The sequence below is a fragment of the Lactuca saligna genome, chromosome 8 (genome assembly GCF_052625555.1).
Source record: "Lactuca saligna cultivar CGN05327 chromosome 8, ASM5262555v1, whole genome shotgun sequence".
NCBI classification, from domain to species: Eukaryota; Viridiplantae; Streptophyta; class Magnoliopsida; order Asterales; family Asteraceae; genus Lactuca; species Lactuca saligna.
Window position 1 is genome coordinate 52,204,145 of NC_136424.1, and position 72,089 is coordinate 52,276,233.

Sequence of the window (72,089 nt, forward strand, 5' to 3'; positions counted from 1 at the left end):
AAACCCCCAGCATCCTATGGCTCGAGCCGGTCATATCGTTCGACTGCAGTAATTCTGTCGATTCGCAGTTCGATATGCCGCTGACTCGAAAGGCGTTTATCTTTCACGTCTTCTCTAATATTTTTGATGTCCCTCACCCGAACGCTGAGCTTGACAGGGAGCTCATTGACTTTTACCTGAAGGCTGCTCGTCCTCAATTCCTTACCTGGAGCGCTCAGAAGATTGTCAATGTTCGGGTGCTAAAGCCTTAAACTGAGGGACGTTTTATAAACGTTCGGTTCAAACTGATTCGGGGATCTGCAAAATCTGTTGATCTCATCTCTCTAGCAGATCTACCGAATCTAAATCCTCATGATTGGATCGTCTTGTATAACATCCTTTTGACCAATGAAGCTGAATATGGTCCCATTCTAGACCATGTCAAAAGGATGTTAATCTGCTATATCATGAAGGTTGCCCTTATGGATCAGGAGGTCGCCACAGTCTTCAAGAAGAAACCCAAAATTGCTCCTGTGGGATCGGCCAGTGATCTAAATCAAATGCAGCTGGGCAAGATTGATCCGAGACGTAACACAGTCATGTTCACTAGAGCGGAAGGACAGAAATGTCTCTTCGCTTTAGCTGATAAGCATCTTTACACCACAACTTGCTTGGAGCATGTGCTTTTTATTGTTAAACGGTGTAAAGAAAATTCGGCTGATGATGTTAAATATTTTGAAGATATGATCAACTGGTACATCCGGTTTAGACAGACAATTCTTTCCATCACCAAGTGTCTGTTTAGTACCGTGAAGAAGGTACCAGTCTCGGCTACTGGCCCAAGTAATAAATGAAGATCTCGCCCCAAATTGACGCAAAGGGGGAGATTGTTGGGCTTAGAAGATTGCGTCTTTTGGGCTCGTTTGTTTATATTGTTTTGTACTACGGTTTGGGCCTGTCCAACCGTGTGTCTTTTATGCTTTGTATATAAGCTTATGCTTGCATGCATATTAGGTTAAGGTTTTAGAGATCTGAGAATACGATATTTTCCAGACGACTAAAGATTTCTTTGATCATACTTGTAACCTTCCAATCCTCTACAGTTGATGTTCTTAATCGAGCTCTTCTGAGGATTTTGTTTTAATCATTCGACACGTTTGATTCATTCTTGTTCAATAATTTTACTGTGTTTATATCGTCATTGTTTTCATAACTTGTTCAAGATCTAATCGATCTTCATGGATTAAAAGAAGCTTTAATCTCATCAAGAAGTTTTGAGACCGGATCCGAATCAGGATCAAGAGCTAACAGCCAGAGCGGGCAAGTAGCAGTGACAGGGACTACTGGTCAGATGAGACCAGGGGATTTGGATGCTAGGATTCAAGAGATCCAACACATGGAGGTTGCCGCACTATTCTAGGCATAGTTGTTGAAGATGTTCGTGTCTATCAAGGCTTCCATGGTTGAGTAATTTAATGAGAGCTATGCAACTATTATTAAGACGACTACTGCAACAGCCTCTGTAGCCATAACAACTACATGTAGTGGGGCTGGTTGGGCTTTCCATTTCCTGGACTTTGATAACATGAAGCCCCCGACTTTTAATAGGATTCAGGATCCGATTGTAACCATGAGGTGGTTGTTTGATGTAGAGGGTTGTTTCATTACATGCTCATGCCCTACTGAACAGAAGCTTAGGTGCACTCTGAGCCTGCTAAGGTCTAGAGCAAAGGATTTGTGGAGGTTGGTTACTGGATCATATTCTGATGAGCAGTGAGCTGCAGTCACTTGGGATTGGTTTCGGGATATGTTCCGTACTCATTACATCCTGCAGGTTGAGCAGGAGAGATTAACACAAGAGTTTTTGGATTTGCGATAGGATATAGAGTCGGTGACACAAATAACCTGGTTGTTCACTGAGCAGGTGATGTTTTTCCTGGAGTCTGCTTCTGAGAAGGCTCAAATAACTCGTTATCTGAGCATGCTAAAGACTGATATCAAACATTTTGTTTCGACTCGGATATATGACACTTTTTCGGAGCTAAAGGAGGCCTCCTGGCTGCGTGATTTGGAGATTGAGTTACAATTGTGGGAGAAGAGACAGGCCCCGACACAGGCCCAAGCTGCACCGAAGCGGTTCAAAGCCTCTAAGGGGTTACACTTACTAGAAGTGCAGCAAGGCGCACGAGGATACTTGTCGGTCGGCATCTGGATGCCATAATTGTGGCCGACAAGGTCTTATAGCCAGGGATTGCCACCATCATGCCCAAACACTCAACTCCAATATATTTTTCCACTGCGATCAGGTTAGCCACATGAAGGCCAACTGTGCAGTGTTTGCTTCAAGGCCGGTGTAGACTCCAACGCCGACTACACTAAGGATTACTGACGGGAGTCAGGGTAGAGCATAGCCCCCGAGGGCTCAGGGATGCGCCTTCCAACTCACAACCAAGGAGGCCAGGACTACACTTGATGTGGTGGCTTGTATGTTTCTATCTTTTGTCTTGTTAAGTACATTTATTTTATGCTTATAGGATTGTACCTGTGTTAGGTACCTTTTTAGTGAACTCTCTACCTGCATTGGTATTATTTAACTTGGGTGAGTCGATCATTTGTCTCCCGATCATTTATTAGAGATTTGGTTTGCATGTTGGAGAGCTAAAGTGTTCGTTGCGAGTTTCCATTGCTAACAAAAATGAGATATCTGCTTCGTCGGTTTATTAGGGTTGTGTGCTTAGGATCTTCTAGGTTTCCTTCCTGATTGACTTGATTTCGATACCCATGGGGGATGTGTGCGTGATTGTGGGTATGGACTGGTTGAGCCGTTTTGGTGCCATGATCGAATCTGAGGGTCAACGGGTGGTAGTTCAAACACCAAGTGGGGTTGAATTGGTTATTTATGGTGAGGGTACCAGATTAGGATCAGGGTTTCGTTCCACCGCTAGGGCTCGATAGTATATTCAGAATGGGTGTGCGGGTTATTTGGAAAATGTGGTTGATACGTGGGCTAGGGATCATGGCTCGGTTTCAGATGTTCTAGTAGTCAGGGAGTTTGTTGAGGTGTTTCCGGAGGAGTTACCTGGAGTGCCTCTTGAGAGGCAGGTCGAGTTTAGGATCGACCTCATGCCAGGTGCGACTACTATCGCCAAGGCACCATCTCGATTGACACCAGCTAAGATGCAGTAGCTGTCATCTTAGCTACAGGAGTTGTTGGGCAAGCAGTTCATTCGTCCGAGAAGTTCTTCGTGGGGAGTGTCGATTCTTTTCTTCAGGAAGAATAATGGTTCATACCGGATGTGCATTGATTTCCAAGAGTTGAACAAATTGACGGTGAAGAACCATTATCTACACTCGAGGATAGATGATCTATTCGATCAGTTGCAGGGAGCATCTTGGTTCTCCAAGATAAACCTGAGGTTTGGGTACTATCAGGTTAGGGTGAGGGAGGAGGATGTGGAGAAGACCACGTTCCGAACTTCTTATGGACATTAAAAGTTCATGGTGATACTATTTGGGCTCACCAATGCACCGACAGTGTCTATGGACTTGCTGAATTGGGTATGCAGACCGATGCTAGGTCGCTCAGTCATTGTGTTTATAGATGACATCTTGGTGTATTCTAGGACCAGAGAGCAGCATGGGGAGCATCTGCGTAAGATTTTAGGAGTTCTGAGGCGGGAATGACTTTATGCCAATTTCTTTAAGTGTGAGTTTTGGTTATGAGAGGTCCAGTTCCTTGGACATCTTGTTAAAAAAAAGGTGGACTTCTGTTGGGGCCCTAAGTAGCAGACGACATTTGAGACTCTGCAACAGTGAGTCTATGAGGCGCCTGTTTTGACACTCCCAGAGGGAATTTGATGATTTCGTGGTGTTTTGTGATGCGTCGATCACCGGAGTAGGAGCCGTCCACATGTAGAGAGGGCGGTGATAACATATGCTTCGCGGCAGTTAAAGCTTCATGAGATGTGATATACCACACATGATATGGAGTTGGTATTTCATCTCAAGGTTTGGAGACATTACCTTTACGAGGTCAGTTGTACCATATATACGGACCACAAGAGTTTACAACACATCATGGATCAGCCGAACCTGAACATTAGACAACGCAGGTGGCTAGACATAGTCAATGATTATGACTGCGATAGCCTTTACCCTCCGGGTAAAGCGAACGTAATGGGGACCGCCGTGAACCGTAAGTCGGTTGGATCTTCTATTCCGATGTCGTGTATGAGGATATTTGTGGATTCTCCATTGGTGAGCTTGATAAAGTAATCTTAGCCCGAGGGTGTACGACAGGAGAACATGAAGTTAGAGAGGATCAGGGGCGAGATCACTCGATTTGTGCACGATCATCACAGATTGTTGACCCGATGTGGTCGGGTCTGGGTTCCGATGTATGGTGTGGTTACATAGATTGTACCGGAGGAGGTTCATAAGTCTCACTTCTCTATTCACCCAGGGGCCACCAAGATGTAATGGGATCTGAAATTGAGCTATTGATGGCCATGCATGAAGCGGGAGATTGCTTGGTACGTTGAGAGGTTCTAGACCTGTAGGATGGTCAAGGCTGAGCATCAGAGGCCGCATGGCAAGCTGCAGCCTCTGGTGATTCTCATGTGGAAGTGGGTGCAGATCACGATGGACTTCATCATGAAGTTATTGAGAATGACAAGGAGATTCGACGCTATATGGGTCATCGTGGATCGATTAACCAAGAGTGCCCATTTTATTCCCATTCGGGAGAGCTCATCGGCTGAGAAGCTGGCTGATGTGTATATCCGTGAGATTGTTGCTCTCAACGGGCTTCCAGTCGCAGACCGGGATGTTCGGTTCACCTCCCGTTTCTGGCAGAAGTTCCACGAGGAACTGGGTACACGACTGCATTTTAGCATAGCTTATCATCCGCAGACTGATAACCAAAGTAAGCAGACCATCTAAACCCTCAAGGATATGTTGAGAACCTACGTTATTGACTTTGGTGGTAGTTGGGACTCCTACCTACCCCTTGCCGAGTTCTCCTACAATAACAACTTTCATTCGAACATTGGTGCTCCACAATTTGAGTTGTTGTATGGATGGACATGTTGTACCCCAGTCTGTTGGGTTGAAGTTGGCCACAAGGTGATGGTCCAGACTCAAGTAGTTCTTCAGAATACCGAGATGACATAGTAAATCAGGCAGCGGTTGTAGACTGCTCATAGTCGTCAAAAGAGTTACGCTTACTGGTGTAGATCTGAGTTAGCATTTCAGGTTGGTGATATGGTGTTACTGAAGGTCTCACCCTGGAAGGGTGTGATACGCTTTAGGAGGAGGGGAAAGTTAGGTCCGCAATACATTGGACCATTTTGGATTATTGCCAGGGTTGGCAAGGTAGCGTATATATTAGATCTCCCGGAGGAGCTCAGTTAGATCCACATCACTTTTCACATCTCACAACTATGAAATGGCATATTGGAGGAGGAGGCGGTCATTTCATTGGATGATATCCAAGTCGTTGAGCGCCTGAATTACATTGAGAGACCAGTGGTTGTTCTGGATAGGAAGGTGAAGATTTTACATAATAAGGAGATACCTTGTTAAAGGTACAGTGAGAACACTGGAGGGTATCTGAGTGGACTTGGGAGCCAGAGGCTGAGATGCGGGAGCATTATCCAGATCTGTTTGCTGCAGCAGACTTCGAGGACAAAGTCTAGTCCAAGTAAGGGAAAGTTGTTACTAGGTATAAGAAATTTATCTAAAAATGACAATTCTTCTTGGAACTCGTCGAGTTGATGGCCTCAAACTTGATGAGTAGGAAACTTTATACTCGATGAGTTGTTTCGAAAAACATGACAAGTTCACACCTGATTATGAAACCCTAATTCTCATGGTTTTGCACCCTATTTGAAGAACATATAGGTCATTTATAGCCTCCCTCATCACCCTTACAGTCCAAAGAAACCCTAATAGCACTTTCTTCCTTCTCTTTGAGTATGTACGTGCTTAAAACTGTTCTTTGGTGCCTTTAGTTGAAGAAACTTGAAGATTTAGGAACTTGGAGTGAGAAGGATGTTGTAGACTTGGCATCTACTTCGTGTTGGCATTCATTTGAAGGTAAAAACTCATTACCTTGATCATTTTCTTGTTAGGTCTCTCCATTCATGATTTTAGGGCCATTTCTAGCTTATTATCGAGTCATTACTAGTATTGATCACGTTTTGAATTGTTCAAATCTGGCCTCCTCTAGGATCTGATGGACATAAAGTTATCGACTTAATCAAGATTTGGTGCTTATCCATGCCCTAAACCTTATCTTAGACTTAGTTTTGGTGTTCTAAGCCTTTTAATACCTTACATGCACATAAAGTTAGCAACTTTACGTGGTAACTTTACCCTAGGAAGCTAGATGTGGAGTTTGGAGCTTTGGACTCAACTGGAATGAGCTGAATGTGAAATGACTGAACAAACTTGACGAGTTGGATAAGGGTTTCCCGCTTTCTAGACTCTGAGTGAACTCGACGAGTTGGTTTGGGTTTTTACAATCTTCTAGACATTACATGGACTTGACGAGTTGCTTGGCAACTCGGTGAGTTGACTCAGGTTTTCACGGTTTACTGAGTTCTGGAGGAACTCGATGAGTTAGTAGCTGCACTCGACAAGTTGGGTCAACATGGACTGCTGGCTTTGACCATTGACTTGGACTTCAACCTAGGGTTGACCAAGTTTGGCTTATGAGGGTATTTTTGTAATTTGGGTTTTGATAGAAATTGGTATTATGGTGGTTGGAGGTGTTTGAGTTGGTGTTGTGTTTTGGGAGAATGACAATATCATCAAGTGCTACTCGTGAGGTGAGTTGTCCTCACTATACTAAGGGGTCTAAGGCACCAAGGCCGACCCATTGGATTTGATATCCAACAGTTGATTGATATGCTGAGTGTGAGTTAGATATGCATGGTAGTTTGATATGCTGGTCTGGTAGATCTGTAGGACTACCTGCGATATTGTTTGATTATCTGTATGTGCACTTATCTGTTATATGTCGACATGTTGTGTGGTTGGGTTGAGGTTGCATTACTCTGAGCTGTGGCCAACAAACCCGAGATTATGCCAGATATGGGTTGAGGGCCAGGGAGGGTATGCCAGAATCATACTGAGGACTCATATGCATTCCAGATACAAGTTGAGGGTCGGGTAGAGCATGACAAACTCGTACTGAGGGATAATCATTTATATTCTATTCTGAGGACAGAAGGAGCAAGCCAGACATAAGTTGTGGGATGAGGGCAATGCAAACATATGATGTGGGCTCAAGACGAATCCAAATATGTGCTAAGGGTCGGGGGGATACCAGACTCACACTGTGGGCTCAGGGGTGATCCAGTCTGTGTAGATGTGCACCCAATGCATGATGTTGTTGTTATTGTATTGAGCTATGTGTTATGTATTGGTATATTGGGGGTAACTCACTAAGATTTCGAGCTTACATTTATGGATTAATGTTTCAGGTACTTCTAATATTGGTTTATTTTGAAAACGTTTTGTAAACAATACCTGTTTTGGATGTTTTCGCAAACAGTTTATGAACTTAGGATGTTCTCGCAAGCAATTTATGAACTTGGGTTGGTTTTGAAAATTTTAAATTTTTGAGAATTTTTATGGGTGTTACATTTTGTTTCTTTAAATCTGCATTTTTTTCCTCATTTAATGTGAGCTTATAATTTAAGAATTTGGTCCAAAACAACATCCTTTTTCTTCCTGTTTAATCTTTCTTGATGGGCCAACAATGACCCGGTGAGTTCATCAACAGCAGTAGAACTCAAATCCTTGGATTCTTTAATGGCTACAACAATGTAGTCAAAACTAGAGTCTAAAAAACAATGAAAGTTTTATCAATGATGCGAAAAACATCTATCTTTTCTCATATGGTCTCATATGATTGTTCTCGTTGGTACATCTAAAACAAAGCTTGTTGATTTTCCCCCCTTGGTCTTGTTATACTCTCTTTTTGCGCTTGTGTTAATTCTTCTTCATTTTTTACTTTGGTATAACCTTTCTTAACTATCTTCCACTTTTCTTGTGAACCAAGAAGAGCCTTGATTTTGATGCACCATTTTTCATAATTTTCTTCTATCAGTTGAGAAACAAAAGAAAAAGAATTTTGTTTGTTTATTTGATCAAACAAAGAGCTTTGATACCAATTTGATGGAAATATCTACTAAAAACAAAGATAACATAAGAAAAAAACCAAACTTTTCGTTTCTTATTAGTTATTTATCATAACATAAAAACAACAAAAATACAATATATAGACTTCATTTGTAACCTACATAGTTTTTTTTAAAATATGACTACACTCTTCATTAGCTAGTATTATTTATCTTAATTGTCACTATTTAATTTGTATGTTGCAAGAACAAAAAGTAAAATCTTAATAAAACATAATAAAAATGAAATTTGTCATAATCTGTAACATCCCAAAAATACGACCCAAAATTTTTGTTTAAATAGTAATAAAAATCATATACTGTTTGTCATATCATAAAGACCATGTGTCAAATATCTCAACTCATAATAAAATGTCGTGTAACAACTGTATTAAATCAAACCAAAAATCAACAAACTCCCATGATAAAGACTGAAGCTGTGGTGTGTGTGATGCCATCATCCCGAGCTCTTCCCCTTACTTGCGGAAGTACCTGAAACCAAAACTAAAACTGTAAGAACGAAGCTTAGTAGGCTCCCCCAAAATACCACATACCAAACAATAACATATACAAACATACTGGGCCTTGCCCACTGCATTGGGCTGAAGCCCGGAAACTGCATCAGACCGAAGTCCGGAAATGACTGGGACCTTGTCCCCTGCATCGGACCGAAGTCCGGAACTGACTGGGACCTTGTCCCCTGCATCGGACCGGAGTCCAGAACTAATTGCATCGGACCGAAGTCTGGAAACTAACTGAGCATACCATCGCATAGCATAAACACATATCAACTAGCATAACACACATGATCATAAACTCATATACTGCATACTACGTCACACTGTAGCCCATAACACCTAACACATAAATCATGTCTGAGCCACGAAGGCATCAAACACACTAACAACTGCATCGGACTGAAATCCAGAAACTACTACTAACTAAACAGGCCAGCATTGTGGCCTTAGACCCGTTCCTACTGGAAGGAAACTCATCTCGTAGCCCAGCTGCTGAAAGGACTGCTCTGGAATCTGTCTGATGCGTCTCCGGTTTCACCCCGACTACAATATCCATGAGCACCATCAATCAAATACTGATAATAATAATACTGAGGGTAAAATGACTCTCCTACCCCTGGTCCAAGTCAACCTAACCATCAAAGTCAACATTCAGTTGACCTGACTCGTCGAGTTACGCCGCCAACTCGTCGAGTCCTTACTCTTACTTCCTTGATTCCACTCGCTACTACTCGTTGAGTTTTGGTGCAAATTCAGCAAGTTCCTCTTCGCTACTAACACTCTGACAATCTGCATCCGACTCGCCAAGTTGTATGAACAACTCGTCGAGTTCTCCTTCATTAGATGACTATTCTAGCTGTGACTCGCCGAGTTGTATGAACAACTCGTGGAGTCTGTTCTTGAAGTATGAAGATGGCCTTGGACTCGCCGAGTCAGGGCATTGACTCGCTGAGTTCTTCCACGAATGAGTCTAACCCTCTAACTCACCGAGTCCACTTCTCACTCACTGGATCCACTTGGCATAACTCAAAAAACGAAACACAAGGGACTCGCGACTCGACTCGCCGAGTAAGAAGAACGACTCGCCGAGTCGTATGCATGCAAATACTATACACTCGATTATGTTTGAAACTAATCCATGCCATTAATAGATTTGGGTTCCTGGGAATTGATTTACACTAAAAGTTTCCAACATTACGTGTAAATAATATCAAATGGAAGTTTTAAGGTTAAAAGCAAACTATAATAGTAGATCTAGAGCTTTCATGCAAAATGGATCTATAAAGGTGCTAGATCTAAGCTCCTGGAAATCAAATCTAGCTAGATCTGAAGGTTAATCAACTCCATGAGTCCTCTATGCTACTACTAAGCTAAGAAATGGTTTAAGAATGGCTTCACAAAGGAGATTTAAGAATAGAAAAAGAAAAAGGCCAAGATATACCTTACTTTCTTCTAAAATTCCTCAAAGATCTAGGATCTCCTTCTTCTCCTCTTGATCTACATTTCTTTATCTCTCAAAATCTTCAAAGAATACACCAAAATCACACAAAATGCAAAAAGGGCTCTAGGGTTTCGAGAATGAAGCTCTGAGGGGTGATGGGGGCTGACTTGAGGCCCCCAAAAGTTGTTTATATAGGGTGAAAACCCTTGAAATTAGGGTTTCATCCAGATTGGCGGACTTGCCGAGTCCGGAATATGGACTCGCCGAGTCGCCAACTTAAATGTGCTCGAAATCGCAACCCAACTCGACGAGTCCAGCTACTAACTCATCGAGTTCCCCTTAAAACTTGAAGAAATATTACAATAAATAACAATATAAATATCATACCAGAAATGGGGTGTTACAATCCTCCCACACTTGTCTTAGACTTCATCCTCGAAGTCTGTTGCTGCTGAATCTAAGAACAACTCGGGGTAATGCCCCCCCATCTCCTCTTCGGACTCCAACATCCACTTAGAACCCTTCCGGTGCTGCCACTGTACCTTTACCAACTGAATCACTTTGTTCCTCAAGGTCTTCACCTTCCGATCCAAGATCGCAACTGGCTGCTCGACATAATTTAGGCTGCTATCAACTTGAATATCCTTAATGGGCACTATTGCTGACTCGTCCACCAAAAACTTCCTCAGCTGAGAAACATGGAAAGTGTTGTGGATCTGGCTAAGCTCTGACGGAAGATCCAACCGATAAGCAACCCGACCTACTCAGACCAAAACCCTAAAAGGACCAATGAACCTGGGGCCCAGCTTGCCCCTCTTCTGAAACCTGATAACACCCTTCCAGGGAGAAACCTTCAGGAGGACCATATCGCCCACCTGAAACTCCAAATATGAACGCCTCCTATCGGCGTAACTCTTCTGCCGACTCTGAGCAATCTGCAGTCTGCCACGAACCTGCTTGATCAATTCTGTCGTCTTGAGCACCACCTCGGTGCTCCCAATGACTTGCTGACCGACCTCGCCCCAACAAATCGGGGTCCTACACTTCCTCTCATAAAGCATTTCGAAAGGAGGTCGATCGATACTCGCGGGGTAACTGTTGTTATATGAAAATTCCACTAACGGAAGGTACGTATCCCAATTGCCACCGAAGTCTAGAACACATGCTCGCAGCATGTCCTCGAGGGTCTGAATCGTTCTCTCGCTCTGTTCGTCCGTCTGATGATGGAAAGCGGTGCTAAAATGGAGACGAGTACCCATCTCATCGTGAAACCGCTTCCATAATCTGGAAGTGAAACAAATATCTCGGTCTGACACCACCGAAATAGGCACTCTATGACGTGCCACTACCCCCATCACATAAATATCAGCTAACTTTTCTGCTGATATGCTCTCCTGAATCGGTATAAAATGTGCACTCTTCGTCAACTGATCCACAATAACACATATAGAATCCACTCCACACGCAGTCCTGGGAAGCTTTGTGATGAAATCCATGGTAATGTCTTCCCATTTCCACATCGGATATCTAACGGCTGCATCTTACCGTGAGGTCTCTGGTGTCCTGCCTTAACCATCCTGTAGGTCAGGCACCTCTCCACATACCAGGCGACATCCCGCTTCATGCAGGGCCACCAATAATAGGGTCGAAGATCTCTATACGTGTTCGTATCCCCCGGATGAATGGAAAATCGAGACTTATGGGCCTCATCCATCAACACTTTCTGTACTCCGCCCCAGTACGGCACCCAAACTCTCCTGTGAAGGGTCAACATTCAACTACTATCATAGTCAAAAGAAGCTACTCGGCCCATGATTCTCTCACACTTCTATCTCTCCTCCTTGAGGCCTTCTCCCTATGCCTCCTTAATTTGCTCCAATAATGGAGCAATCACCATCATCCTCAAACAAATGTCCCTGATCGGGGTTGCTACTGCCTTGCGGCTCAAGGCGTCGGCCACTACGTTGGTTTTCCCCGGGTGATAAAGGATCTCACAATCGTAATCCTTCAACACATCCAACCATCACCTCTACCTCATATTTAGATTCGGCTGATCCATGAGGTACTTCCAACTCTTGTGATCTGTGTAAATGGTACAACGGACCCCATAAAGGTAATGTCTCCAAATCTTGAGGGCAAACACCACTGCCCCCAACTCTAAATCATGCGTAGGATAATTAACTTCGTGAGGCTTCAACTGTCTCGAGGCATAAGTTATCACACGACCTCGTTGCATCAACACTGGTCCCATACCTGTGATCGAGGCATCACAGTAGACTACAAAATCCTCCACTCCCTCTGGTAGGGTAAGAATCGGTGCCTCGAACAATTTCTGCCTCAGGGTCTCAAACGCTACCTACTGCTCAGGCCCCTAACGAAACGCTACCGACTTCTTGGTCTGTCGGGTGAGCAGTACTGCTATCTTGGAGAAATCCTGGATGAATCTCCTGTAATACCCTGCCAATCCTAGGAAACTCCGAATCTCGAATAGAGACCTCGGAACCTCCCACTGCATCACAGCCTCAATCTTGGCCGGATCTACAAAAATACCCTTCTGGTTGACGAGGTGACCAAGGAACTGCACCTTGCGCAACCAAAACTCACACTTAGAGAACATCGCAAAAAGTTTCTCCCTCCTCAAAACCTCTAGCACCTCTCTTAGGTGTTCCTTATGCTGCTCCTGAGTCTTGGAATACACTAAGATATCGTCTATGAATACTATCACAGACCGATCCAGCATCGGCCTGCACACGCGGTTCATGAGGTCCATGAACGCGGCCGGAGCGTTGGTGAGCCCAAATGGCATCACCAAAAACTCATAATGACCATACCTGGTCCTAAAGGCGGTCTTCTGCACATCCTCATCTCTGACCCACATCTGGTGATATCCAGAGCATAAATCAATCTTGGAGAACCAGGACGCTCCCTGAAGCTGATCAAACAAATCATATATCCTCGGAAGTGGGTATAGGTTCTTCACCGTTACCTTATTCATCTCCCGGTAGTCTATAGACATACGGTGTGACCCGTCCTTTTTCTTCACGAATAAAATCGGTGCACCCCAAGGTGAACTGCTCGGCCTGATAAATCCATTGTCCAGCAGCTCTTGCAGCTGCATAGACAACTCCTGTATCTCTGGGGGAGCCAACCGATATGGTGCCCTGGCTATCAAAGTCGCACCAGGGACTAGATTGATCCCGAACTCAACCTATCTCTCAGGAGGTATCCCCGGCAATTCCTTCGGAAATACATCCAAGTAATCTCGCACCACCGGAACATCATCAACTGTCATCTTGCCCTTTTCCCGGGCATCTGAATATAGGCAATATAGCCGACACAACCCTGCTGAAAGTAGCGTCTTGCCCTCGCTGCTGAACACAGAACTGGCCCGTGCTGTGGCTTCTCTCCCTGAATCACTAACTCTCCCCCACTAGGAGTGCGTACCCTCACTAACTGTAGCTCACAATCTATCACCACCCCATTGGGGCTCAGCCAATCCAGGCCTACTACGACTTTATTCCCTTGCAGGGGAATACAGACCAAGTCCACCGGAAACTGCTCATCGAACAACTGCAGAGAACACCCTTTGTGCACCCTTGCCACCCTAACGGTCCTAGCAGCTGCAATCTCAACCTCAAGTGGAAAATCTAGCTCCCCTAGAGCTCTGCTAAACCTCTTGCTAAGTACAAGAGAGACGAATGATCGGGTAGCTCCCGAATCAAACAATACCATAGCTGAAATGCCGTTCACTGAGAACGACCCTATATAAAACATATAACCATAAGAAACACTCAATAATAAATGCAGAGATAAGGGAAAAATACATACCCGTCACCACGTCAGGAGTCACTCGCGCCTACTCTGTTGTCAGCAGAAAACCCCTACTCTTTGCCACCGGCGTCTCAGCTCGGCCCTAACGGCCATCTGTAATCCTCAAAGTAGCAGGAGCAGGTTCTGACACCTTTCCTGCAGCAGCTAAACTCGGACACTAGGACTTTTTATGTCCCCTCTGATTACAATGGAAGCAAATCAGATCTGATGCTGCAACGGCGGCAGTAGTGGCTGTACAATCTCTGCTCATATGCCCAGTCCGACCGCACTAGTAGAAGCCGGCACTCCCTGCCTTGCACGCCCCATCGTGCAATCTCCCACACTTTCCACACCGAGCGTGGCTCTGCTGACTCCTATCTCTGTGATCTGAACCCTTGGGCTTTTTGCCCGCATTCCCTGTACCTGGAGCCGCCTCTGGCTTCCTCTTCCTCTCCATCTCAAGGTCAATCTCTCTCTCTCTCTCTCTCTCTCTCTCTCTCTCTCTCTCTCGCCCTAGCAATAATGTCATCCAGCGTTTTGCAGCTGGACCGGCTCACGAACTGGCAGATATCACTCCACATCATCTCATGATAATGAGCCTTCTTCATTTCCTCATCAACCGCGTACTGAGGAATGAGAAGGGCCCTCTCCCTGGACTTGACGATAATTTCCGCCACTTTCTCAATAGTCTGGGTAAGATCCTGAAACTCGCGGGCTAACTGCTGCACCTTAATAACCTGTGCGAACTCGGCTCTGAATCTGGTAGTAAAGTCATCCCAGGTCATGGCATCTAAGGCTGCGTTATCCCCGATGGCATGACCAATCTCCTCCCACCAATCCCGTGCCCTGTCCATCAGAAGACAGGATGCCAATCTGACCTTGTCCCCCTCGGGACATCTGCTAGTGCGGAAGGCGTTTTCCACATCTGCCAACCATCTGGTGCTCGCTATGGGGTCCCGCGCCCCGTGGTAATCTAGAGATCCACATGCACGGAACTCCCTGAAGGTAAGCGTGTGCGACCCCATCATGGCCGCTACCTCAGCACGGAAAGTACTCAGCCTCTCGTCCATCATCTCTAAGATACCCTCCTTGATCGAACCGAAGATCACAGGAGTCTGCTCAAGTATGGTGCGAGTAATCTATGAAGAGAGAAACTCCCTACTCTGCTCATCCAACTGCCCGACCTTCGGAAGGGTAGATCTACAGTTTGGAGTCCATGCATGACTCTAAAATCCTCTGCATGTAAGGAGATCTGAAGGGACTCGGCGAGTCCTTTGAGTGGACTCGGCGAGTAGCATGAAGTTGTGGAGAAACTCGAAGAGTGGGATGAACAACTCGTCGAGTCGTACGAAGATTGCCTTGGACTCGGCGAGTCAGGTCACGAAACCCCAAACCCTTCGAGTTGTGACTCGAATCAGTGAGTCGGGTGGAGACTCAGTGAGTTGAACAGGTCTGGACTCAGAAATCGGTAGACTCGGCGAGTCATGGACTGACTCGGCGAGTCGAGTCGCGAACGAAAGGAATCTGATCATTTTGAACTCGGCGAGTCAGTAGGGTGACTCGGCGAGTAGGGTTGACCTGGAAGGTTGACTTTGACTAGGACTTTGACTTTGGACCAGGGTGGACTTGATTGTCTTTCGGGGGTCAGTTAGACTCAGTGTTGCATTGATATTGGTAGTTCGGGGAGCAAGGGGAGCAGGAGTTCCGTGAGTTGTCGGGAAGCAGCTAGTGAGATCATCAGCAAGTTCAGCGAGTTCAGGTGAGTTTCCCTTTGTGTGAATGGGTCTAAGGCCACAATGCCGGCCCATGTAGTTATGAGTAGAAGACCTGGGGGTTAGCCCTAGGCACAGTATGCTAGCATTGTTTGCAGTACGAGGTCCAGCAATAGCGGGCGGGCGCCCAAGGAATTGTTTATATATGATAGTTTATACTTGTTGTCTGTGTGATACATGTATGTACCTGGTAGGGAGGTGAGTGTGGGCGAGGTCCCGTATCTCACCAATAGCAGAGTGTGGATGGGGTTCCATATCTCACTAGTAGCAGATTAGGGGCAAGGCCCGAATTAGAACAGGAGTGGGAGTGGGCTAGGCCCGTACCTCACTACCATTAGGAGCATGGATGGGGTTTCATGACTCCTCAGCAGCAGGACATGGGCGAGGCCCAGGAAAGGCGAGGCCTTAGGACAGAACCAGTTGCATGTGTTAGTTATGTGTTATGAAATGTTTATGTGTTATTATTTGTTGACGGGCGAGGCCTTGTGACAGGCGAGGCCTAAGTAAAACAGATCTGTATCCGAGCAGGGCTCGAAGCCAGGCGGGGCCTGGAGCGGCGGGGCCGTTGTAGAGGGCGAGGCCCGAGGTAGGGGGCGAGGCCCAAGATAGGGGGCGTGGCCCAGTATGTGCTGTATGTGGTTATGCATGCTATGTGGTAGGGTGGGGAACTCACTAAGCTTCGTGCTTACGGTTTTCAGTTTTGGTTTCAGGTACTTCCGGTAGCGGAGGAAAGAGCTCGGGGTGATCGCATGGCACACACCATAAATTAGACAGCCTGGGAATGTTTACTCTGATAACGAACATATGTTTTGAAAACTTATACTCATATTATGTTTTCGAATGATGATGTTACTTTAAGTAATGATTTATTAAAGAAATTTTTGGTCTTAAATTTTGGGTCGTTACAAGTTGGTATCAGAGCCTTGGTTTGAGGGATTCGGGCATACTCTCGGGTGTACCTGAACTCAAACTGAGGGGTCGGATAAAAAGTTTTCAAAAGCGAAAAGATAGTTTTGTAAAGAGAGTTTTGAGAAAGAAAACGACTTTATAAAAGTAAAAAGAATTCAGAAAGAAAAGAACTTGAAAAGAGAAAAGGGGTGTGGTGCATGCAATCAACCGAGCTCAAGTAAGTACCCCAAAATACCCATACAAGTTTATGTTTTGATTATTAGTTAATAGAGCAGCATGCTAGATTAGGACTAAGGATCTAGGGAGGATGCCTTATGTGCCTGTTATATGTGCTTTTGATCTTTATGATAGTGCTGAATTGTCAGTAGTAGGATAGCCTGATTAGGTTATGCCTGAGTTATGAGTTGTGTTGCATGCTAGTTCAGATTCTTGCTATGTGGATATGATTGCTTGAGTATGTTATGGTTAGATTTTCCCTTGTCTGAATGTTGCTAGCTTTGTGCATTGTGGGATTCTAAGTGATGGGAGTTAGCCATTAGGTGGATACGTCACGTCACAGGTGATCAGGGTTGAATAATCTCAGAGTGTTGGATTTGGTCCTATTGCGCAGCTCTTGTTTGAGTCCAACCATTGTAGGAACGAGTCTTTTACTTGAAGGATTATCTGAGCCTCGTCACATGTGATTGTATCCAGGTGATGGCTAATTGGCATTGCGAGGAGGCCTTCAGCAGCTGAGGACTGGTTGAGTTGAGTCAAAGGTTTCCCTAGGGTAAGCCTAGGATTAGGTTGTGCTGGGAGTAGTAGAAGTAGAAAAAGGGACCTGGTGGAGTCAAAGCAGTTCCTGAGGAAAGTACGGATAGATGTGGAAGGTAGTATGGGCCCGTACTATTGAAAGCAGAGGATCCGTACTCGATTCAGGGAAGGCCGATACAAGACCGGGAACCTGGTAGTGAGTATGTTTGGTCTCGCAGCAGTGAGGAGTATTCTGATAGTGGTTATGTGGTACGTTTCAGTATGGTGACATTGCAAGAGGGACCAGCGGGCGGATCAGGCGCCGGAGAGGGATTAGGCTCGGGTTTAGGGGCCGAGCAGCTCGAGGAGCAGATGAGGGAGTTGATATCAGCGGAGGTTACGCGCAGTATTCTAACTCAGACTCCTGTGATCTTTGGCACGGTCAAGGAGGGTATATTGGAGATTTTGGATGAGAGGCTGGGAGCCTTCCGTACTGAGATGATGGCTTTGTTGGGAGCGCATACCTTGACATTTCGGGAGTTCAGGGCTTGCGGGGCACCAGATTATCATGGGGCTAGGGACCCCATCGCTAGCAGCAGATGGTTGGCTGATGTTGCCAACGCATTCCGTACGAGCCGGTGTCCTGAGGAGGACAAGGTCAAACTCGCTTCCTGTCTTCTGAAGGACAGAGCGAGGGATTGGTGGGAGGAGATTGGTCACGCTTTGGGGGATGATGCCGCGTTGGACGCGATGACTTGGAGTGATTTCTCAAAGAGGTTTAGAGCGGAGTTTTCGCCGATTATTGAGGTGCAACAGTTGGCCCGGGAGTTTCAGGATTTGACGCAGACTACTGAGACTGTGACGGAGATCACCGCCAAGTTCAGAGAGAGAGCCCTTCTTGTTCCGTAGTATGTCGCGGATGAGGAGATGAAGAAGGCACGATATCACGAGATGCTGAGGGATGACATCAGGGAGTTCGTGAGCAGGTCCGGATGTAAGACTCTGGAGGATATGATTTCTCGGGCCAGGGAGAGGGAAATTGATTTGGAGCAGATCCAGAAGAGGAAGCCGGATGAGGTTCAGGTAGCCGCGAGTTCGGGAAAAATGCCCAAGGGAACGGATTCAAGGTCGAGGGATTATCAGGACCGCAGTCGATGCGGAAGGTGTGGCAGGACGCACGGGGGCGCGTGCAGGAGTGGTAGTGGTGGTGAGTCTGGCTGTTTCAGGTACGGTCGGACGGGTCATTTTAGCAGAGATTGTACTGCTACCATCACCCAGGGATCAGACTTGATATGTTTTCACTGCAATCAGCGGGGCCACAAGAAGGCCCAGTGCCCTAGTTTGTTTTCAGCAGGACGGGTGATGGCACCCGCCCCTGCAACTTTGAGGATCACAGACGGCCGTCAGGGCCGTGCGGAGGCGCCTGCGGTAGGAGGCAGGGCTTTTCAGATGGCTACTTTGGAGATGCGGGCAACGCCGGACATTGCAGGTATGCAACTTCCGTTTTCAGTTATTTTATTTTGTGCATGATTATATTGTTATGGTTCTGCATCATTAGCGGTTGGGAATTTTATTTTCGAGCGGGTTCATTGGGATCAAGTTATATGCCATTTGTATACCTTGGTTATTGGTTAGTAATTAAGGGATGAGTTGTATCGAAGAAGGTTATTTGAGTGCAGTAGTCGTGGCATGCCTTGGAGAGACTCGGTATGTCTCGCTAGTTCGGAGCCGTATAAGTTTTAAAATGGACAGGTTGGATCCTTAGCTATGGTAAGCTTGGGATTCCTCAACGGATTGATTACGGTAGCAAGGATTGGGATTTCTTCTCATCGATCATCGAGGTGTAAGCAGGATCCAAGTGGGGGAGAATCCTCCGAGTGTATAAGGGTAAGGGCACGCGAATCCAGATCGGGTATATGATTTCTGATAAGGAAAAGGGGTAGTTCAGCGTTTAAAAGCTCAGGGTTGGGAGTTTGAGAACTTCCCATCAGTACGTGCGTGTGAAGGGTAATGGTGGGTATGTGGTTCGGATTCAGGTTAAAGGGCCACATGTAGAGCTCGTGTGAGTCGAAATGGGGATCTTGAGGTCAAATAGCAGGACATGTTTTCGTGTCGGCAGTCAGTGGTGGAAAGTGATGTAAGACTACGGGGCAGTCGTAGCATTTTGTAGTAGCTCGTTGGCGGAGTCGGGGCGAAGCCCTTATCTCCTAACATTCAGATAGGGATCGGGAATGGAAAATGAATGAGAATGGTATGGAGTTTCCTGTATAGCCATGGAGAGATGAGACCTTGGAAGAGGCCTCTCTAGGATACAGTCGGGTGAGACCCGTGGGCGAGGCCCATGAGTTTTAGCAGCACAGGTAGGACCTGGTAGGATCTTAGCGTCTAGGCAAGGGGATCGGGGATCCCAGGAAATTGTAGTGCCAACATGGTAGAATAGATTGAGCTGTATAGGTGGCGGAAGTATCTTCGAATGTCGCTGAGAGCGACTAGTGGTTGTGCTGGTTCAATAATCGGTGAGGGTCGGTAATCCAGTTGTTGATAGGTTGGTAGGGACCAGGATGGTCTCAGTTCATTCGGAAGCCAGATAAGAATAGCAGGATTCCTAGTCAGTAGCAGTGCGGGGATGCAGAGTATGGTGGAATTCAGTTAGTCGATCGTGGGGTACTCAACACCAAATGATAGCAGAATGAATGCCCAGAGGGTACTGGCAGCGATGACCCGTACTGGGAGTGGCGGGAGTAATAGATTTGGGAGGAAAGGGTCTTCACAGCGGCAGAAGGGATAGATGGTTATGGAGCGTTGCCTTGGGAAGACAGGGAAATCACGCAAGGAAAGAAGGGGTGGACCCTTATGTTGCAGTACTCGGAGATTACCAGAAAGATTATCGGTGGAGTAAGTTGTGTTTCCAGGATGTTCAGGGTCAGGATGCATCCGAAGTTATTATCTGTAAGGATTGGTGTTGGTCTGAATGATTTAACGGAAGGCCAACAAAGTTAGGCAGCTGGTGCTAGAATGGATGGTGGGGCTTTGGAGGTTGATCGTCGACGGTAGAGTATAGTAAACTTCGAGGACGAAGTTTAGTTTAAGTGGGGGAGAGTTGTAACACCCAAGTTTCAAAGGCCAAGAAGGGAAAGAAAAGCCCTAATTTAAGGGCCGACTCGGCGAGTCCAAGGAGGGACTCGGCGAGTCCGAGCGGGATCCGGGTCGTGGTGTAAGCGACCGACTCGGCGAGTCCAAGGAGGGACTCGGCGAGTCCGAGCGGGATCCGGGTCGTGGTGTAAGCGACCGACTCGGCGAGTCGGTCAAGGTGACTCGGCGAGTCTGGTCTGTGCGTGGAAAACGCTAAATTCGGGACTTGGGGCCTATATAAATGTCTTAATCTTCTTCCTAGGGTTCCTTACTGCCTCTTTAGCCCTGGATATCAAACCCTAGCCGTCACATCTCCTAGTTAAGCCTTGGAAGGTGCATTAAAGCTTGGAAAAGGAAGAAGGAACTTGGAGGAGCAAGAAGGAGCTATAGATCTGGGATTGTAAGTTCATTCTGAGCACTTGGAGGTAATAAACTAGTTCCTGGACCCTTTTTGCACCTAGATCTATGTGTGGTGGTTGGGGCTCTTTTGCCATAATGTTAGTATTTTGGGTTAGAAGCCGGATCTGGAGTTGCTACTTCAGATTCAAGTGTTTTAGGGCCTGGAGAAGCATAAAGTATCAGCCATTAAGTCGATTTTGAAGCCCCTTGGCCTTACACCCTAGTTTATGGCATATTTTTCCTAGATCTCCTTCTCTACACGTAAAGTTTGCAACTTTACGTGTGGAATAGGCTTGGGAAGGGTAGATCTACAGTTTGGAGTCCATGCATGACTCTAAAATCCTCTGCATGTAAGGAGATCTGAAGGGACTCGGCGAGTCCTTTGAGTGGACTCGGCGAGTAGCATGAAGTTGTGGAGAAACTCGAAGAGTGGGATGAACAACTCATCGAGTCATACGAAGATTGCCTTGGACTAGGCGAGTCAGGTCGCGAAACCCCAAACCCTTCGAGTTGTGACTCGAATCAGTGAGTCGGGTGGAGACTCAGTGAGTTGAACAGGTCTGGACTCAGAAATCGGTAGACTCGGCGAGTCATGGACTGACTCGGCGAGTCGAGTCGCGAACGAAAGGAATCTGATCATTTTGAACTCGGCGAGTCAGTAGGGTGACTCGGCGAGTAGGGTTGACCTGGAAGGTTGACTTTGACCAAGACTTTGACTTTGGACCAGGGTGGACTTGATTGTCTTTCGGGGGTCAGTTAGACTCAGTGTTGCATTGATATTGGTAGTTCGGGGAGCAAGGGGAGCAGGAGTTCCGTGAGTTGTCGGGAAGCAGCTAGTGAGATCATCAGCAAGTTCAGCCAGTTCAGGTGAGTTTCCCTTTGTGTGAATGGGTCTAAGGCCACAATGCCGGCCCATGTAGTTATGAGTAGAAGACCTGGGGGTTAGCCCTAGGCACAGTATGCTAGCATTGTTTGCAGTACGAGGTCCAGTAATAGCGGGCGGGCGCCCAAGGAATTGTTTATATATGATAGTTTATACTTGTTGTCTGTGTGATACATGTATGTACCTGGTAGGGAGGTGAGTGTGGGCGAGGTCCCGTATCTCACCAATAGCAGAGTGTGGATGGGGTTCCATATATCACTAGTAGCAGATTAGGGGCGAGGCCCGAATTAGAACAGGAGTGAGAGTGGGCTAGGCCCGTACCTCACTACCATTAGGAGCATGGATGGGGTTCCATGACTCCTCAGTAGCAGGACATGGGCGAGGCCCAGGAAAGGCGAGGCCTTAGGACAGAACCAGTTGCATGTGTTAGTTATGTGTTATGAAATGTTTATGTGTTATTATTTGTTGACGGGCGAGGCCTAAGTAAAACAGATCTGTATTCGAGCAGGGCTCGAAGCCTGGCGGGGCCTGGAGCGGCGGGGCCGTTGTATCGGGCGAGGCCCGAGGTAGGGGGCGAGGCCCAAGATAGGGGGCGTGGCCCAGTATGTGCTGTATGTGGTTATGCATGGTATGTGGTAGGGTGGGGAACTCACTAAGCTTCGTGCTTACGGTTTTCAGTTTTGGTTTCAGGTACTTCCGGTAGCGGAGGAAAGAGCTCGGGGTGATCGCATGGCACACACCATAGATTAGACAGCCTGGGAATGTTTACTCTGATAACGAACATATGTTTTGAAAACTTATACTCATATTATGTTTTGGAATGATGATGTTACTTTAAGTAATGATTTATTAAAGACAGCCTGGGAATGTTTACTCTGATTTAGTACAAGTTAAAGCCTCCAAAAATCATGATAAAAATTATGAGTAAACTAGACACATTTTGGGAACTCTCAGAATTTATGAATCTAGTTTTTGACTTCGTATGATTTTTCTATGATTTTTCCAAAACAGTGCAGAAAGGTTAAAGTTAGTTAACAATATATAAATATCATAACACTTTGTATTATGTTGAGCAAAGTGAATAATCATAAGTTCTAATTATTGAATGTGTTTCCTTGTTAGTTTATCATCATAAACTGAAACTAAGTCATTCATGATAAGATTTTTCATTCATTTAGAACACGTATATTAAGCTATAAAAAATATAGTTTAATGGATTCCTAACACTAATGCATTTTCATAAAAGAGTTCTTACATATTTCAAACATTTTAGATAAAGTATAATAGGTATAGTTTATGATACATCGCATAATACATTCGTACAAAAAGGGTACATTCATACAGAAAAGGTTTACACTCACACACATTACACGTAAACTTGTTAACCAAAATTGTGAGACAATCTCTTTCCGTACGTCCGAGTGCGGAATATAATTCCTGGTAGTTATAATCAGAGTCTCCTGGAGGGAGAACGTGATACTTGTATATAGATCTATATTGGGTTTGACACCCCACACCTTGCTGCTAGCTACAGTGGGACCTGCAGGTCTACGAGTGACAAATGTCATTTCAGTTTCGCGACGCCTGAGAAACGTCGTAGCAGGTTCATTCTGTCATAGTATGATTATAGCGACTCACATAGGGAGATAACAATACACAAAGTTTACGGGATTTTTATAAAACCTAAAGAGGTTTTATGTCAATTTAAACTCATGGTATTTCCACTAGGTAGGAAACGTTACTTATACATTTTGACCTTTGGTTATAAGACTACATTACACAGATTTGAAGGAAAATATCGGATTTTTCTGAAACAAACGTGACATTTACAAGAGAAAGACTTCTATTAGGTTTTATAGCAAAAACTAATGAACTCACCAACCTTTGTGTTGATACTTTTTCAAACAACTTGTATTCTCAGGAAATCATTAAATAGGTAACCAAGTGCTTTTGAGGATGGGACATTAAGGCGTCGAACATTTCATATTTTGTCAACATATTGTAATTGATTTTGAAACATGTAATTCATACAAGTGATGTAACTTTTTCAATTATATATATGTTGGTTGTATTTTCTTAAATTACTATTGAAATTGTGGTTATGATACTATACATGAAGTCCTCCACCCCCGGACGTTTCCGCCATCCTTGGTTTGGGGGTGTGATAGATTGGTATCAGAGCACGGTTTATAGTGAATTAAGTATGTCAAACCACATAAGATATACAAACTATAAACACATTTGGGACTAAAAGTCTCTGATTCTTAAAACATTTTGACGAGTTATACTTTTAGAAAACAAATAGTTTCTTGTTTTAAAGTATACCTACATGCATGATATACTCGCGTGGTGTCATAACTAAGGAGAACATAAATTGACAGAGGAGGAGTTGAACATTACTAGTACGCCTTAGCATGTGTAATCAGTTCTGGGAAGGATATAGCCTGATTAACTATATCCGTCCGAGAAGTAACTTACGCATACTGGGGAATAGTCGTAATGGGCGACAAATCTAATAACCTAACTACACTCTACAAAGAACACGCTAATAACCATATAAACATTTAAAAATACTATAGAAGTATTTGTACGTTTCTATAGCGCCATGTTATTATTTTCAAATAGGTGCTTCTTAACCCCCGTTTCTTGTGCAGACGACATGGCAGGATTTCACATACCCGGGGACCCGTACTTTCCCAATCAAGGAAACGCGGGGTGGATCGATGATGAGCCCGAGCAACAAATCGAAGAGGATCCCGAAGAGGATCCCAAGGAGGATCCTGAAGAGGATCCCGAAGAGAATCCCGAAGAGGAACCCGAGGAGGAAGACGAACAAGAAGAAGAGGAGGAAGACGGAGAACAAGAAGAAGAGGAGGAAGACGAAGAAAAAGAAGAGAAAGATGATGATATAATCATGGTTGGGAACGAAATGGAGGAACGACCGGAAGTATTCAACCCTCCTTACATCGCGAGGGTAGTCGCACACCGCTTTGGATACAAAGGGCCTGAACCCCCTTGGGTAACAACGATCGAAAGGTGGAGCCAACAACAACGCCCGTGGTCACCATATGCCGACCAACGAGGTTATTATGACCTCATCCATGGTGGACCGGCTAATAGAGCCCTCCCCGTCATGATACAACGAATAGCAAGTATGGATGATCGTGGTAGGACGAAGACCGATCAAGTCAGGGAACTAAGCGCCATCGTACAGTCTACCACTGATCGTACCAGAGATCTGGAACGAGACTCCCATTACAGAGACCAACTCATTCAAGACCTTCTTGCTGCTCGAGCAGAAACAAGAGAGTATCGAGAAAGATACATGGCACTCGAAGAGAGAATGGTCGCAGCCTAACGGAGATTGGCAAAACTACAGGGCGCATCGACATCATCTCAGGCTCCGTCAGGGAAGGGTCGTCGTGATTAGAACTCATTACTATTCTCACATCTTGGTATTAAAAGTTTATGAGTACGCGTTGGTGCTACTCTTTGTACATAGGTTGACCCTGCGACTAAGTGATTACACTATTCAAAGGGCTTTTGTAGTGACAAAGCTATCTTTTGTATCAATGTAATGTAGACCCTTATGTGGTCAAATTTTCCTCTAAACGTTAGGTACTAAAAGTTTATCAATGAATTTGGCATGCATTTTATTTATTGAATGTTTGGCACTAGTCTTCATAATCTGATCGCACAAATAGTTTGCAAATAATAAAGTTTTGATAAAATACAAAAGAGATGAAACAAGTAACACTCGACTCGTTATCACTATTGAAGTCTTACTGACTGGTCATTTTTTTTATGACCGAACCATGCCACCAAGGAAAAGACCAAGACCTTCCGGAAACACAATACCGCCCCCTCCACCACCACCTCTGCAGTTTGATCCTGCGATGTTTCAGGCTGCAGTAATGGCAGCCGTGGCGGCAGCAATGTTGCAAATGGGTACAAATGGTTCTGGTGGTTCTGGATCCGGAGCTACCAATTCAATTCATGGGGACAGCACAGGGCGTACGAGGGAGTGCTCTTACAAAGACTTCACGAATGGCAAGCCCGACCCTTTCAATGGAAGCGGGGCGTCATCACACTGGTGCAATGGTTCGAAAGGAACGAGGCAGTTTTCGAAATCTATGCTTGTCCTGAAGCGAGCAAGGTCAAGTATGCAGTATTCACTTTCACCGGAAAAGAACTTACTTGGTGGAATGGCGGAGTTAAATCACTTACTCCTGCAGTAGCTAACTCTATAAGCTGGGAGGATTTGAAAGCTTTGATGTTAAAGGAGTATTGCCCGAGGGGCGAAATACAAAAACTTGAAGAGGAACTTTGGAACCTCAGAATGTCAGACACTGATCTTGAAACTTATACTGCCCGTTTCAATGACCTAGCACTCCTCTGTCCAACAATGGTCACTCCAGAGGAGAAAAAGGTGGAGCGATACCTCTGGGGGCTGTCATCCCAGATTCAAGATAGTGTATTGGCCTCGAAACCCATTACCTTTGAGAGTGTCAAGGAATTGGCACAAAAACTTATAGATCACAGGGCTAGCCGTGGTACCGTGATAGCCACCACCGACCGAACAAAAGGAGGGAACAACAAGAGGAAGTTTTGGAGCAATAAAAAGAAACAACCGATGCAGGACCCCACCAAGAAGCAACAGACAGTTGCTATCCGTACTGCCACCACTGCTACCTCTCCGATACCACCAAAGCAATATCCAGGGAGTCTCCCTAAGTGCAACAAGTGCAACTACCACCACAATGGTGCTTGCCGGGAAATGCACTGCAGAAACTGTGACAGAAAAGGGCACACTGCTCGTTTCTATAAAGCACCAGCACAACCGGTCAACCAAGCTGCCAATGCAGGGGCAAGCTAAACCTGTTATGGATGTGGTGAAAAAGGAAACTTCAGGAGGAACTGCCCCAAGGCGCAAGCCCCTAATGCTGGGGGTATAGGAAGAGTCCTAACTTTAGGGCATGGAGAAGCAGTCAAGGACCCCTCCGTGGTTACTGGTACGTTCCTCCTTAATAACTCTTATGCATGCGTACTTTTCGATAGTGGGGCAGAAAGAAGTTTCGTAAGTCACCAATTCAAGAATATACTTAAGCAAAATTCCCAGCCACTAGAAGATTCTTACGTTGTAGAAATGGCAAATGGAAAGGTTGAGCGGGCTAGCGATATTTACATAGGGTGTACTCTCACTCTAGACAACCATTCGTTCAAAATTGACCTTATGTCGGTCACCATAAAAAGTTTCGACATAATCATTGGTATGGATTGGTTAAGCCCTCAGTGTGCCGACATTTTATGTTACGAAAGGGCCGTCCGCCTCAATCTGCCGAATGGCAACATCCTCACCGTTTATGGCAACAAACCTAGTGCAAACCTACAAATCATCTCTTGTGTTAAAACCTAAAAGTACCTCCGAAAGCAATACCATGCATTCTTAGCCCACGTCATAGACAAGAAACAAGAGGTGATGGACATCAAAGAAATTCCAGAAGTATGCAACTTCCCTGACGTATTCCCAGATGATCTGCCAGGTGTACCACTCACACGACAAGTCGAATTCCGAATCGACTTAATTCCAGGAGCAACCCCCGTTGCCAAAGCTCCATACCGGCTAGCACCGGAAGAGATGCAAGAACTGTCCATCCAGTTGAATGAACTGTTGAGCAAAGGGTTCATCAGACCGAGCTTTTCGCCTTGGGGAGCACTGGTTCTATTTGTGAAAAAGAAGGATGGATCCTTTCACATGTGCATCGATTACAGGGAGTTAAACAAACTCACCATCAAAAATCGATACCCCTTACCCCGAATCGACCACCTTTTTGACCAACTTCAGGGAGCGAGCTACTTTTCAAAAATCGACTTGAGGTCGGGTTACCATCAATTGCAAGTTCAAGAGGAGGATATCCCCAAGACGGCATCCAGAACTCGCTATGGACACTATGAATTTGTAGTGATGCCATTCGGATTAACAAACGCGCCTGCGGTGTTCATGGATTTGATGAACCGAGTGTGTCAACCCTTCTTAGATAAATTTGTCATCGTGTTCATCGACGATATCTTGGTTTACTCGAGAAGCGAAGAAGAGCACAGACAACACCTATGACTAGTTCTGGAGATTTTAAGAGCTGAGAAGCTTTACGCCAAGTTCTCAAAGTGTGAATTTTGGCTCCGAGAAGTAGGATTCCTTGGCCACATAGTAAGCAAGGAAGGAATACATGTGGATCCCTCAAGGATCAAAGCAATTGAATATTGGTCAGCACCTACAACGCCAATAGAAATCCGACAATTTTTTGGGGCTCGCAGGCTACTATCGAAGATTCATACAAAACTTCTCCAAGATCGCTAAGCCCCTCACCACCTTGACTCAGAAAGGTATGGTGTTCAAATGGAAAGATAAAGAAGAAGCCGCCCTCCAGGAACTAAAGCAAGCCCTATGCAGCGCACCAATCATGTCTCTCTCCCAGAAGGAACCGATGATTTTGTGGTGTATTGCGATGCTTCGAATCAAGGCCTCGGTTGTGTGCTCATGCAAAGGGGAAAGGTTATCACTTACGCATCAAGGCAGCTTAAGACCCATGAAGTTAACTATAGCACCCACGACCTCGAATTGGGAGCGGTAGTCTTCGCCTTGAAAATTTGGAGACACTACCTCTACGGAACAAAGTGCACCATCTTCACCGATCACAAAAGTCTTCAGCATATCCTCAATCAAAAAGAGCTCAACATGCGACAAAGAAGATGGGTAGAGCTATTAAACGATTACGAATGCGAAATCCGTTATCATCCGGGCAAGGCTAATGTTGTAGTCGATGCCCTAAGTAGAATACTCGGGTCACCGGGTGAAGGCACTAACGATGACAATCCATTCGCACCTATTCACACAAATCAAGGAAGCTCAACGTGAAGCCTTGAGACCCGAAAATGTGACAGGTGAGGCATTGAGAGGAATGGATAAAAACCTTGAAGTCAAGGAGGACGGAGCTCGATACCTCATGAACCAGATCTGGACACCAAAGTTCGGTAGGTTCCGAGACGTTGTCATGAACGAAGCACACAAGACATGATATTCCATCCATCCAGGTTCGGATAAGATGTATCTAGACCTCAAGAAGTTGTACTGGTGGCCGAACATGAAAGCTGAAATTGCTACCTATGTGGGCAAGTGTCTGAATTGCGCCAAGGTAAAGGTAGAGTACCAGAAGCCATCAGGACTACTACAATAGCCGGATATACCCGAGTGGATGTGGGAGCGTATAACCATGGATTTCATAACCAAGCTACCTAAGACATCGGGTGGTTTGACACCATATGGGTAATCGTAGACAGATTGACCAAGTCTACGCACTTTCTACCAATAAAGGAAACCGACAAGATGGAGAAGTTAACCCGGACATACATCAAGGAGGTTGTGCGACTGCATGGTGTACCAATATCCATTATCTCTGACCAAGATAGTAGATTCACCTCGCGATTTTGGTAGTCCTTACAGAAATCTATGGGGACTAGACTAGATATGAGTACGACCTATCATCCGCAGACCGACGGGCAGAGCAAGCGCACCATACAAACGCTAGAAGACATGTTGAGATCCTGTGTGATAGACTTTGGTAAGGCATGGGATACTCATTTACCACTTATCGAATTTTCCTATAATAACAGCTATCACACTAGCATTGGAGTCGCTCCATTCGAAGCTCTCTATGGTCGCAAGTGTAGATCACCTCTGTGTTAGGCCGAAGTGGGGGATACTCAGCTAGCTAGGGGGAAAGTCCCTGATAGCACCCTTACTGGGCCTGAAATCATAAGGGAGACCATAGAAAAGATCATTCAAATTCAGGAAAGACTGAAGGCATCTCGTGATCGACAAAAGAGTTACGCAGACAAGCGATGCAAACCCTTAGAATTCCAGGTCAAAGACCGAGTACTACTAAAAGTTTCCCCCTGGAAAGAGATGATACGTTTCGGTAAACGTGGGAAACTAAACCCGAGGTACATCGGACCGTTCGAAATCCTTGCCAAGATTGGTCCTGTGGCGTACAAACTCTGATTACCACAAGAACTTAGTAACGTACACCCTACCTTCCACGTATCCAATTTAAAGAAGTGTCTGTCTGACGAGACACTTGTAATACCCCTCGACGAGATCAAAGTTAATGAAAACTTCCACTTCGTGGAAGAACCAGTTGAGATTATGGATTGAGAAGTCAAAAGAACGAAGTAAAGTTGTATCCCCATCGTAAAGGTCCGTTGGAATGCTAAACGAGGACCTGAGTTCACCTGGGAACGCGAAGAGCGAATGAAACAAAAATACCCGCATCTTTTTCCGAACTCCTGAAGTCTCAGTCAAAACGTAAATTTCGGGACGAAATTCCCTCTAACGGGGGGATAATGTGACAATAGTCAATTTCAGGTCAAGTCTAGGTAGAACGAAGTCATCAAGTCAAACCGGTCAACTCAATCGAACCTGGTACATTAGGGTTTGTGTTATGTAAATACTGTATAACTCACTATTTTAATGAGAAAACCTCACTTGGATAAATTCGTGAATTTAATTTTCCTTAGCCTTAGTGCTAAACAACTCTCTATTCTAATGAGAGATCATAAATCAAAAAGTGCGAACATCTAGATCTCCTTAACCTAAAACTGTGGTACGTGGTGAGCCAAACCGATAAAACAATGTTGCATACTCATCGGGAGTGTGTAAGATCCTTAAACAAGGCTTAACAGGGTTTATGAACCTTGCATTGCGAAGCCGGACACTCACAATTGTCACACATGAAACCTCTCTCAATCGTTTTCACTGTATCTCTCTCTATTGTCCAATCTCTCCCAAATCTCTCTAAGAATGTTAAATCTCTCCCAAATCTCTCTCAAAAGTTTCCATAACTTTTTGAAGTCATTCGGGTCATTCTGACCCTTAATCGGGTAAAAAACGGCTTAAAACGGGGTAAAAACGAGTAAAATAGGCTTAAGGACCCAAAACCTTCTTAAAAGGGGAGAAGCCTCTTAGGACCCGAAAGTCCTCTTAGGGACCGAAACCTCCTGAGCCGAACCCGAAGCTACTGTTCATTCGGCCGATTTCGCTTCTTACTTCCGGAACCGAAACCTGTGAACCGAAAGGTCCTTTCGGACCGAACCTGCTAAGAACCGAACCCGAACCTCGCACAGGAAGACCGAACCCGAACCTCGCTCAGGAAGACCGAACCCGAACCTCGCCTAGGAAGAACCGAACCCAAAACTACTGTTCATTTCGGGCTATTTCGGTTCTGACGCCTATGACCGAACCCTTCGCTTCCTCGCCTCCCTTCGCTTCTTGCTTCGGACCGAGCCTGCCTTTCGCCTCTTACTCCGGTTCTCTCCTTTCGCTTCCTGCTCGGCATCAGCAAGGACCGAATCTCGGCCTAGGGACCGAACCTTGGCCTAGGATCGAGAGGTCTCGCTGGAAACTCTTTTTCTCCCGGTTTTCGATTAGTTTTGCGTTTAAGGCCCGTTTTTAATTAATTTAACGCGGGATTTTCACCGAAAATCATATTTTAACATATTGAACCCTAAATCTTCACAATTTAATCATATTGTCATGAAAATCTTTATTTAAATAATAAAAGCTAGTGGGTAAAGTACAAAGAGGTGGAGTGTTGAACTTGCTTTACCTTATGACACAAGCAACCACTCCCACACCCACTCTATGACCAGCCACACCTCCCCACCTTACCTAGGTCACATCAATGTCCTTTCCACTCAATTATCACCCTTTCCCATGTTTTTGAGAGTTGGACATTCATCCTCTCTCCTTACTTCTCTCATTTGCTCTCATTTCACCAAGGATCCAACTCCACTTTCCTCTCAAACTTTCTCTATCAAATTCGAGATGCAAGGCTGATTATCAAGCTTTCTCACACTCTTAGTAAGTATAATTCATCCTCTCTATGATTATTTCACTTCCTTTTACTCCAATCATAGATTGCTTACACAAATTACATCATTTTGGTGTTAGATTCTCGAAAATCTTCAAGGCATCTTCAAGTGTTCTTGAGTTGAACACTTCCCTAATCCAACATTCATCCACTAAAATCACTCAAGGTGAGTTAATACCCCTACATTTTAATGTTTTCTCAAGTTTTTAAGAGGTGAATACAAGTTAAAAGACCAAGAACATAACTAAACTCTTCTAACAGCCTTCATCAGAAAAGTTCAACTCCATTCACGGACTGTTTTGGACAACATAACCGCAACATAGAAGTTTGAGTAATAGAGAAAGATAGATATAAGAGAAAGGCAATGAGGAGTAGAGCCACAAGAGAACGGTTCTATTGGAGGACGAATGCGGTGAGTCTCAAGCAAGCCCAGCTCCAAACTTGTGGTATTGGAGTCGGAAGCTAAATCGATGATGTGAGTCCAAACCAGATAATATTCATCGAGGGTGGATGGGCGGTTGCCTTTGTTCAAAGTCAAGAAAGGGATAGGTAGAACGGTGGTGATAAAAGGTTTGGACTGGTGAAAGAAACAACACATAGGTAGAAGGATGACGGGTGGAGAGCATATGAGCATCTGATGGAGGCAGTGAAAAAAAAAGCATGATATAAGGCAGTGAAAAACAGCCGATAGGGTGCTTATCAAAAGGTTCGAGAAGCATCTCAATCTCAGTCAGTGATGGAAGTGAACAGATTAAAAATGTAAAAATAGGTAATAAGGGATCATATCAGAGGGAGGAGAATCCAAATTGGACAAAGTATTGTGGCAAATTAAAAACAGGATAAACTATTGTGGCAAATTCCAAAACATGAAAAGTTTATTGTTGCTAACTCCTGTGTACTTTCAAAACATCAAATCACTACATGGCTTAGAAAAGAAAAATAACATGTTATTCATTTTATTGGTGTTGGAAAAAATAACATGTTTCTATGGAATTAACACCCACACACACACACACACACACACACACATATATATATATATATATATATATATATATATGTGTGTGTGTGTGTGTGTGTGTGTGTGTGTGTGTCTATATAGAGAGAGAGAGAGGGAGAGAGATTCAAATATGGAATGACATCTATTCTGCAGACGTGTGGACAATGCTATTTTATGAGAATTATAAAGAAAATATGTTGTTTGATTATGTGAACACGTTCAATCTTACATAACTATTGTCATTATCTTGCATTCTCACTAATGAATTCGTCAATAAGATTATTATAGACTTTTTGTTATTATTGTTATTCTGCTAGAATGTTGTCAGAATATTTATTGACTTGTTTTCTGTAAGAATGAAAATAAGTGAAAAATGATGCATGAGTACAAAAATGAATAAAAATTAGTGAGAATACATGAAAATGACAATAGTTACGTGAGGTTGAACGTATTCACATTACTAAACAACTTATTCTCTTAATAATTCTCATAGAATAGTACTATCCATACGTCTCTATTCTAGTAAAGAATTGGTTTAATCTCATATTAACAAGTGTCATATAATTAGAGCTCCTCATTAATGTTATATATCACTAATTATGCCATTTGTCAACCTATTAATTATCCGATTCAAATTTCAAAATTTAAATTTCCACCATAGTTACATTAAATTAATAATTGATTACCCATTTTAAATTTTAAAGTTTAAATTTCAAATATTCCACTCTAATTATATTAAATTAATAATTGATTCTTCATTTTTAATTTCAAAATTTAAATTTTCCCACTCTAATTATATTAAATTCATAACATTAGATTGAAAAATAAAATAAAATTAATACATATTACAAGGTAATAGATCTTCAAGTATTTATTTAAATCAACAATTATAATTTTATATAACTAATAAAATAACTCTTAAGTAATAATTTACTTAAAATAAATGATTAATAATTTTAATTTTTTAATATGAAAAATTAATTAATTTTACAACCGTGTTTCTCATCGGTTATAAGCTAGTATATATATATATATATATATATATATATATATATATATTGTATGTGTATGTGTGTGTGTTTGTGTATACATATATATATATATATATATATATATATATATATATATATATATATATATATATATTAATTCCATATACACATGTTATTTTTTCTAGAACCAATAAAATGAATAACATGTTATTTAACAACACCAATAAAATGAATAACAAGTTGTTTTCCTTTTCTAACTTTATAGTGATTTGATGTTTTGAATGTACAAAGGGAACTCGAAATAGATATAAGCCATGCCATAACTTCAAAAAAAAAATTGAGATCAAGCTTTTTCTTTGTTTCTGAAAAACTCTGGAGCTTCTTCTAATGGCTTTTTCTTCCATTTCTTGGTCCTTTAAAATATTTTTCATACTTTTTCAGATGTTAATCATGTTTTGGAGTAGTAGTTGTCATGCTAATGGATGTTATAACTCCATCTTTAGCTTCGGTGACTCCTTATCAGACACCGGCAACTTAAAACAACTAGCCTCCATATCCGGTCGGTTCTTAACTTGTGCTCAGCCGCCTTATTGATTTCCTAGGTCGTTGCTCAAATGGTCGCCTCATTATTAAATATTTATAGGAAGATTTTAAGAAATTGTCGGTTGTTTTCTGACATGACATTTATCTTTTCGTTTTTAGGTTAACAAAGAAACATAAATAAACGATGTTACCTCTTTTCTAATGAAAAATGTGAGAAATATATCATTTATTAAACAACTGTTTTCCCATTGCTCTTTGATCTTATATAGCTCAAATTCTCTTCACATCATCATTCTTCATTCAAAGTGAAGCCCATTCTTGTTCCATCTTCTTTTTGACATCAAGCCCGATTGTCTTCTTCCTTTGCAATCAAAGTCAAAGAGTTCCACAGCTTAGCCCACAAGTACAGTAATCTTCCTGCATTCAAGGTCCCACAATCCCCGATGTTGAATAGTCTTCGAATTTTTTTTGCATTTAAGCTCAAATGACTAGATAGTACCCGGTATAGATAAAAAATAATGAAAAGGAAAAATATGCATGAATATTAACTAAAAATAAAATTAAATATGCTAAAATAAACTATAAAAAATTATATAAAATGAAACTACCAAATCACTGTCAGCTTAAACCTTACTTGTCCTCAACTAAGACAAAACTAAAATGTACTCGCGATGAACTAACCTAAAAATGGGCGGAAAAAGAAGGAACATCCTAGGCAGAAATTCACGAAAACGCCCTTGACATAAAGACATATAATCCATTTTTTTAAAGATAAGAATCAATTTAAGGGATGGACCTTTGTTAGACTTCTAGCAAGGGATACAAGTTGACCGAGATACAAAACGAGCATGCATACTTCACTAATATGGGTTATGTGACATTGTTTCGCGATCCATTCTAGCCCACAAGCCATAAGCAAGCGTTTCTCGGTTAGAATGTTCCTTACTCCCCACAACTTCCAGCCCATGCCAAGGAATCAAACCAAGAAAAAGATAACTCAGACCAAAAATGGAAAGGAAGGAGTTATGTACAAAGTTTGGAAAAACTAAAATCATTTAGTTCTTATTGCATCTTTGGGGTTTGATTGTGGCATGTAAGGAATACACAAGTGACGAACTTGTTGGCTTGAGACTATGTTCTCCCTCTACTTATGCCAATCTTTCCATAAGTCGATTCATCGGCATAACTACTTGCATTCTTTTCCCACGTACACTACTAGAAAAAAGGCCTTTTACGACGCGCAAACAATGACACTCACTGATAGACGACGTGCATTTGTAAGTGCCCTAAAAGATAATGTTAATTTTGCAAAATTTGAAGGATAGAGGGCACGCATTTGTGCGCGCCCTAAAATTAGTGTCAGAAAAGAAAAAAAAAAAAAAGAAATGCGGAGGGCGCCTTTCATAAAATGTGCGTCATGTAAATGTGTCGCTTTATAATTTTTAAGTGAAATACGCGTTTTAGGCGGGAAATGAAATCGACGAAAATTATCTCAGCTCTTCCTGGGCATTTTCTTGTTGTTGAATCCACAGAGATTGTTGTTGTTGTTCATTTGCTGTTATTTTTTTCCCAGCATAGCCAATAGCAGATAAGAAAAAAAAAACCCAAAAGGACAAAACTACCCCTAGACCTCAAAACAGAAAATAAAAAGACTCAAATAAAGCAATTAAGCTAAAAGCATTTCAGAATGAGTTGGGGCTTATCACTTCTATGTCTCCCCCACAGTCACCTGCTAACATGAGCCTAGGTCCAGATCATCTGTTGCAGTTACAGCATGCTAGGCAGCAGATGAATAGGTCTTCTCCACAGCCTCCTGCAGCTTCAGCTAATGGTGTTGGATTGGAAAACCCTTTAACATCTCAGAAACAACAAACACCACAAGGCCAACCACACCCAGGCTTTACAAAGCAGCAACTACATGTTCTCAAAGCCCAGATTCGAGCTTTCAGGCGTATAAAGGTTTGCAGAATTTTTTTTTTTTTTTTTTTTTTTTTTTAAATATATTTTTCATTTATCATCTCAGGGGTTATTTCTTTTCGACTTAATGAGCTTAATGGGCTAAGCACGTAATATGGACAACTATTTATATCACTGTTGTTTTTTGACTTAATTCGGACAGAATAGCTTACTGGTTTAAGCAAAAAACTTGGCTTAATGTATTTGGACACTACTTGTTTACCTATTTACCCCCCCCCCCCCTTTTTTTTTTTACCCTCCAGACAACTCTTCTCATGTTCTCCCTTCATGATGACCTAACAAGGTTTTACATTAGTTTTGATCTGAAAAAGTTGCTTAATGGTTTTTTGAATTTGAATTTTCAGACCATTTTCATTTACGTATTCGAACATTTCAAACACTTACAACCTCCAAAATCATTTTACTTTGTATTAAAATATTATTTGAACGATATTTTTCTTATAATCATCTTTGAAAACTGAAGTCTAATAGCTTCTTAAGATCAAAACTAGTGTAAAACCTTCTTAGGTCAACATATTTGTTCGAGTTGAAGTTTATTCACAATCAAAACAATTCTTAACTACTATGTCCGGTTAAAACTACTATTAATAGTATTTATGATTAAATTTCATGATCAATCTAAGTTGCTAATCTTATTGTAATTAAATATATTGTCATCTGTATTGTTATTTATAGAAAGTAAACTCTGATTTAGAAATGTTCTTAAATAAAATCATCTGTTATTTACCCTCCTTTCTATACAGAAGGGTAAAATGTTCAGTTACTCATTTTCCGACGGTTCATTCAGTACAACACTTTATTCAGATATAATCATTTCTGCACTAGGCTACTTGATGCTGGGAACTTTTATTTATGTGCTTATCGTTGATGGATCTACATTCAATGCCAATGTATTATCAAGGTACCATTTAAAATTTCCCTTTTATTTAATTTATGTAAAAAAGTGTAATAGTAAATGCTCATACATAGTTGTTATTGGGTCTTATACAAACAATCCTATGTGTGCATGCAACCCTAGTATTGGATCTATGTTTTCACTATTAGTTATACAACTTTATGAACACAAAAAGAAACCTGGCATGCTACTATAATTTTCGAAATTCATATATAAAGCTAGAATACATACCTTTTGTTGTTATATAGCAATAACAACTAGTTCCTTGAATTTCCTTAGCTCTTGAAAGCAAGTACCACAAGTGTAGTACCTCTAATGGAGTCACAAACACCATATGCAACTTGGATGAAGAGGAGAAGTAAGGAGGCTGCCCAAAAACGACTAGAAACCCTAGAGAATCAGTTGTCCACGTTTTTGGGGCCTAAGGGGTCCTTTATATACTTGTGTGGGCTGCTAGGGTTTCAGTCAAAAACCTAATGGACAGCTTAAACTCTAAGCAGCCCATGGAACCTTCTGGACAAGGCTATGGACGAAAATATGATGGACTTCCATCATAATTTCGTTCACCCCTTATTCCTTTAGCATTCCTTAGCCCAATAACTCAATTATCCAATAATTGCAGTCCAGTCCCCTATATTTAATTAATCTCTTTTAGTCACAAAATTAATTCTTAATTAATTATTGACTAATATTAATTAAACAATATGATTTCCCATTTAATATATTATTCTCATAATATATTAATAAATCATATTTAAACCTTTCTCTCCTTAAATCATCCTACATATTGCTATGGTGAAGGCAACCCAAAAGGACCATGCTCATAATCGGGTCAAGTACATACCAAAATAGTTATGGACTTAGACACTAATCCAACAGTCTCCCACTTGGATAAGTCTAATAACTATTTTCCGTATGACTTCAGAACCTGATCAGCAATCGTAGCTTTCAAAAGCCGCTGTCAACTCTGATCTTATCAGATAGCGTGTCCTCTAGATAAGGGATTATATATTCCTCCATTCTCAAGATATCGTATAGACATAAGACATGAATTTCAATCATTCTCTCTATACTGTTTCCCGACTTCCGATTTATGACGACTGACAACAGACTACAATTGAACACATCAACTTAGTCCCGGCTTGGCCAAGCGCTTAGGTGTCATCCTAAATCATCGAGAGGCCCACATATATCGCTTTTATCCCACTTTGGGTAAAAGGAATGGATAAACTTCGACTCAAATGCTCGCTTGCATTTACTGATCGAATCACACACAACAATAAGTTTTATAACACCAAGTTGCTGGTGCGTTTACTTATTATCAATGTGCAACCGACCAACAAATAAAAACTCACATGTCTCGGTTTCAAGAATATACAATATTATCGTCTCACTAATCACTCGTGATAAAACCATGAAGTGATCCAAGTGAGCGTGGGTTTAATCCAATACTCTAATCTTATCAAAGCACTCATGAACTCTGCAGCAAACTTGTGCCATGTCTAAACACTTCAGACAATCTACAGACACATTCATGATAGTCTTTCTTCATACCTACTCCCAACGTATAACCGACTGTGGATGTTTGAATAACCTAGTTATTCTGGAAGTCAAAACATGCAAAGTGAAACATAACAACAATACTTAATCCTATATGGCCCCAAACTTGTGAGAGTAAATAAAACCCTTCTATTTATCCACCATATTGATTACTCATTATTTATCATTTAATGTTTCGGATAATCAACTCATTACTTGAATTATACCAACAATTGTCCCATGCTCTAAACATGCACACTTTGTTTCCTATGGTCCATGCTTTGTGAAATAGATCACCTGATAACTTTTCCAATGATGCTCATTTCACAATTCCTTAATCCTAATTATTAGTGTAAGAACACAAGGTTCTTGCCACTACTAGAATATGCTAGATTCTAACATTTTATGCAACGATCCCTTTGCAAAATCATAGCACAAAAGTCACCAAGACGTAGCTAATGAAATTACAAAGTACTTTCTTAGAAATTGTTACAAGACAATTCCATAGATGTGAAGTCTCACATTCAAAATACATTCCTTTGAACATCCTTCTTGCATAAAAGTTTCTAATCTAGGCATAGACTCTCAATATCCAACTCCCAATACGGAAACATTTCCACATTTGCCATATGACAACTCATTCTTAATAGAATCTTATCTATTCATAATAATGTCGATATGGTCCATCCAATACCATACTTCCAACTACTTACAAGCGATCATTCCTCAGCGAACTTTGGATCGTCCTTTGATAATTGTTAAATTCTTTCAGTCAAAACCAATTCTAGTCCTTTTTCCCTCTTAATGCGCTAGACATTTGGAAAATTTTAGAATGGTAAAATACTATAGCATTTACAATCGATCCTATACCCGAAGCGTATGGGACACGATGCATAATGTCTTACATAAAGATATGATACTTTACCAATCTTTTGCCATAATATTTTATGTGTCATGTTCTCACAATTCGAACTATGAAGAGGGATGCCGTAATCATAATCGAATTTTAAGAACACACAATGTATCCTTTGACTGAAAATATTAAAATTTCTTAATCTAAGCTTTAGATTTTGAAACGGAGTATAATATTCTCTCCCTTAATTATAGCAAAACAACTTTTCAACCCATGCAACTTTACAAATGAAATCTTTGTTTTTCTATAATTAATATTGCTAACTTGCAATACTCGCCATAACAATCATACAAGCATAACACTTATGCTCCCACTATCATGATGATTATCATATAAGCATAACATTTATGCTCCCACTAGCTTTGACATGTATTCAGAAAACAAATGAACTTCCAGAAAACAATGCCTATTGAATTTCTGAAATTCATATTTCTAATACCAGATGCTTCGATAAGCCTTTATCTAAGCTTCTTAACCTAATACACCTTTGCCTTAGATAGCTCATATGTGTGTTTAAACAATTCATAACTTATGTTACCAAGCTCCAAATGTTGAAACTAATTGCCAAATCTCACAATTCGAACTATGGAAAGGGATGCTGTAACCATAATCGAATTTCAGAATACAATTTTCACAATTGCTATCTTCTTAAAATCTCTCTTAGTGAAAGCATTTCCTCACAGTCATTTTCATGAAGGAGGGAATCTTATGACACTTAGATTTTATGGTGTATGAGTTCCTATCCATGTGAATTTGCCAAAACCAAGGTTTGTGACAAATCCAAACTCATATGGACTGAACTTTCTTAATCTTGATTTGTTGCCCTATGGTAACACGAGTGCCCACCATGCCTTCCAAGTATTTTAGTAACTTGTCCTTACATATCAATTTACTTTCCATCGACTAAGGCTTTAGTGTGTATTCAAATGAGAACTCATAGAACTCATATACACAATTAACTTAATTGCAATGGCACAGAAACAAAACAATGTCAGCACGATAGGTTGTAAACCTCAAGTCGTGTGCTAGTGATGATCGATAAGGTTTATTCTTGATTTGTTCTTGAACTTTTCAAGACCATTAAGACTCCCACTGACTTCTTGACATATAAGATTCTCTTGTCAAGAAACATTTCTTGACAAACAAATATTCAAGAGTTAGTGAAGCATTTATCAAGACAAAACACTTCACACAATTGGTCCTAGTTGGTCTTTGTCTTATCCAAGACAGCACAACTTACCAATTTCAAATGTGCAAGAATAAGAAAACTTTTCCAAATTCCACATTTGATGAGTGTTATAAACCTACTTAAGACTTTTCACTCAATGTCACAATCTTGACTTTAAGACTTGATATTGGAACGAAGTATGATTGACTTATTGATATATCCATTTCTACAATACTTGATACCTCTTCTTAGACATGCAAATGCACTAAGACTCACTTAGAGGATCAATTGAGATATGGTTCTTAATCATTAAGACTTATCATAAAACACAATAAAAGGTACTCTCCCTTCTTCTTAGAATAGAGAAACTTTTATCTTTCTGCCTACTTGATTCTTCTTTATTCGTTCTACTATTCATTGAAACCTTTTCAATCAACTCAGAATTATACTTAATCTTATAAGTATAATCATATTTACTAAGCTTTAGTAAATCATGACGAATATCTTTGTCACTCTTGTGGTGGACTTGATCAACACACAACCTTGTGTACTTGATCTCCTTGTCCTTTAATTGACACTTTGCCAAAGAATTAGTCTAAGTTTCCCAAATGTGAAAGTTTTCCATTCATCATACAATACACATTGCATGATTCCAAGTTTCTGTCCAATTAAAACTTGGGCGATGAGAAAGTCTCCCTATTTGGTACACTTTTGACATTTCCATAATTAAGAATCAAATCCATTTTGCTAATAATAGAAGTACATGAACATCAATTTTTCATATATTTCATTGTAAGGATAAATAAATAAGACAAAATCAAAATTTATTTTATTGCGGAAAAAAATCTTGTCCTTACAATGCAATTCAATTGAAAAACTATGTTAACAATCTATTCTAATTCCAAGTTGTAGCTCAAGAATCCATTCTTCAAGTAATGCGATCGAAATCCATTTCCTCATGATCAGATTCAGCTCACTTCTTTTCTCAAGCTTCCTCTCTTTTCTTCGATCCTACAAAACATCAAAATGTAATCTTATCACATCATGTATTAAGAATCTAGAATAGGAACTTAAAAGAGTTAGTTAATGGATTTTACCTGAAGCAGAGCCATACGTCTTGACTCTCCCATCTCTTAGATCTCTCAGGTAATTAGGGCAGCTTCGTCTCCAATGCCCCTTCTTTTGGCAATAAAAGCAAATAGACTCCTTTGGCACAACACATCAGACAATCATAGACTTAGTTCTTTCTGGACTTCCAATGTTGCCAGTGTCCATTGAAGTTTGGGAGTTTGATTCACTGGACAAATTTGCTTGACCAGCACGCCAAATCATTGTTGATTCAGTAGCTATAAGCAAATAGGTGAGATCAATTAGGGTCACGTCGTGGTCCATCATATAGTACTCTCTAACGAACTCACTATATGATTCAGGAAGTGACTGAAGAACCCAGTCAACAGCCAACTCACTTGAAATCTCGACACCCAACATGTTTAACCTATCAATGTATGACTTCATCTCTAAGACGTGCGCACACACAGGTTTCCCATCTTCGTGTTTACTTGCCAAAAGGGCTTGAGTGAGCTTGAACTTTTCAAGCCTTTGAACTTGTGGGTCAGGGAGAATAATTGGAGGAGGTGGAGGAAGTGAAGCATGACTCTCATTTCCTTGATCGTATCTCTGAACGTCATCTTCATTTGGAAAGCTTGTTCCAAAGGATTTGGGAAGACCATTGTAAGATTCAGACATCTACAAAACGGGAGAAAATTCAAGTTAAGTTGATTAGAATTCTTGATGCAACACCCAAATGAAACATCAAGCTAGGATCCAACACAATACTCTACAACCTAGAAGAGGGATGCCGTAATCTAGTTGCAGAATATTTGAAGGTAGGTAAATGACGATTTACCAATTTCCACCATGAAAAACGAAAAAGAAGTTTAAGTTTTAAATGAATTGAAACTCCTAGATCTTTTGAGACTCATTGAACTCTTCAATGGCATGTTTAATCTCGATTATGCCCTACTATTCGTGACTGGGATGCCGAGGATCACAAACAAGGTGTAAATAACCATACGAATCACGTGGTGCACCCAATACTACTATCACCTAATCAATGTGCCGGTTAGCCACACACGCTCCATTGATCTATGATAAGCATCGAGCCACCCTTTGCCACCAATGTCATCCCCAAATTAGTGTGCTGGTTAACCACACACGCTCCACTAACGTTTGACAAGGGTACGAAGTGTAACTCCATGGGTTAGCATACAATTTCACATTTTGCCTAAAGTAACTATGATTTGGGAATTTTAAAAAGCATTTAGTTACTTTGTACTTCATTATACTTATAATGGAAGGTTTCTGTCCTATCCTACCCGTTCGGCTAACGACCCTCCACTAGTCAAGAGTGCGGTGGGTAAGAGTGGATACCCATTCAATCGCCATTTTATAGGCAATTTCCTTAAACACCCCTTATAGACTAGTTTCGTGAATGAGGCCTACTAACGGTAAGACTGACCTTTTAGTTATACATATATAATATTAAACTTTTAATGTTATATATAGTATAAGGGTGTATTTTACACTTTTAAAATACTAGGTGGTTTAAATTATACTTTTAACTAACCAAAATCATTATGGATTTATTAAATCTCTTTTAATTATACACTTAATTAATTTAATAAAACCATAAGGGTTTAATTTGAACTTTTCAAAATCAGGGTTTTGGAATTTAGACTTTCAAAATTAACTTTTAATCAACAATTTAAATTCCAAAACTTGAGGCCGAGTTTTGAAACTCTTCAAAACAATTAGGTTTTAATCTCACTTAAAATTTTCGAATTTAAGACATTTAAATTAAAATTTTAAATATTAAAACTCTTGATTTAATAATTACCATAAATTAAACAATTAATTTAAATTATTAAATCACAAGGGATTATCTAGATCATGAGGATAATTACCAATTATACATCTAAGATATCCTAATCCCTTGAATCCCTCTCTAAATCTCGAAAATAAGGTATGGGATAATTCAAGATCTTTAATTACCATATTTAACAATTAAAAGATAATTACAAGATATGGGATTATCCAAATCCCTAAAATTTAGGATCTAACCTTGGGGAAGGAGGTAATTTCGAAATCCAAGGGTTGGATAACCCTAGATTTCAAAATCTTGGGGGCTAAGGAAAGGATTTGGGAAACCCTAGCAAAAATCGCCATCTAGGGTTTTGCAACCCTAATTGCGAAAATTACCAAGCCTTAGGGTTTACTTGCCATAAACCCTAATTTGTCAAATTCATAATATGTATCAAATCCAATTGAAAACAAAAAACCAATGGCTCTGATACCACTATTGGGTCTTATACAAACAATCCTATGTGTGCATGCAACCCTAGTATTGGATCTATGTTTTCACTATTAGTTATACAACTTTATGAACACAAAAAGAAACCTGGCATGCTACTATAATTTTCGAAATTCATATATAAAGCTAGAATACATACCTTTTGTTGTTATATAGCAATAACAACTAGTTCCTTGAATTTCCTTAGCTCTTGAAAGCAAGTACCACAAGTGTAGTACCTCTAATGGAGTCACAAACACCATATGCAACTTGGATGAAGAGGAGAAGTAAGGAGGCTGCCCAAAAACGACTAGAAACCCTAGAGAATCAGTTGTCCACGTTTTTGGGGCCTAAGGGGTCCTTTATATACTTGTGTGGGCTGCTAGGGTTTCAGTCAAAACCCTAATGGACAGCTTAAACTCTAAGCAGCCCATGGAGCCTTCTGGACAAGGCTATGGACGAAAATATGATGGGCTTCCATCACAATTTCGTTCACCCCTTATTCCTTTAGCATTCCTTAGCCCAATAACTCAATTATCCAATAATTGCAGTCCAGTCCCCTGTATTTAATTAATCTCTTTTAGTCACAAAATTAATTCTTAATTAATTATTGACTAATATTAATTAAACAATATGATTTCCCCTTTAATATATTATTCTCATAATATATTAATAAATCATATTTAAACCTTTCTCTCCTTAAATCATCCTACATATTGCTATGGTGAAGGCAACCCAAAAGGACCATGCTCATAATCGGGTCAAGTACATACCAAAATAGTTATGGACTTAGACACTAATCCAACAGTTGTAAATGCTCACAGGTGCATGATAGCAACAACAACCGATTTCTATTTTTGTATTGTCATTGTAGCAGTAAGTCTTTGTTTATTATATACTTTCCAACTATAGTGAAAAGGAGATTTTTCGACTTTTGTTATAACAATAATGTTTGATTGCTTCTTTTGATTAGGTGTGGATTGCATATAAGGAATCAAGGTGGATAAGTGATTTCTTTTGGATACTTTCACTTCTATCTTTTTGGAGGGTAAGCATATATAGAAACTAGCTCACTTTCCTTTTTTCACTCTCTTAAGTATATAACTATATATGGGATGCTGTATGGATTTACAACTGAAGGAATCATGGTATATTTCTAGGACCCTGAAATCATTTACATTGTCTTATTTTCTCAAAATATTAATTGTTTATGTTGCTTCCAAATACAAGGTATGAAAAGCTGCAACGGTGGGATGATGCCCTTAAAGCATACACTGCAAAATCTGCTCAAGCAACAAGTCAACGTCTTATCTTGGATGCTACACTAGGTATTATTCAAATATACCATGCCATGGTGTTATAGTATTTATATTATTATCATTTCAAGGTAATTAATTAAAATATTTGTTCATTCTTATGACGAATGAGGAGTCAGTGACAGATGGGTATATATTATATAATCAAAACACTATAATTATAAATATTTTTTTTTTTACTATAAATAAATTATTTGAGTTAAAATGGCATGAATGATTTCAGGTAAATGGGGATGGTAATTCTGAAAATGGCTCCCATATATGTGAACAATATCCATTTTCAGTAAATGAGAAGGTTGTTATTTTTATTTATTTCACTTTTGTTTTCTATGTGAAGATATACTGACAACAAAATACATTACATGACATGATATGTTGGTTGAGTAGCTTTACGTGTTCTAATGGGTGGTGTTAGATGGAATTGTGATGATATACTCTCTAGTTTATATGATCAAAGATTGTCATTGTGATTATCATTGTTGATAGCTTTACAGATAATATTTACCATTTGTATGCAGGTATTCTTGTCATTGTGTTTGTTATTATTGATATTAGGTAACTCATATTGTAGTGTATTTATTCCAAATCCCAAATTCTTTGGATGGAGAAAAGGGTAATTTCGTCTTTTACAACTAACATTCCAAGTTTGATTCTTCTAATAATTGTATTAACATATTAGTTTTTTTGACTTTTATTTGATCAGGTCACAAGAATTATCGGAGCAGGGGTTCAATATTAGTCTTAAAGAAGTATGAAAGGCAAGATTCAACTCTACTTAGTTGGAATTTGATGTTTATCATCTTTGTGTATATCTTTTTAGTTTGTATAGCATTACATTGCATAAGGTGTTCCTTAATAGCAATTTAGTATTATGTTATATAGTTAGGGAAAACCTCTTAATAACAATGTACAATTAGATCCCCTTAACATAAATGTATTACAATTTTTTGACATGATGTTTTTGGTATATATTTGTTTACATATGGAACGATTATTTGTATGACATTAAATTTATGCAATGGATTCTATTTTTGTATATGATATTTTATTATCTATTATTAAACATTAAATACAAATTTAATTTGAAAATAAGCAAATCTATAAATAATATTTTTTTAAACATTTAAAATTATGATACGCAAAAATGTGTGTCATCTTCATTTATGACATGGCCTTTCTTGACAGGGGCTTCCTTGATACGCATTGCGTGTCATAAACACGTGCGTCGTAAGGTTACGACACGCAAATGCGTTTCGTCTTCCTTTATGACAGGGCCTTCCTTGATACGCATTGCGTGTCATAACCGCGCGTCGTAAATGCGCGTCATAAATGCGCGTCGTAAATGCGCGTCGTCTATAGACGACGCGCAAAAGCGCGTCGTCTCTCTTTATGACAGGGCCTTCCTTGACACGCATTTGCGCGTCGTCTGAGCGTTTTACGACGCGCAATGAGCGTCGTAAAAGGCCTTTTTTCTAGTAGATCTGACAACTGAAAGTCCCTAAGACAGATTCTTATTTTTTATGTGAGTTTCCAAGAGAAATATGATTAACGTGTGTCGAGTCTTTCAATTAAAGATGTTCGAGGTTAGAATTAAGATATAACAAAAATGCATGCATTATAATGTCCTAAACAAAATGTTATGCAAAAATAAAAAAAGAAAAGAATTAAATATAATCTTTTTGAAGTGTTTTTACAAAAAAATGGATGCGAATTACATAAAGACTAAAATGCTATGCAACCAAAAAATGTATGAAAAACTAAAAACAAAAGAGAATACCCACCCCAAGTTTAGAAATAAGCATTGTCCTTAATGCTTGGGGGAAGGGCGAAGTACTTAAATTTTGGGGTCGGGAGGAGGATAGGGGTGCTGGTATTATGGGTAACAGTGAGGTCAAAGTGGAGGGGGATAAGGATGAGTGGGCAGAGGGTATGGAGATTAAGGAGGAAATGGTAAGTTCTCGAAATGATTTTGAGATTGGTTCCAGCCCCACACATGATGCATCTGTTGTGACATGATTTGGTTGGAAACACAAAGAGCATCAAATCGTTTAGCGAAATGGGGGGGGGGGGGGGGACAGGTAGTATCTTGGGGGAACTTGTGGCTGAGTTTGTTTGGGACCATGGTCAGTCTCATCGTTGGATTCCGTTGGATTAGGTGTCTAAGTCCATAACTATTTTGGTATGTACTTGACCCGATTGTGAGCATGGTCCTTTTGGGTTGCCTTCACTATAGCAACTGATAAGATGAACTAAGGAGAAAGATGATTAATTATGATTTATTAATATATTATGTGAATAATATATTAAAAGAGAAATATAATGTTTAATTAATATCAGTCAAGAGTTAATTAAGAATTAATTTTGTGGCTAAAAGAGATTAATTAAATAATGGGGATTGATATTGCAATTGGGCTATGGATTCCTAATGGAAAGGGGATTGGATGAAATCTATGGGAAGCCCATATGATTATCATCCAAGGGCTTTCTAGAGGGACTCCATGGGTTGCTTAAGGCCTAACCAGAGAATTAGGGTTTCACTTGAAACCCTAGCAACCCACACAAGAATCAAAGGACACCTAGGGCTCCATAAAACAGGGCCAAACATTCTCTACTAGATCTTGGACGTTTTTGGTGCTCCTCCTCCCTCTCCTAAGTCATCTTGTTGCTCAAGGTGTTTTTGACTCCATTAGAGGTGCAACATTTGAGGCACTAAGCTTTCTAGAGTCAAGATCAAGAGGAACTGAGATTATTATTGCTACATAACAATCAAGGTAAGATCTAAACCCTTTTATTATGATAATATCGATTATTGTATGCTAGATCTAGGGTTTATGAGCTTTGGATGATTATTTCATGTTCAATAGACAAACTAGATCCAAGGATTTAACGTTTGCATGTACACCATAAAATTGATGTTTTGCTCAAAACCCAAAAGTGGTTTCAGAGCTTAGGCTGTCTGTTTGATGTATTTGATGCTTTACATAATTGTTCAAGCTGAAAATCATGAAAATCTGCATTCTGGAGCCTGAACTCGCCGAGTTCACTAGGAACTCGATGAGTCCATCCCTGACTCGACGAGTCTGTAGGTCTGATTGATGATTTTGCAGGATTTTGACCTATTTTTCTGTGGGATAATTACCAAAAACGTTTTTGTTATTGATAAAATCCGATTTTTATTAATTTGGAATGATTATCCTTACCAAAATAGAATATAATTGTCAAATTGATTAGATAATCATTGCCTTATATGATAAACCTAATTTATTTGAATTATTTGATGAATTATCTTGCAAGTAATTGAATTACGTTAAATTTAGATAATCACTAGTTATTTGATTAATTGAATTATTTGTAATTTGATCTAGATAGTTTTGAAAAGTTTCAAAACTTACCCTCAAGTTTAGGAATTTAAATTTTTGATTAAAAGTTTAATTTTGAAATATTTAAATTCTAAACGGTAAGTTTTTGAAAAGTTTATAAAACTTATCCTCATGTTTTGGAATTTAAATTTTGATTAAAAGTTTAATTTTGAAATATTAAATTTTAAAACCCTAGTATTTGAAAAGTTCAAATTACACCTTTATGGTTTTATTAAATTAATTAAGTGGTTAATTAAAGGAAATAATTAATAAATCCATAATAATATGGTTTAACTTAATTAAATTAAAAGTTTAATTTATTATTAAATTAGACCACCTAGTATTTTAAAAGTGTAAAATACAACCTTATACTATATATAAAATTAAAAGTCTAATATTATATATGTATAAGTAAATGTCGGTATTACCGTTAGTAGGCCTCATTCACGAAGTTGATCTATAAGGAGTGTTTAAGGAAATTGCCTATAAAATGGCGATTGAATGGGTATCCACTGTTACCACCGCACTGTTGACTAGTAGAGGGTCGTTAGCCGAACGAGTAGGATAGGATACAACTTTCCATTATATGTAAAAAGAAATACAAAGTAAGTAAACACTTTTATAAATTCCCGAATCTTAGTTACTTTAAGATAAATGTGGAATCTGTGCTAATCCATGAAATTTCACATTGCGCCTTTATTGGTCGTTAGTGGAGCGTGTGTGGTTAACCGGCGCACTAGTGTGGAACCAATGAAGGATGTCAATGGGTAGCTCATAGACTATCATAGATCAATAGGGCATGTGTGGTTAACCGGCACATTGATTAGGTGATGCATCTTCAAGAGTACCAAGCTAATTTGGATGGTTATACACACCTTATTTGTGATCCTCGGCATCCCAGTCACAAATGAAGGGCATAGTTGAGATTAAACATGCCATTGAAAAGTTCAATGAATCTCAAAAGATCAAGGAGTTTCAATTCATTTAAAACTTAAACCTTCAATTTTTGTTTTTCATGGTGGAAATCGGTAAATCGTCATTTACCTACCCTCAAATGTTATGCAATTCGGATTATGGCATCCCTCTTCCAAATTGTAGAATATTGTGTTGGGTCCTAGCCTTAATATCTCATTTGGGTGTTTTATTAAGGACTCAATCAACTAACTTGAATTTTCTCCTGTTTTGTAGATGTCAAATTCTTACAACCATGGTCTTCCTGAATCCATTGGAAAAAGTTTTCCGCTTAAATATGATGTTCCACAATTGGATTGTGGAAATGGAAATCATTTTTTACTTCCTCCACCTCCTCCAGTAAATCTCACTGACCCACGTGTTCGAAGACTTGAAAAGTTCAAAGTCACTCAAGCCTTATTAGCAAAAAGATACGAAGATGGAAAGTCGGTATGGCCTCATATCTTGGATATGAAGTTACATATTGATAGATTGGGTATGTTGGGTGTCGATGTCTTGGAGAAGTTGGGTGTTGACTTCGTTCTTCACTCACTTCCCAATTCATATGGTAAGTTCGTTAGAGAGTACTATATGATGGAACACGACGTGAACCTCATTGATTTGACTTATTTGCTTATTGTTGTTGAATCAGAAATGATTTGACACACCGGTCGAACAAATTTGTCTAGTAAATCAATATCCCAACCTTCTATCGGCAATGACAATATTGGAAGTCCAAACTAGTTTTCTCTACGCAAGAGAAAGGTTGAGTCTGAGATAGTCCCGTGTACCATCCTAAAAGAATCCATATGTTTCTATTGCCAAAAGAGGGGGGGGGGGCATTGGTTTCAAAGCTACCTCGACCACCTGAGAGATCTAAGAGATGGGAGAGTCAAGATGTATGACTTTGCTTCAAGTAAAATCCACTATCTAATTAATTTAAGTTCCTATTTGGAGATTCTAGATACATGATGTGATAAGATTACATTTGGTGTTTTGTAGGATTGAGGAAAAGAAAGGAAGCTTAAAGGAAGAAGCGTGTTGAGTCTGATCGTGAAGAAATAGATTTAGATCATATGATTTGATGATCGGATTTTGAGCTGCTACTTAGAGTTATGATACACTGTTTAGGAATATGTAATAGCATAGTTTTCGTTTGAATTAGATTGTAAGGACAAGTTTTTTCGCACATTTTATAAATAAAATAAATTTTGGTTTTTGCCTTATTTATATATTTCCTTGCAATGGCATGTATGAAAAATGATGTTTGTGGTGTGTATTTCCATATTTAGAAATGTTATGTTATTTTTGGTAATGTCGAGAATTTACCAAATAAGGAAAGATTCTTGTTGCCCGAGTTACAATTGGACAAAAACTTGGAATCATACAACTTGTATTGTATGATGAAAAAGAACTTTCATATTTGGAAAATTAAGACTAATTCCTTGACAAAGAGTCAAGTGAAGGACTAGGAGAACAGGTACACAATGTTGTGCACTAGTCAAGTCCACCACAAAAAACAATAAAGATTATTCCTCATGATTTACTAAAAGTCTAGTAAATGTGGTTATGCTTACAAGATTAAGTATAATTCTGAATCATTGAAAAGTTTCAATAAATGACAGAACGAATAAGAAAAATCAAATAGGTAGAAAGATAAAAGTTTCTCCAATCTGAAAAAATGGGAGAGTACTTTAGTATCATGTTTTATGATCATCTTGTTGATTATGAAACCATATCACAATTAATCCTCTAAGACAACTTAGTGCACTAGTATGGTTAAGAAGAGGAATCGAAAATTGTTGAAATGGTTAAATAAAAAAGGATGAGTCATAGTTCGTTCCAAAATCAAGTCTTGGAGTCATACTCCAAGATTGTGACTTGAGTGACACATCTTAAGAAGTTTTAACACACCCATAAAATGTGGAGTAGAAAAATGTTTTTCTTACTGTTGCACGTTCGAAATTGTTAAGTTGTGATGTCTTGAATAAGACAAAAACCAACTAAGACCAATTGTGTGTAGTGTTTTTCTTGATAAAAATCTACACTAACTCATGAATATTTGTTTGTCAAGAAATGTTTCTGGATAAGAGAATCTTATATGTCAACAGGTTAGTGAGAGTCTAAGTGATCTTGAAAAGTTTCAAGAACTGATCAAGAGTAAACCTATCAGATACTAGCACACGACTTGAGGTTTGTAACCTATTGTGTTGATGTATTCTTGTTTCTGTGCCATTCAAGTAGAGTTACTTATGCATATGAGTTCTACGAGTTCTCAATATACTGTATAAAGGCAAGCACCTTGTTCAATGAAAGTACATTGACTAGTATAGGTGATCTGCTAAATAACTTCGAAGCAATGTTGGGACCATTGATGGCAAGAAATTAAGAATGAACAAGTTATATCCATAAGAGTTTGGATTTGTCACAAACATTATCTTATGATTATGGTTATGACAAATTCACATGGATAGGAACACATATACCATATAACCTAAGTGTCATAAGGTTTCTTTCCTTCATGAAAATGATTCTGAGGAAACGCTTTCACTAAGAAGATTTTAAGGAGATAGTGATTGTGTAAATTGCATTCTCAAATTCGATTATGATTACGAAATCCCTCTTCATAGTTCGAATTGTGTGATTTGGCAATTAGTTTGAACATTCGAGACTTATTGTTGTAAGCTCTAGAGTTGATTTAAACACACATATGAGCTATCTAAGGAAGATTTATGAGTTTGAGAAGCTTTGATAAAGGCTTATCGAAGCATGTAGTATTAGAAATATGAACTTTGGAAGTCAATATGTATTGCCTTCTTGAAGTCCAACTGTTTTTTGAATACATGTCAAAGCTAGTGGGAGCATAAATGGTATGATGGTATGGATAATCATCATGTTAGTGGGAGCATGATTATTATTTTAAGTGTTGCAAGTTTAATTACAGAAAACAATAGTTTCACTTTGCAAAGTTGTAGGGGTTGAAAAGTTGTTTTTCTTTAATTAAGGGAGAGAATATTATACTTCGTTTCAAAATCTAAAAGCTTGGATCGAGAAATTTTAATCAAATTTAGTCAAAGGACATATATGGATGTTATGATGGAAAGATTCAACATAAAGGAATTCTATATATGGCTATATTATAGCAAGAATCTGGTAAAATATCACGTTTTTCATTATGAATCGTGTCCCATACACTTCGGGTATAAGATCGATTGCATATGCTGTAATATTCGAACGTTCTAAATTTTCTAAATGCTAAGGGCATTAAGAGGGAAAAAGGACTAGAACCTGATTTGACTAAATTAATTAAACAACTATCAAGTACAATCTAAGGTTCGTCAAGGATTGGTCACTTATGGGAAATTGGAAGTATAGTAATATATGGACCATATCGACATTATTATGAATATATAGGATTCTATTTAGAATGATTTGTCATATGGAAAATATGGAAATGTTTCCATAAATGGGAGTTGGATATCAAGAATCTATGTCTAGACTAGAAACTTTTATGCAAGAAGGAAGTTCAAAGGAATGTACTTTGAATGTGAGACTTCATAGAGCACTTTGTAATATCATTGGCAAAGTCTTGATGGCTTTCGTACTGTGAAATTACGAAAGGTTCGTTGCATAAAATGTTAGAATCTAACATATTCTAATAGTGGGAAGAATTAAGTATTCTTACACTAATGATAAGGATTAGGAGTTGTCAAATGTGAATCACTATAAATATTTTCATTGATCTATTTCACAATGTATGGACAATAGGAAAACAAAGTGTGCATCCTTGGAGCATGGGACAACTATTGTTATAATTCAAGTAATAAGTTGATTACCCGAAACAACGAATAATGAGTAATCAATATGGTGATAAATAAAGGTGTCTTATTTATACTCAAAAGTTTGGGGCATATAGGATTAGTATTATTCTTGTGTTTCACTTTGCATGTTTTGACTTCCCGAATAATAAGATTATTAAAACCATCCACAATCGATCACACTTTGGAAGTATGTATGAAAGAAAACTATCATGAATCTGACTGTAGATTGTCTAAAGCATTTTAGACATAGCAAAAGTTTGTTGCAGGTTCATGAGTGCTCCTATAAGATTAGAATATTGGATTAAACCCACGCTCACTTGGATCGCTTCATGGATTTAATCATGAGTAATTGGTGAGACGATGATATCTTATATTCTTGAAACCGAAACGTGTGAGTTGTATCCTGCAAGTCGGTTGCACATTTATAATATGTAAACACACTAGTAACTTGGTGTTATAAAACATATTGTTGTGTGTTATTTGATAAGTAGGTACAAGCGAGTATTTGAGTTGAAGTTTATCCGTTCCTTTTACCCAATGTGGGTTAATAGCAATATATGTGGGCCCCTCGATAGTTTAGTGATAAAACCCTAAGCGCTTGGCCAAGTCGGGACTAAGTTGATGTGTTCAATTGTAGTCTGTTGTCAGTCGTCATAAATCAAAAATCAGGAAATAACACATGAACAAAGAGTATGAATAAAATCCATGTCTTAGTTCATAAGATATCTAGAATGAAGAAATATATGATCCCTTATCTAAAGGACGCGTTACTGATAAGATCAGAGTTGACAGCGGCTTTTGAAAGCTACGATTGTTGATTAGGTTCCGTAGTCATATGAAAAATAGTTATTAGACTTATCCAAGTGGGAGACTGTTGGATTAGGTGTCTAAGCCCATAACTATTTTTGTATGTACTTGAGCCGATTGGGAGCATGGTCCTTTTGGGTTGCCTTCACCATAGCAACTTATAGGATAAACTAAGGAGAAAGTGGATTAATTAATATATTATATGAATAATATATTGAAAGAGAAATCATGTTGTTTAATTAATATTGGTCAAGAATTAATTAAGAATTAATTTTGTGGGTAAAAGAGATTAATTAAATAAAGGACACTGATATTGCAATTATATGATATTTGTAATTGGGCTATGGATTCCTAATGAAAAGGGGATTGGATGAAATCTATGGGAAGCCCATATGATTTTGTCCAAGGGCTTTCTAGAGGGACTCCATGGGTTGCATTAGGCCTAAGCAGAGAATTAGGGTTTCACTTGAAAACCTAGCAACCCACACAAGTATAAAAGGACCCATACGACTCCTAAAACATGGCTAAGCATTGTCTATTAGATCTTGGATGTTTTTGGTGCTCCTCCTCCCTCTCCTAAGTCATCTTGTTGCTCATGTTGTTTGTGACTCCATTAAAGGTGCAATATTTGAGGCACATAGCTTTCTCGAGTCAAGATCAAGAAGAATTGAGATTGTTATTACTACATAACAATAAAGGTAAGATCTATACCCTTTTATTATGATAATATCGATTATTATATGTCATATCTAGGGTTTATGAGCTTTGGATGATTATTGCATGTTCATTAGAGAAACTAGATCCAAAGCTTTAGGGTTTGCATGCACACCATAGGATTGATGTTTTGCTCAAAATTCAACAGACTCATCATTGATGTTCATATCATCTTGAGGAATAACTGCGTTTTCCCGGACCGTTTAGGTGATGATCCTCTCGAATCTCCACTGATTGTAATCATGATAAGTGAAGTTGTAGACTCTAAGGCCGGGAAGAATGAGATACGCGAACCCTTGAGGACAGTTGAATGTGACACCACATCCACTTCGTCGGCAAATGTTATGCATGTTTGTTAGAACTTGGACATCCAAAAAATTCTTATCATCTATAGGTGTGGAGTCTTTTTGGGAGTTCAATCTCAAGACTATGGGATAAAAGGGTGAAAAATCCTTCTATGCAAATATCACCAGTTGTTTTAGTTTTTATGTTGACGCACTTGTAGAAAAAGAATGAGACAAAATCTGGAATGGGAGGGTTTTCACGCCTTGTCATGCAATAAAAGAAAAAGAGTTCAATCTTCGTTACTTGATCGGGTTCTTTATGAGCAAAGAAAGTTCACACTAAGACACGATGGGCAATGCAGAGGAAAGGGTGAATGATGGAGGTTGCCTTGTCGCGATCGGCATAAGAAAACATCCTACCAGTGATGTATGTTCAAAAACTGTCATGGTTAAACTCGGGAAGCAGTGTATTGGTGGTCAAGAATGTGTTTGTTGATGGAAATCCCATGATTTCATTGACCCTCTCATAATCAAGAAGGGTTGGTACCCCCATAATTTGGAATGTAGCTTTTCTTACCTCGTTGTTTAAACCGCAGTCAGCAAGGAACTCTCTAGTAGGAAGTTGGTATGTATGAGCCACAAGGATGAGAAGATTCTCCCATTCGATATTACAGATCAATTGGGTAACCTCTTCAAGAACTCCAAGTTCGGTAAGGGTAGTTGTGAAAAAAAAACTTGGTTGAAGCTACCTTCCTAGCTAGGCAAACTATTTTTGTAGTTTTCCACTGCTTTCTTGTCCCGAAAACTTGGAATGTTCGGTTCAACATTTCTTCCCTTAGTTGGGGCTTTTGCTCGGTCGGCAACCGAGCGTTTCCTTGAAGTGGATAGAATTAAACTGAAATAATGTTTCCAACCTAAGTATACCAACAATCCAAATAGATAATGATTTAATCCAATTCACCAATCAACTCCCTACAGACTTCTATATGGACCACCAAACCACTTCACAAGATGATTCCTAGACTTATTTGAGTCAATTAAAAGAAAAATAACATTTTAAACATGCATGCTAATTATCTAAAGTTAAGGAAAGAGTGTACCTGTCACACCCCCAAACCGGAACGGTGGAAATATTTGGGGGCGAATGACGTCATGTAAAAGTATCACAACAATTGAATAAGAGCAATAAAAGCAACAACCGTTACATTGATAAAGTATGGTTATACATCTGCTCACAACATTGTTTGTATGACAAAAAAAGTGTATATTAAAAACTATAAGATGGACTGCATAATGCTCCATCTTATCAAATCCTGTAAGTGTACCTGTCTACCGGTTTCTTGAGAATACAAGCGATTTTGAAAGTGTTTCAACATTTAAGTTGGTGAGTTCATAAGAATGTTTGTATTTGAAATCAGTCTATTGTTCTTTCAAAACGTAAATCTATATATATATATATATATATATATATATATATATATATATATATATATATATATATATATATATATATATATATATGGAAATGATCTATTTGTGCTTTTCATTTTCCTAATACCTTAGGTGTCCCGCAATAATGCAATAAACCTACTTACAACAAAGCAATTTTTAACCATGGTAGTGTTATACACAGTGGCGGACGCAGACTATTTTAATAGGGGTGTCCCTCATACTTCAAGCAGGTGCACCTAATAAAAATTGTACACTACGAGCCAAAAATTAAGCAGTGGCCCGGGACCCCAATTCTCCACTGGTTATACCAGAATAACTTAATTTAAGCATTAAGAAACGCTAAAATATTAGAAGTTGTTCCATCGAAGTATCTTATTGGCTTCAAATTAATGGGTATAAAAAAGTAAAGACATGGTTGATAGATACAAAGAACATGTTCTCTCTAAGTGGTTAAGTAAACACCACATTGATTACGAGGATACCTTTTTCTCTAGTAGCATGTATGAGTTCATTCCATAGATTATTAGTCGTTTGTGTAGCTCGTCATTGGTCATTATATCAAATAGACATCAACATGGTTTCGTCAAATATAATATTGTGGAGGAAGCTTATATGTGTCCCCCTAAGTTGTATTACTAGCCCTCAGTGTCATGTACTCATTTATATTTGATTTGAAGAGCATGCCCTCAGACAAACGACATATTTATGGTTCAAAACATTGGCACCGTTACTATTTGTGTGGGGTTCTTGGTGGTTGTCAAGACCAACAAATAAATAACTCAAATAATCTAACACATAAACTATGTATATTGGTAATTAGGGGTCGAATCCAATGAGAAGACTTAGTTTTTATCTATACAATCCATTCATAAAATCAAATTTAAAATAAAGGGTGTTATTTATTTGAACCACTAACTAGGAATTAAAAGTATTTTTCAAGACAAGAAATTATTAAATCCACTTCTTAGAATATAATATGAGAAAATGTACAACATTCATTTTTATCCACAATCCCACGTAGTTGGTTAATAATGAAGATTTATGGTGCAATGGGTTTTAAGTTGTTTCAGTTAACCTAGATTCTTCTTTATTCAAGGAAATCAAGAAATCTCTCAAAATCCCCCTTAATCATAATCATAATCTAAATAAGTTCTTAGTTTACATAAAGTAATTAGCATTAAGTTCCAAGAATCATCAAATCTAAAAATGTAATTTCAAAAGCTTGAGATTACTAGTTTAGAGGATACAAGCTATGACCTAATGACGGGACTTGGTATTCTTCATTATTTCCTGTATCTTGAAGTCCTATCTGATAATTATGGAATTTACGTACTCTAAGCAAAGTATATTCCTAATCAATTTTCTTGATCAACTCTTATAAATGCAAAATAGTATATATGCAACATTAGTTGAGTTAAATCTATAGTTGATACCTAGAAGTGGTAGGTCCTCTAAGAGATCGTACTATTTTCCGACATACAATAAGTTTTGCAGCATACCTTATTATAATATGTCCTAATTTTGTATATATGCATGCAGTTCACAAGATTATTCAGTTTGCGGCATCTCCTTGTCCTTACCATTATACACTTGTCCTACGGCTTCTTCAGTACCTTGAGGGTAAGATGGTTCTTGGTCTCTAATCTACGAATGATTCTCTCTATCCCTTAAAGGCTTCTCAAATCCAGATTAGGATGGTGAATTGAGTAATCAAGAATCTACTATAGAGTTTGTTTGTTTGTTTTTGTAGGCGATTCTCTCAATTTTTTCATCAAGTACCAATCAATCCCTCATTGCAAATTCTAGTACTAGAGATCAATGAATACCGAACATTAGTCTAAACAACTCAAGATAGTCCAACTATGTTAGCTTTAAGCTTTGGATGACATGGGTGCTTCTTGGTCTAATCTGCATCCATATGGTGTGACTAACATGAGCGCAATCGAATAGTCCACAATGATCTTTTCATGAGCTTATAAAACTCACTGAGTTTGACTGTCACTTCATCGATCAATATGTTGTACCGTTCATCTTCTGATGATCTCCACGATCAATCAGCCGGCATATATCTTCATTAAGGCACATATTCAAATTTGTTTTGCAGTTTTTGGCTTCCAAACTCAAATTGGATCATACCTTCCCCATGCACTTGAATTTGAGGGGGTTGTTAGTGTATTTTTTGGTATATATGTGTGTGTGTGTGTATTATTTGGTGTTCCCTTTTGTAATTATCTGAAACTTTGGTGTTTTCTATAATTTGACCATAGTTATCTAGGTTGTTAATCTAATGTGGTACCTTGTATGCTTTTCACTTATGATCATATACAATCGAAAACCACACAACTAGCCCTGTGGGTACTTCGAGTTCTTGTTCTTTGATCAATTAGTCACCATATATTAGACAATTCCTAACATTGTTGACTTTCCAGAATATAAGATATATAGCAGTTTTTTGCACCTATGAATAAATTCCATCCGTATAAATCCTTGCTAAGTTTACATTATAGACGTCTTTTGTAGTTTATAAGGTTTTTATGTTAAAAACATTGATTTGATAATAAATAACCGAGCTTAATTAGTGATATCGTTAGGTAATCAAGCAATTAGCCTCAGCCCTCAGGTATGATCATTATCTTTTACATTTGTTTACTTACATGTAATTCAACGTACAGAGATATTTCATTCAAGTAACTCAAACCCGTGTTTTAAAAACGGTTCGAACCGGGAACCGGTGAGGACGGTTCAATTTGGACCGGTTTTATAACGATTTCCTAAACTGATTTAACCGGCCGGTTTCGGTAGAAAACTGGTTCAACCGGCTGAATTAAACCGGAATGGACCGGGTTGAACCGGATATTCTTAGATTTTTTTGTTTGTTTTGGGTTTTTTGTTTAATTTTGACTTCTGTAATGATTATTTTTATATGTTGGATTCTATTTAGGTTTGTAATACTAAAAAGATGATAAGTTTTGTAATCAATGTATGCAATATAATTAAAAACATATAATTATATAGAACCGATTTGACTATCCGGATAAACCGGTTGAACCGGAAAATGTCACCCGACCGGTTCAATTAAAAAACCGGTTTTTAAAACATTGACTCAAACCCATATACAAAGAAGACTCTATAATTGCTAGAGTCCATATAGTAACTTTACTACTTTGTGAGCTAAATATTGCCAATGATTACAAACAATGGCTCAAATATTCAAAGAATTCTCATGTAAATCATTCATGCATATATATACACATGATTTACCAGATCCACCATCTGTCAAAATCATCATCACTCGAACTATTATTCGAACAGAAAGCGAAAACAAGTAGTTCACGACCAAGCTCACAAACCATCCGTGGCCCATCTAAAATATCACCGCACAAAGGGCATCCGGTGTGCTTATATTCAATACAATGATCCAAGCATCCTTTGTGAAAAAGATGATTACATCTCAACACTCTAATCTCATCATCTTCTTCTATCTTGGAGAAGCACACAACGCATTCCATAGAATCCTCGAAGCTCATCTTCTGGTGAAACTGTGAAACTCTGAGCTGCTTGTGATGGATTCCAACGACCTAACCAAGTTGTACCCTTTTGTTGGAAGAAAGAAAGATGATCATGAAATCCCATGCCCATATCAAATAAGTAGGGATTGATAGAACATAAGATGATATTCTTGAATCAAGGAACATGTTTCTAAGGTTGTATGGTATGGGCAACACCGTTGAATTGTGAGGCAAATTTCAGGGGTGGTGTTCCAACTCACAACGCCGTTGTGAGGCAAAATTAAAGAAGAAAAACAAAAGAAATTGGAGAAGAAACGTCCCGTTTCACCCGGTGGTAACGAGCACGAATTGTAACACAATGAGAAGCAACGAGTAGGGGTGTGGTGTTCCCCCCGTCACGACGGCGTTTCCAACTTCCACCTCAGCAACGTTGCTTCTCGTTGCGTCCCATATCGCGTGCTCTTATGTTAAATTGCTTTGCATTTTAGTTTCGTAAATTATACATACTTTGATTTGAGAATGATGTTTAGATTTTATTTCATTGAATTTAGTTTTATGGAGTAGTAATTTATTTGGGATTTGGTTGACTTGGGTGATGGTAATTTTAATGTAGTTTATTTGTTGAACCAATTTTGTTGAAATTGAATAACATATTCAAATGTGTACTTATTTTTAAAATATGAATTTTGACGGGTAAATTTGATTTTGTCTAGCACTTGATCAACGTTACTAAGATTCACTTTGCTTGGTTTGAACCTCGAGTCAAAATGAAACAACAAAGGTTTTACTTTTATTGTTTTTAGGTTTATATGCTTAAAACTTAAAATTGACGAACTAGGCTTAGTTTTTAAACTTAGGTTTATAATGCTTTCTTTTGTGTTAAAAATTAAAATTAAGATATCTTCATATATACTATTTTTTGAGTTTTAAGTATTTAATTGTATGTTCCATTGGATTTTTTAAAAAGAAAACTATATGTTGGTAATGATGAAGATGGTGGAGGATCTCCATAAGAAATGACTTTAATGAAATTCCAGAAATATCGCACCCATCTCTACAACTTATACACCTATTTCAATAAGTTTTTAAAAGAATTATCTTCTTTGAAACCCCAAAGGATAGACCAAAGATTACATCTTATAATCTCAATGAAAAGGATAGATATGGAGGCCATATTGGATTAAAGGATATTGTCAAAAAAAATCATAATTATAAATAAAATATAGGTTTTAAGTAAAGAAATTTTATTGTGGAATTGTTTGATGAATTTCATTGTTTAGAGTATAGAATAAAAAAGAAGAAAGCTTATTCTTTGTGGTGTTACTTGTTTAGAAATAAGGGGTTTTGTGATAAAAGAACTCAATTTTACACGAAATGTTCGTTTATGCCCAAAGTCGAATTTTTTGTGCGATAATACCTCAAATACCGGATAAATTATTTAGTATTTCCCTTTAACCGGGTTTGACCTTCTAGGGCCGATCACAACTTAACTAAGTAGAGTGAAGATGGTGAGTTGGAGGTGATGTGGCTTGCCACCTCAACATTGCTTCATTAATGCGAAAAACATAGACCTAAAAGTGATGTGTTGCTTCACTAATGCTGCTTCCAAGAAGTTTCAAACTCGGATCTCATATATGATGGGTGACGTTTTTTTTTTTCCAGCAAGCTGCAATAAGTTGTGTTACAACTCCTAACTTTATACATGGGTATTTTCGTGGAATAATTAAATAATAAATATTATTATTATTATTATTATTATTATTATTATTATTGGAATAATTAAATATTAATTATTATTATTATTATATGAATTTATACATGCGTCTTTATACGAATAAAATATATATTTAAAAATGTATTTATATCTATAAAAATATATAAAGACACTTATAATATATAAACAAGTTTGTAAAGGTATATAAATATAAGTATATGTATTTATTAGTACATTGACTATTTTTATACAAAATTATACACATAAAAACGTTATATACGTTTTTATACGAATTTATATGCATAAATGATTTATAAAAATATATAAAGACACTTATAATATATAAAAAGGTTTGCAAAGGTATATAAATACAATTATATGCATTTCTTCATTTTAAAATTGTATGTATACATATTTGTATGTTTTTTATTTGTACATCAAATGTATGAAATTCTACGTATAAAAACGTTATATATGTTTTTATACGTATAAATGAGTTTTTATACGTATTCATATGTAAATATAATTTTATTAATATTTATATATAAATATGTCTTTTTATAAATAACAAATAATAATAATAATAATAATAAACCCGTGGTGAACCATAGGTCACACTATTTGTTAATCCATGGTTGTTGTCAATGTGAAGGATATCTCAGCAATCTTTCAAATACATTATATTTGGAAAAACTAAATTATTCATTAATCAAATACATTACTATAAATTCAACTAAAACGCCCTCAAAGAGGGATATATTTCATATATCATTAACTTAAAATAGTAATCACACATATAAACACTTCGATTATTTGCTAAAGACTAACTATATGATAAAAAAAAATAAAAAAAAAATAAAAATAAAAATAAAAAAAAGGCAAAATTAAGCAGATTCTTCACACATGGACAATTTTTGTAACAAAATCTTGACATAGGGACCATTTTAGTAACAAATCCTTGCCACAGTGACCACTTTTCTAACAAATTCTTACCACAAGGACCATTCATGTAACATATTATTGATATAAGGACCATTTCTATAAAATTTATGCCACAAGCACCACTATTTTAACAAATTATTGAAATAAGGATGATTTCTATAAAAATTTATGCAAAAGGAAAGGATATAATATAAATTCAAACTAAAACAGAAAAATAAAGTTCAGATTTAGAAAACTATCGCAAAATTATAAGGAAAGACGAGAAAACTGATCATTTGGAAAAAGTGTCATTACACTTTTAAAAAAACGTTATAATTGGTTAGTTAAAAAATAAATGAACGGTTAGTTAAACTACAAAAGTAATGGTTTTTCTTCAATTTAACCTGATAAATTTTTTATAGCTTCATATTAACGGATCAATCATGTTCTGCAATTCTGTGAAATAGGCATTATATATTAAAAAATCGAATCATTTTAATAAAAAGATTCAATAGATTGTATGCAGTTACAGTTTAAAGAACTAAAAAAATAGCATTGTACTTTAAAAAAAATGTCAAACTAGTAGCAAACTAAGTCCATAATAGCATTATACTTAAAAAAAATGGCATTATACTTTATAAAATGTCAAGACTGGTAGTAAACTAAGCCCATAATAGCACTAGACTTAAAAAGAAATTAAAAAGAATGGCATTTTACATTTAAAAATGCCACAATTGGTTACAAACTAAGCCCATAATAGCATTATACTTTTAAAAAACTAAATAAAATGAAATTTTACTTTAAAAAAATACCGAAATTGGTATCCAACGAATTGGATTCTTCAGGATACTGTATATATGGAGTCATTACTCAAAATGAAACAAAAATTCTCAATCTTTAAACAAATTTACAAAAATAGTCCATGTGGGTTTATGATTTTTACCGTGTTTTTTCCAAAATTGGAACCAGTTGCTATTGCTTACAATGATTCAGAAGTCCATATACCAAATGTGTGAATAGTTGACCTAATTGATATACCCTTGAAATTTAGAGGAAAGTAATTGCATTTATTAGCAAGGTGGAGGTTTCAAAACTGTCATTGTTAGATGCTATAAAAACCATATTATAGTGAAAGGGTATAATATAATTTCAAGCCAAAACAAAAATATAAAGTTCAGATTATACAACTAAATAAATGATGAAAACAACCAAAAAAAACTTAGAAAATGAGGGAAAATTAAACAGATTCTTAACACAAAGAGCATTTTGTAACATATTCTTGACATAGGGACACAAGGACTATATAACGACCAAATATGTGAAAACCATATTATAGTGATTAAAACATAAATATAAAGTTTAGATTTTATAACTAATTAAATGATGAAAAAAAACATAGAAAATGAGGGAAAATTAAACAGATTCTTGACATAGGGACCATTTTGTAACAGATTCTTGACATAAGGACCATTTCTGTAACAAATCCTTGCCATAAGGCTTATTACTGTCACAGACATGTAACTTGTTATCCTTTACCAAATTAACTGTTGTATTTATTACAACCAAACACCGAGATTAAGAATACGGGGGAGTTTTCTGGAGGTGGTTATGGGAGTTAATCTCACTTTCTCTAGTAGACCCACCTAGCCACCTAACCCAAATAAAAATGAACGAATGCATTCAATTATATGTCATTTATATTTATTCCTAAATTACACAAATAAACCACAACAAAATATAAGTTGAAAATGTTAAGGCTTTGATAAATCTTTTCTGCAGAAAGGAAGCCAAGTGTTGAAACGCACTCACTCACAAATTACGATATCTAATCTTGAAATAGTTGACAGTTGTAACAACCATTATGTAACGTCCGAAAAATACAACTAATTTAAATTTTTCAAAAACCACCCGATTTCCATTAAATTATTTACAAAAGGTTTTCAATACAAATCATTTAGAGTATCCCCAGAATCACATTGCTACAAAATCACGAGGATAGGTACGATCGCGCCTTCGCCTTGTCACGGTCTCCTGAAGAACCTGAAAAACATTAAACCACAACTGTAAGCCCGAAAGCTTAGTGAGATACCCCCAAAATACCAACCACGTATACGCCCTTCCAGGCTGCGACCTTCCGGTCCAAAACATATAAAACATACATAACATAACAGAACATAAAACAATCATGCATATCGGGTCTACTGTGTGACTGGTCCGCCGTATCGGGCCTTCAGTCCACCGGATCCATCCTCCAGGTCTAGTCATGTCCTTCGAGTCTACAGTGGGGTTGGTCCGCCCGCATCGGGCCTTCAACCCACCTGGTCCACTCTCTGAGTCTACAGTGTGACTGGTCCGCCCGCATCGGGCCTTCAGTTGGCCTGGTCCACTCTCCGAGCCTCGGCACGTCTGGTCCGCCCTCGTGGGGGCTACAGCCTATCCGGACCGCTCGTTGGGCCTTCGGAATAACCGGTCCGCCCTAGGTATCTTGGCCTACAGCACAAAGCAAGACCCGCCTCAACCCATCTCTAGTCCAAACAACCATGTGCACAAAACATACAATCATATAGCAGTCATAGCCAACAAACCGAACAAACAGATCACATAGCATATCATTACCCTACCCAGGTTACCGACCTAACCGGTCACTAGCATAGCATCACTTTATATATATCGGGGAACTGACCTTAACAAGGTCTCCTAGCATGCACCATCCTAGCTACCAGGACGCAGACACATCAAACAATAACATAATAACCATATCCGAATCTCAATCCAATAAAGGGCAGGCCTTGGTGCCTTAGACCCTGTTGATATAGTGAGGGTAACTCACCTCGAAACTACCGGCTGAAAGGATAAGATCCCGCTGCTCCGAACTCTGACACGAACTCCTCCACTGAACATCAAAACATACAACTCAATAAATACCCCTGGAAGACAACTGGTCAACCTTGGACAAGTCAAAGTCAACCCCTGACTGACCCTACTCGTCGAGTCCTTAAGCTCAGAACTTCCCTCAATCAGCGACCCAACTCGCTGAGTCACCCCAAGACTCGTCGAGTCCAACAACTCCGAGTCCACTCGCACCCAACTCACCGAGTCATCCCCCGACTCACCGATTCATCGACTCAACCAGAAATATTGGGACTCTTCGACAAGACTCTCCGAGTCCAAGGCTATCTTCAACCTACTCGCCGAGTTGTTCTTCCAACTCGTCGAGTTCTAGGCCATCTTCAAGCAGCTCGTCGAGTCGCCCCATGTGACTCGTCGAGTACCACTGGTCTGAATCCATACAGAAGCATCTCAGGCCATGCAATTGATCCAAAACATAGATCCTACCTCCTACAATCCATCCATCACGTAAAGTGGCAAACTTTACGTGAATCTAAAGAGATCTAGGCCTTATTCACCTTAGAACCAAGGTTTAGGACATGGTAGCTCCATTAACAACACAAGAACAGGGGCTTTAATGCTCTTAAGGTCTTCTCCACTCCAGATCTGAGGTAGCAACCTCAGATCCATCCTCCAAACATCAAGATGCCACACAACCAAGCTCCCCACACAACCCCAAAATGAGAAACTAGGAAGATACAGCCCAAGAACGAAAGTATTACCTCCAAAGGATGCCTCAACAGCAATGAAACTCGAATCCAAGCAAAGCCCTTTGATCCAAGCCACTTCTCCTTCAAGATTTCTTCAACCAATACCTCTCCAAGCTCTAATTTGCTCCACAAAGGAACTCTCCACGAATTTAGGGTTTTTGGGACTCAAGGGGGGAATAAGGGAGGCTGTGGAGGGGCATAATGCTCTTTATATAGGGCTTAACCCCAAAAATTAGGGTTTTCTCCATACAGCACCTACTCGCCGAGTCCATCTTTGGACTCGCCGAGTAGGCCACTTGACACGAGACCATAGTCGCGACCTGACCCATCGAGTCTATCCATGGACTCGCTGAGTCGCCCTCCGAAACTTACACTTTTAGCCCTTCAACTCTACTCTTGCGATTTCGGGATGTTACACATTACTCTTCAAATTTCAACGTTGTTATTTATCATCTTCAAGCATTATTTAGGTCATCAATTGTTACATGGTCATTCCACTTTTTCTATAAATATGGCATCAAGAAGTTTACCAAATGCATAGTGTTCTGATTTCTATGTTCGGATTTTACAAACTAATATACATGGGAGGGGGGAAACGGATTTGAAAGAGTTATCCAATCAATGTAACATAGAAACACTAGTTTTGCACAAATTCAGAAAGAGTAATGGGAGACCGGGGTTCGAATCTCCCCAGGCTTCATGTACCTTTTTTCTTTTTCTCTTGCAGAAGAGTCGTTGACATGGCTCCAAGTCAACCAAGTTCTTCCAGCAACTTAGATGACCGACTTTAGAAGGTCAAAACCGGATAATGGGCAAGATCTAACAAGTTTTCTTAAATGTTATGATATTAATGAACAAAAAAATGGACTTTCGGTATAACTAACTATTTTATGTAAATTTAGGGGCTTTTATGTCAATAACCCTAGAAATAATGTAGGAAAACAAGGTGGTTGACATGTATTTTTGAATGAGAGCTTTACTGTAAGGGTGGAATTGGTACGGTTGATTCTTTTTTCTCTAAACCATGTACGATACCAATTATAAAAGGTATACAAAATTTGCTACCAGTATCGTACCAAGTATACTTTATACCAATATGGTTGGCTACCAACAATTTTGGTTGGTACAAATTGGTAATGGTATATACCAACTATTAATCTTTTATTATAAGATTTAACAAAGACATCGGGTAATTTTGACATTTAGTAATAAATTAGTTTAATAAAAAAATTAGTTACATAGCTCTTTTAGTTTACAAAATAATTCTATTGAAATAAAGCTAAAGTAACATTTTAATTTTGTGTTTTAACATGATAATAACTATTGATTGATGCAATCAAATGACTTATATCATATTCTTAAAACTGTAAAAACTAAACACACTTGTTAATTGGAATATATGTAGGATTTCGTTGTTGTTGTTGTTGTTGTTGTTGTTGTTGTTGTGTGTGTATATATATATATATATATATATATATATATATATATATATAACTTTTTGCTATTTGTCACATTCTCATTGATTTGGTCATATGTTATTTTGTGGTTGTTTTCAATTAAATTTTTTCCACATGACATTGTGATTGTTTCATTTTTATTAAATGTACTAATTCCAATGAATATAATAATAAAGACATTTCAATTGCATTAATTGATTTTTCTTTTAATTTCAAATTTTCTAAATAAACTACAAAATATTTGATATAATAAAAATTTATAAATTATATGTTTACATATTGATATCAAAATTTCAAAATTACAATATTAGTACTTGTATACTGCTACCATCTCTTATTTTTCAGACTTTAATTTTAATAATTTAATATTTTTCTATTGTTCTTATAAATTCAACTTCTCAAATGTTTAGAATTTTATATATAATTTTCTTAAATGAAGTTATTTAATACATGAGTCTTACAACTAGCTATAACAACAAAACATTAAAAATGTGAAAATGTGAAAATGTAGTGAGAACAAAAAAGGTGTATATCGGTGCATCTCATCAAAAGCAAACTAAACTTGAGAAATTTGCTAACATGAAGGGAATCATAGACCTTTCTCATTTGATGGTCAAATAAGGAAACATCATTCTTTCTCTTTAGTCTATAGGTTATTAAATTTAATTTTGGTATTGTCCATCGCAACCACAACAACTAAAATATGTTTTTCTTCATTAAAACTTTTAATGACCAACTTACATAATAAAATGAATGAAAATTTTGTGAATGTCGTTTTGATTTGTGGTATAGAAAAGAAATCAATTATGAATACTAAAGTTTTAAAATGAGAATAACTATTTTTGGAAAATGAAAAAAATGAATATGTGAACTTTAAAATGCAATCTTTACACTAGTTTACAAAAGAAAAAAATATGTTATCCCTAATTTGTTGTTGTTGTTGTTGTTTTTAAATAGATCCTTCCATGCATTTCAACTACTCTTTTAACGAATAATATTATTCTCTTATTTTGTCCTCGTGGTGGGGTATACCTTATGTTATAGGTTGCAATCTTCTTTAACTCACCTCTATCGAACTTTACTTGACTCACCCAAGATAAGAGTTATTTAAAACCTTCAACCAATTTTATGGGCCACATACACTAGATCTTATTGAACCTATTCAACCCGACTTTCTTTCCAATTGAATTTGTCTTCCTTTCTATGTAAGTATCTACTATCTTCGCATATCTTTTAAATATATTCCAATGACAAGTTTCATTCTATTTTGGGAAGTTTGTGAGGTTGAGTATGTTTACTTTTCCTACCATACATGCACAAACTACTAAGAAAAAAACTCTTTTCTCATTCCATCAGAAATTCATCATTAAATGCTTTTTTAAAAAGGATCCGACATAATTTTATCTTTCATTAAAACCACATGGCTAATCATTTGAGACCAATATTCGATAAATTTTCTAACAAATTATTGAGGAAATTATACGTCCAAAATGTTCTAACGAATTATGGACACACCTATCTAACTCACACTGAAAGGCTATACTTTTGTGGTTTGGGCTAGGCATTCTTTTGTATAGATCTTGGTAGGTTGATAGTATACGGTGTGCTGATATCTGTTAGATAAGCTTGTGTGTGTGTGTGCAGTTGCACACTAGTGTGCGGCTATGGTTAGTATAAAAGGGTTGTGTCTTTGTGTCTGAGAAGTGATGTATGTATGTGTGTGTTCTCAAGGTGTACCTGACATTTATGAGTAATAGATGTGTGTATGTTTGATGTTATTCTTCTTCTACTCCTTCTACACTCTACGCTCTAATTGATTGCTGATATTTCATTGATTACTGATTTGGATCCATCAGATTTGGGACTTACAATTGGTATCAAAGCCAATTCAGTATCAATTTTGAAGCATTTTAGAGTGTGCTGTTGAGAAATTTTGCTGTTTTTGAAGTTCATTTATACTCTTTGATCAAGGAACTACTGCTAATTATTGGTTTTAACAAAGCTTGAAATCAGAAATCATTCAAATCTTGTGTTTTGTGTGTGCGTATGGGTTTTGAAGGTGTGCGGTTGGAGTTTGAAGGTGTGCGGTTGGAGAATTTGAAGGTGTGCGATTGAAGGTTTTAAAGGTGTGCGGTTACTGTGTGCGGCCAGGTGTGCGGTTAGGGTGTACAACCAGGTGTGCGGTTGAAGAGTGTGGCCAGGTGTGCGGTTAGAGTGTGCAACCAGGTGTGTGGCTAGTGTGTGTGCGGTTATTGTGTGTGCGGTCAGTGTGTGTTGTTGGTGTGTGCGATTACATTCATCTCAAATTAACAAAGTTTTGCTGGTTTCTAAAACATGGAATCTCAAAGCATGTCTGATCATCATGATTTGGATGCTATTATGGGCACCACTACTCGAATTCCCCGATTGTTGTCAGCAGAAGGATTTCCTGAATGGAAATATCGAATTGAAAAATATATCAAGATGAAGGATTTTAAAATTTGGAGAAGTATTTTGAGAAGTCCGATCCGTATCACAACAACATTGGAAGATGGCACCATAACTGACAAACACGTTGAAAATTATACAGATGATGATTTTGAAAGAGTCGAGGAACAAGAAAAGGCACTTGCTACACTGATAGAATTCTATGAAGGAAACGAAAACATGAAAAAAAAATTCGCCAAGACATGTTGCGCCAGAAGTTCATTATGTTTAACTATGTCTTGGGAGAAACACTTGAAAATCAATTGCAAAGGTTTATCACACTCACCACAGAAATGAGCTCTGCTGGTGTAATGGTTACAAAATCGGAGATCAACAAAAAGCTGCTAAATTCTCTGCCAATCAACGATTAAAAAACTAAAGACTTGAACCAATTGAGTTTGGCCGAAACAATGGCAGTCATCAAGGCTTGTGATATTGATGATAAACAAAGAGATATTAACCATGTCAAATCATACTCCACAGCTAATCTTGGAATTCAAAACAACAACAATACCGCTTTCTCAAACTTCACTACTCATCAAGCTCCTCAAGCTCATGTTCCTCAAATTCAACCCTAGGTAACTCATCAGACCATATCATACGATATACCTCAAATGCAACAAACTCAAGTCCCTCAATCTCAAACCTTAACTCATCATGTTGGTTCTAGTGTTGGTTCATCCACAACTGCTTCAGTTCAATCTCATGGAATCAATCCTCAAGCTTCATCCTCAAACGAAAAGGAAGACAATCTGGCTCTCGCCACTGGTTTAGTAAACTGCTACAATGCATTTGTGGTCGGAGAACTCTGCCCACAACTCTCATTTGCTGACCTAGACCAGATGCATCCTAAGGATGTGGATGAGATGGAGATTACATGGCAAATGGCCATGGCCGTTTTCAGGGCAAAGCAGTTCTCCAAGAAAACAGGAAAGAACAATTGGAGTGTAAATTCTGACAAGAAAGTGGGATTTAATAAAGGAAAACTGCGATGTTACAACTGTCATGAGCCTGGGCATCTTGCAAGGGAATGTCCAAAACCCGATCGAAGAGAGAATTCTGATCAAACCATGGTACCGGTGAAATATGTTAACAAAGGATCATCTTCAAGCAATCAGACTGCTAACTTGGCAATGGTGGCCCAATCATTTAGCTGGGAAGATAAAATTTAGGCCCTAAATATTTCAGGACCAGAAAATGCACATCTTGCTCAGATCAAGGATGATGAGAGAGAAGAAACAGAGAAAGATCATGAAGATAAGATGATGAATCTTCAATTTGCTTTTATGGTGCAATCCGCTCTAGAACCTTCCAACCCCGAGGTTAGTGAATTTGGTTGTTCTCAGTCTTGTATTAAAATTGTTAAATTCTTACGAGACCAAATTGAAATAATCAAGAGAGAGAACGGGGACCTTAAATATGAGGGATAGACACTTAGGAAAAATCAAAAGCCCTTAAAGACTCAATTAGAAAATAAAACAAATGATTTTAAGAAATTGCAAGAGGATTATAGCAACAAATGTGGGAACTATGATCATCTCAAAAGAAAAATTGTTGTTGTAACAGCTGAACTTGACTCATTGAAAAACCTTTTTGAAAATGTTGAATTTAATTTTAAAAAATTCTATAGGTCAAGTGAAATTGTTGCAAAAATGA